Source organism: Anastrepha ludens, chromosome 6 (assembly GCF_028408465.1).
Source record: "Anastrepha ludens isolate Willacy chromosome 6, idAnaLude1.1, whole genome shotgun sequence".
In the NCBI taxonomy this organism is placed as follows: domain Eukaryota; kingdom Metazoa; phylum Arthropoda; class Insecta; order Diptera; family Tephritidae; genus Anastrepha; species Anastrepha ludens.
Window position 1 is genome coordinate 91594092 of NC_071502.1, and position 71515 is coordinate 91665606.

Below are 71515 nucleotides of genomic sequence, written 5' to 3' on the forward strand. Positions count from 1 at the left end.
GTAAGATGGATGCTTGAACGCGAGAAATACTGAAATGTGGTACGTTGTAGGCGTATTAAGGAGAAAAAAGACAGATCTCGACACAGTACAACAAAGCGTAGCCTCACAGACAGATGCATAAGAAGGCGAGCCTATAGCATGAAGCTGGCTACAAACATGGTGAAGTAATGCAGAAAGTAGTCCCGGGAAGGAAGTCTCATCAGAAGATGAGACCATAGGCTTAATTGCAAAGAGCACTTGGCGTACGCGAGCAGCAAGGCAGCAGAAGCAGTAACGGCGCTAACACGCATAATGATGAACACCTGAGGCCCTAAGCAAAACTGCAGGCGATTACTACATACACTACAGCTCAGATGTAAAGAGTATGGAATCAGTGTTCCGACTGTGTGCTCTCAGAGTGCGTTTCGCACTGTATCAGAAGACGCCATTATGGTTGTTGCAGGACTACTTCCTGGCAAAAGTGTGCACAGAAGTATACAAGAACAAAGCTGGTATAGCACAGCTGACTATACATAAGAAAGCAAGAGAACGTAGTATGCGCATATGGCAGAAAAATGGAGTTCGTCCCTCAACGGACACTGGGGCTACCACTTGACCCCATAAGCTCCAAATGGGTTAACCGATTGTCTGTCCTCGATTTGAGTACGAAAGGGAGGAGTTAAGCATGCTGAATGTAGGTGGGAAAGCCAGTAACGGTTCTTAATCTAGTGGATATGATGCTTGACTCTGAAGATAACTGGTCCGGTGTCTGTAATATGGCAAAAAGTATGATCACATTTTATTTCAGGGGACTTTATTCCAAGCAAACATTACATGAAGACTGGTGCACACGAGTATAATTAACGCTCTGTCTCAACATTGAGTATGTTCGAGATGCTAAATAATTACTGCAATATTGCAACCCTGTTACTTTACTGATGCTCTGTAACTGATACTGTTTATTTTTCGTCGAACGTGTTGCTTAAAAAAATTGAAATTTTAACTTATTTGACGGCAGATGAGATGATGGAAAGGAGTCGAGATAATTTTTTAATAAACATGGACAAAAACAAGAGGAGAAGACATATGATAAAAGGCTTCTTGTTTAACCATTGTTCCAAACAAAGAAAAGTGAGGAAAATGTATGTATTGTACTGTACCCTGAAGATATTTTTTTACCCATTTTCGGTTGACTCGACCCACATTTCTTGTAAATAATCAATTTGGATTGTATAAATATATGCATTTAGTATAATCGAAGTTATTTTATTTAGAAGTTACGTGAGGCTCTAAGCCCTTTCTGGTGCACAGCTGACACCAAGTATTCGTTGGAGCAATCGTTGTACATCACCTTGTGGAAACTTTGCAACAGTAAGGTTACTTATAGAGAAATCTCCGATCGCTTAAATGTTGGGAAAGGAACAGCACATAAACTATTTTTCAAAACCATCAAGACAATATGCTGCCTCAAAACCGAAATTTCTTGGCCGAGCATTATTCAACAGCAGAACTAAATGGAAAGTTTTCAAACAATTAGAACGAACTGTTTTCCATTCGTTATTGGATGCATGGACGGGATTCACTTTCAGATTAACACACCAAAGAATGACGCCATAAGCTATTATGACCGTAAGGGAAATCATTCAATAATTATGCCGGTTGGTGGCATATTCCATGGATGGTAATATCACTTGCTCACTAATTTATCTAGAGCTTCTCTGAGCTCCATCATTCTCGACACTTCTTCCTTTTCAATTTGGAGTTTTTCTTTTTCCAGAGCCATAACGTCGTCATGCCTCCTCTTTTCCTCTACAGCCTCTTTTTTTTAAAACTCCAGTAACTCGGTTGCTGGTGTTTTACGTTTTTTATTACGAACATTTACATCGTTGCCCTTTTCATTATTTAGAGAACTGTGAGCAGTTTCCCCATCAGAAGCAATGCCGTATTGATGATTGTTGCCTGGACATTCATGAACTTCTCCATCATCTTGTATAATTTCGTTGCAAGAAATGTCCAGGGAACTCTGCAGATTTTGAGATGGAGGAGAAATGGAATGTCTACTGCCATAAAATTTGTCGAATTCATTAAAAAATTCCCAAGTTGTGGCATCTCGTCCTGTACACTTGTTTCTCTTTTTAATTATATTGTAGGTTGCGACCATATTTAAAAATGTCCTCTATAATTCATCTCTTGTAGGGCTGAGATCTGGAGCATCAGTTTTCATTTTATCCAGAACTTTGCCCCAAAGAACAGATTTCTTTTTGCTCTCACTTACAAACTCATCTTCCAGATCCAATCGACACCTGACCAACAACTTGGTTTCAGTAACGCTTAGTTTTATGGTAAAAAGTAATAATAAACAATATTAGAACATATAGCGTTTTTCAATGGGTGCGCTTCAACTTTTTTCCGATAGGGAGGGCGAACGACGCAATATTTTTTATTTTTCGCTTGTCATTTGTAAACTTCATTAGTATACATTTCATCATGGAACGCTACACACTTGAGCAACGATTGCAAATCGTGCAAATTTTTTATGAAAATAATCGTTCTGTTGCTGCTACTTTAATCCAGATTTTTTCCAGAAAATCATCTTCAGTGACGAAGCTCACTTTTGGCTCAATGGCTTTGTCAACAAGCAAAATATGCGTTACTGGGCAGAAAGCAATCCACACGTGATTCATGAGGCACCGTTGCATCCCGAAAAAATCACTGTTTGGGGCGGTTTACATGCCGGCGGCGTAATTGGCCCATATTTTTTTCGTTGACGAGAACGATCGCCACGTTACTGTGAATGGAAATCGATACCGCGAGATGATAAACGATTATTTTTGGCCGCAATTGAATGGTATGGACTTAGACGACATGTGGTTTCAATACGACGGGGCCACAAGCCACACAGCACACGCTACAATTGATTTGTTGAAGAGTAAGTTCGATGAGCGCATTATTTCCAGAAATGGACCGGTCGAATGGCCGCCGCGCTCGTGTGATTTGACGCCTCTAGACTATTTTCTTTGGGGTTATGTGAAGTCATTGGTCTACAGTAACAAGCCGGCGACGATTTGTGAGCTCAGAGCCAATATTGAACGCGAAATTGCTGGAATTTTGGCCGATTTATGCAAAAGAGTGGTCGAAAATTGGGTTCAACGATTGGACTTCGTAAAACGTGCACGCGGTGGTCATGCAAAAGAAATCGAATTTCATACTTAAATGTATATGTTCAAACTCGATAATAAAAAAAAAATTAGTTAAAAAAGTCAAACCGTTTGTGTTTTATTCAAAAAAAAAGTTGAAGCGCTCTTACTGAAAAACGCTTTACAAATAACATTGTTTGCAAAATTAACTTACTGTTCCTCCTCCATATGAATTGCGAAGTGAAAATTTTTATGTTGCGTATAATTGGCTAGTGATGAGCAACAGATTGCCAACATTTTGTTCAACGAACGCGTGACGTTGCCAGTGTTGCCGAATTTTTTCCGTAGAACGTGATGCTCTGTCATAAAAAGCAACACTGCCGCAATATTCACAGCTCGAACACACCCATTCACTTCTTATTTTTAATTCATATGCAAAAGAAGTATTAAATATTAAATATGCCGTGTCGGACTACCACAAAATTTCACGTTTATATGATATCAATAATTTTTCAACCCATACTTGCTTGCTGCACACACTGCAAAAATAAGCACAGCACCTCAAAATAAATACATAAAAACAACAACATTATTTAACCAACTCTTCTCCACAATTTAGGATCTGCTGCTACCTTGAATAATAAATATTACTCTTTAAAGCCAGCCAGCACTACAACTTGTCCATTTGTGCAAATATACCCTGACAGCGGTGTCTGACACTGGCGGATATGCGTGCCAAATCATCGTCTTCCTTGTGTTCACACACACATATATATATATCACGCATACACGTGCTGCATCAGCATTTTGTCATATACATATGAAGAAAGCACCCGCTGCTGGCAAACGTCCACCCACTTTGCCACGTTATGCTATTTTCTATGCCAGTGCATTTATTATGTGCACTTGCATGTATGCGTATGTGTGTATTTGTATAGGTGCATATGTATCTCTGCGGACTCACAAACTCGTACATATGGTATGTGTGTGTATTGCTATGTAGGCCACAACTAAGAATTGAGCGCATGCCATCAAGGACGTGAGCTGTCATTGTAATTTGTCATCAAGTTTGGTGTGCTGTTCCTGTTGCTGTTTCTGATTCTGAGTCTGCTTCTCCTGCCTTCGACTCTGTTGCTGGCAACATGTTACTTTTGTATTTTTGTTGTTACTGTTTGCATTGTAGTATTTTTTTTCTTACTCTGTTTACTGCAATGTTTGCAATTGCTCTCCTTCGTCCACAATTGCCAGTGTCAACTTGGCACTGACTCAACAAATAATAATAACAAACAGCAACAACACAACTGGTAACTGCCACTGGGAGACCCACCAACATTACTGCCATTATGATGATGCACTCAAGCTATCCCAATGCTGCATTGCTGCCTCGACCGACAATGTTGTTGGCATTAGAAAATGATGAGTATGAAAATATGAAAATTTCATTGCCGTTGAATTCGGTGTGACATTATTAAAGTAGACCAAGCGGCTGTGAAGGGTTCGAACGTAAAATGGAAACACTTAATTGTTGGTCACCTAATGAAAAAAACAAAATCCAAAAATGTGTGACAAATTCAAAATGATATTATATTTAATGGCGGTTTAAAAAATGGTGGTGTAGGGTTGAAGAAAAGTGTGGGATAAGAAATCATAGGATATGAAATGGTAAAAAGTGAGGATACAATTGGACCAGATAGAATGGGATGAATGAGTAAAAAAGGAAGAACAAGATAGGAAAAGTAAAAAAAAAACAGTATAAAAGGAGAGTAAGAGCAAATAGTGCAGCACTAAATTGTAAAGTAGATAGTATGATAGTAAAGGATAGGATAGGATAGAATAGCAGCATACGAGGTGTGTTAAAAAAATTAGGTGAATTTTTTTTGTTGGTATACTCGTCTCGTCCCTCACAGCAGTGGTAATGGTTGTACGGGTTAGGCTAAGGCCTTTATGCGCTGCGACCAGATTGATCTATTGTGCACCGCTAATTACTTAATTATAATTATTTAGTATACCGAGGAACAACATCAACAACATCCATTTGTGGAACAACATCAAGACGCACACCACAAATAGGAGGAGGAGCTCGGCCAAACACCTAACAGAAGTGTACGCGCCAATTATTTATTTTTTTTTTTTTTTATACCGAGGAATCAAACCAGCTCCTTAGGAGACTAAGCAATTGTAGGTCTTCCTCCTCTAGCAGGTACGAGCCCAGGATTCTGTGTCTCCTGTGGCCTAATGCCTCACAGCTGGGGATTAAGTGTTCCATGGACTCCTCTTCATCACAGACAGAACCTGTATGATCTTGTACTAGATAATCCTAATGTGTTAAAGTGTTTATTACAAGCAAAGTGACCTGTAAGTGCTCCACAGAGTAATCTGAGGCACTTTTTTTCTAGGGTTAGAGCAGATTTTGCTCTTTTGGCATTAAAGTTCAACAACTTTTTGGAGTGATTAAGCTTTTACCGTTCCAGTGTTCACTTATTTTAGTTCGGACCCATTTTTTGGTTTCCTGTTTTATAATATTTTTGTTAAAGCCGAAAAATGGAGTTGGTCCATTAAATAGCCCTTCTGCCTCCTTTTTTTTGGCATAAAAGTCTGCCTTCTCGTTTCCTTTGTGTCCCTCATGTCCTAGTACCTAGTACCTAGTACCCAAATCTGTGAGACCTGATTATGAGTGGCCAGTCTGTTGAGTGCACTCTTACTCTCTATTAGGACTGTTCATGTATTGGCTATCGGGTTAGGGTTGGATGGAGTGCTTTCGTCCTCTGCATCCAACTCCACAGCTTCCATTTTGTCCGCCAATGCATCAGCATTAACGGGTGCAGCCTTCGGCTTGAGGGTTACTTGACTGAAACGGTAGTTTACCCTTTCATTGTACTCCATCAAACTGGCTGCTGATTTCCGGTCTACTGCTAGAACCAGTGTTACGTTTGAGCCTCTTGGAGGCCTTTATTTTGCCCCTGCAAAAAACCCAGTATATTCGGGGCTTTCAAGGACTGGGAATTGGCAAAGTTCCCCACTGCGATCCGTGGGTAAGGTATATTTGATTCCTCTGTGGTCCATAATGAAGCACCCTCCCAAGGTATCGCGTCCGTGATAGTTACTTTTGACCAGTCCGTGGAAGCGTCATTCTTACAATGCAGGACCATGTACCTTGCTTTGTAGACCGCACCCAAAAAGGACGGTTTTATTTTCTGGTCTTTCTACAGCAGTATTTTCCCAAGAATAAAGTTCTGAATGGAATGCTCTGTTGTTAGAGGCGTGAATTTTGAAATTTCGCGGGCTACATACATTCGACTTTCGATTATTTTTTTGTTTTACGTTGGTACAGTCGTCTCGTTCCTTACTGTTTTAGCAATATAGAAAGTGGATCAAAGAAGTTGCATCACATACATCACAAAAAAATGGTATTAAGCGCTCAAAAGCACTTCAAATGTAAACAGTGGCATACGGTGAAAGTACTCTGAGTCAAAAAAATGTTTACAAGTGGTATAAGCTTTTCACAGAAGGTCGAGAAGATATGAATGACAACGCTCGCTCTGGACGCCCCAGCACATCAACAACTGATGAAAATGTTGATAAAGTGAAGAAAATTGTTATGGAGAATCGTCAAATCACAATTACAGAAGTTGCTGAAGATGTCGACATATCGGCGTATCGGTTGGCTCATGCCATGCATTCTGCGTGTGGCCCTGAAACTCGTTCCAAAATTGCTGTATTTTGACCAAAAACAGCGGAATTGGAATCAGGAATTGTTGAATGACGTCAACGATGATCCAGATTTGCTTAAAAGGGTCATAACTGGCGAAGAATCATCAGGTTAGGACATCGAAACCAAAGCCCAACCGACCCAATGTTAGAGCCCAGGAGAGCCGAGACCAAAAAAAGCACGCCAAGTTCGATCAAATGTCAAGGTTTTGCTTACTCTTTTCTTCGATTACCATGGCGTAGTACATCAGGACCTCTTACCGCAAGGTCGTACGGTAAATAAGGAGTATTACTTTGAAATTATGCGCGGTTTGCGTGTAGCAATACGAAAAAAACGCCCGGAATTGTGGAAAAAATTGAATGGCTTTAGCAGCATTATAATGCACTTGCTCACTCATCTTGGCTTGGCCAAAAACAACGCCGTTATCATGCCTCAGCCACCGTATACACCAGACTTGGCTCCCTGCGACTTTTTTATATTCCCAAGATTGAAGAGACCCATGAAAGGACGGCGGTTCGCGACGATTGAGGAGATAAAAACCGAATCGCTAAGAGAGCTCAAGGACGTGGCCAAAAGTGCGTGTCAGAACTGCCTCGAGGATTCGAAAGAACGCTGGCACAAGTGAATTATACCTGAAGGGGACTACTTTGAAGGTGATAAAATATAAATTGATGAATAAATAAATATTTTTTGAGAAAAATGAAAATTCACCTTATTTTTTAACACACCTCGTAGAATCGAATAAGATAGAATAAAATAGCAGAAAATACCCTATGGGTGGGTTGGTTACGTTAGGTAGTATAGGATTGGATATAAAATTGGATGGAATAGAAGAGAGAGCATAGAAAAGCGTATATGATGGCATTGAAATAATAACCCAGTACAACAATAGCAAATATAATATGATAGAGAGAAGGAGAAAATCGTGTTAATGTAGATAATATGATCCAATAGGATAGGATGTGACTCGATGAGAAGGCATAGAATAGAATAAGATAGGACTAAATAAGATAGTTTACTTGGTAATAGATGTAACTATAGCCGCAGCAAGCAAATATGTAGCGCAGACCTCTCTCGCCCGACAAAACTAATGCTCTACAAGTCGCTCATCTTACCCATGCTACTCTATGGCATTGATGCATGGATTGTGTGCAGCCGTTCTTCGATTATGCGAGCGAAAGATACTTCGGAAAATCTTCGGTTCTCTTGGTGCTGGTGATAACTACTACGGCCGAATGAACCACGTGCTATATGAGCTCTACGACGATATTGACATATGAAGCGCGTCAATATTCAGCACTAGCGCTGGCTGAGTTACGTCGAGCATAAAAATCCAGAAGCTCCAGCAAAGAAGGTGTTCAGATGGCAAGTTAGAGGGCAATAACGTGGGGAAGACTATGTCTCCGATGGAAGGTCCAAGTCGAGAGAACCCTATCATCGCTTGGTGTAACAAATTGGAGAAGCAAAGCAGAAACGCCTGGCGAGACTTATTGCAGTCGGCCTTAGTCCGTTAACCGATTTTGATCCTTGATGAGGCCATATAAATAAGTAAGTAAGTAAATTGGATAGTTTAAGATAGGCTGCTATAGTTCAGGCGGCTGCCGTAGGCAAATGGGTTGGTGTGTAACTACCATTCAGGAGTTCGTAAGTTCGAATCTCGGCGAAAGACCAAACAGAAGAAAACGTTTTTTCTAAAAGCGGCCGCCCCTCGGCAGGCAATGGCAAACCTCCGCGTGTATTTCTGCCACGAAAAAGCTCCTCATAAAAAATATCTGCCGTCCGGAGTTGGGTGTAGATGCCTCGATTTGTGAAAACAACATCAAGGCACATGCCACAAGTAGGAGGAGGAGGTCGGACTATATACATATATATACAATAAGTGAGCACGCATAACGTGCAAGTCAGAGTCAAGTCACGGACAGTGGGTCCAAAAATGTCCTATGATCTGATACACTGAAAAAAATGTGTACATTTATTACAAAATTTCTCTCCCGAAATCTGAGATTATTTTATAAAATAGTCTCAGATTTATTGAGAGAAATTGTGTAATAAATATACAAATTTAAATATCAGTATTTGCATAATATGGAAAATAATCTCAGATTATAAATATACTTTTTTGCTGCACAACCCTGAGTTTTTTGTGTTTTTATTTACAAATGTAAAGAGAAATGTCAAAGTAAAAACTAAATAAAATGGACGCTGGCAAAGAAAACAGGTTTTTTAGACATAATTCTAATACAATTTTTGTTAAATATTATAAATTAGGCATTTATATTACAGAAAATAGCGTCTGTCCATAAACGCTTTGTTCTCTTATTAATTATTATAAAAAACCTCAGTAGACCTCGTTTACGGATTTCGTCCAACTGTTTATTACTAGCAGCAAATTGCGCAATTAAATTAACTATTGCTTCTCTTTGCGATTTCTTCCTTTCGTTAATAATAATTAAGCAAACCAAAAACTCCAAAATATTCCACCAAACCAATTTCTACGAAGAAAAACCTTTCAAGGCAGTGTTGACAGCTGATTGTCAATTTTGCAGCTAATCTCCCATTTAACTTTTATGGATTTATTGATTACCTGCTGGTTATCTCAAGCCGTTATACCAGCTATCTTGCCGTTAGCAGGGCCGTTAGCTTCGTTGTCTTTTGATTACCTCGACCGGCCGCGGTGATTACCTGAGCGGTTAGGTTATTGTTACTCTGCCCTTTTCCACCAGTTACATATTTTTCATAAATCCTTCATAAATAAAAAACCAAATTTCCATTTTAGTATTATTTGTACTTAATTTTTTTTTTCTGTTTATAGATATGTATACTAATATGCTTATTTAAAATACTTGTCATTGTCCTTTTTCTATGGTTTTCATTTCGTACGCGTCTGCTCGATAATTATGCTTTGGAATTATTTTAATAATCATACAAATGGATGGTGTTTCACCGAGATTGGAGCCAACGTTCTCTCTGTGAATTCCGAATGGTAGTCACGCACCAACCATTCGGCTACGGCGGCCGCATTTAGTTTCATGAAATTAATTATGGAAAATACCAATATATAAAATCTGTTTTGCTAGTAACATTTAAATGGTCAAAAAATAACTTTCCGTTATTGGGCTATTGATTGTGGATCTAGAAAGTTTCAACCGACTTCTTTTTGACTCATCTTGGTCAATAAAAAAATAAATACAATTTTCTTAATTTTATTTTATACATTTCACTTTACGAGTATTTTAATTTTTGGATTCTAGTTTCTATTACAGTCAGGTTTTGAAATTTGATCACTTCTATTACCCTGTAATCTACAGTTATAAATCACTGTGTTGTCATTTCTCTCTATACAACACTGAACAACGTTGCCGTCGTAAATCAGCTGATTGTCAATCGATTGTGTAGTTTACGTTTGCAAGCATTTTTCTACAGTTTAACACATTTATAGCATTGCAGTGATAAAAGTATTTTATTTATGAAAATTAAGTGAATATATTAGAACACACCATGGAGGAGTTAAGGCGCCTTGAATATTTATCACTGGTGTCAAAAATTTGCACCGAATTGGAAAACCACTTGGGTCTAAACGACAAAGATCTGGCGGAGTTCATAATAGATTTGGAGGATAAAAATCCGACATTTGATGCTTTTCGCAAAGCATTACATGACAATGGTGCTGAATTTCCGGATTCATTTGTTACTAATCTACAGCGCATAATTAATTTAATGAAGCCGGGACGTACCGATGAAGAAACTGATGATGTTGGTGGGGTGAGAACTGCCAAAAAGGATCAGTTGACGCGATTGTTTCCAGGTTTAGCTTTACCTAATGATAAATTTAGCAAAACTTATAGCAGTGGAGGAGAAAGCGCCAGCGAAAGTACATCCAGTAATTCTGATTCCGAAGCGGAGAAGCAGAATGAAAGGAAAACAGAGAGTAAATCAAATAAGCGCCCTGAAATGGACGATGTAATGGCTGAACTGGAAGCACTTGCACCGAGTAAGCGCAAAAAGTCAGATAGTGTAGATGACACAATGGCACTGTTAGAAGCACTAGCACCGAGTCGACAAAAGGAAGATGACAAATCGAAAGACGATGATATCGATGACGTGATGGCTGAATTGGAGGCTTTAGCTCCAAGTAAGCAGATAAAAAGAGAACAAAAAGCAACCAAGAACGAACACGGTAATGACATGATTAAATTAGAAGCACATGCTTCAAGCACACATAGGAAATATGATGATGTAAAAATCAAGTCGGAGAAGAAGAAAAAGCTTGCCCGACATTCACGTTCACGCTCAAAGGAGCGCGACAATCACCGTGAACGCAGTAGCAGGCGTGAAAGAAGTCGGGATCGACGTTCACATTCAGCTTCACCAACAGAGAGGCGACGCAATGACAGACGGAGACGCTCACGTAGCAAATCGCGAAATCGAGACAGAGGGCATGAACACGATAGAGAACGTATCCGTGACCATGATCGTGATCGCGATCGCAGTGGACGTAGGCGCCGTTCGCGATCCCGGTCACGATCCCATGGTCATAGCACCAGCAGTAGCAGCAGACGTCGATCGCGTTCACATTCGCGTGATCGTCATCGTCGTTCCCGTTCTCGTGAACGCGGCGATCGTAATAGCCGAAGAAGATCGCGTTCGCGGGACCATAACGAACGTAGCGGGCGCAAGCGCTCCCGTTCACATTCTGCAGAGCGGCATGGTCGTAATGAGAAGATGCCACCACCAGCACCGCTACCCGATGATCCCGAGCCAGGGAAAATTTATACAGGTAAAGTGGCGAATATTGTACCATTCGGTTGTTTCGTGCAGCTCTTTGGGCTGCGTAAGCGTTGGGAAGGACTGGTGCATATTTCACAGTTGCGTTCCGAAGGACGTGTCACCGATGTGACGGAGGTGGTGCAAAGAAATGCGAATGTAAAAGTTAAAGTGATGTCTATCGCAGGACAGAAGGTGTCACTTTCTATGAAAGAAGTTGATCAAGCGTCGGGACGTGATTTGAATCCGCTATCGCATGTGGCACCAGATGATGATCTGAGAGATCGTAATCCGGATCGGCCGTACAGTGGTACTTCGCTGCTTAATTTGCAAGTAAGTAATTTGTATAAAATCGTTGGAGATTTTCATCTCACCTTCGACTTTTCTGCACAGGGTGGTAGCATGGATAACGATGAAAGTGACTCGCGGAAGCGCGTCACGCGCATATCCAGCCCCGAACGTTGGGAAATTAAACAAATGATTAGCTCCGGAGTAATCGACCGCAGCGAAATGCCCGATTTTGATGAGGAGACGGGTCTAATACAGAAAGAAGAAGATGATGAAGCCGATATTGAAATTGAAATTGTGGAAGAAGAGCCGCCGTTCCTTTCGGGGCACGGGCGGGCGCTGCACGACCTCTCTCCCGTGCGAATTGTTAAAAATCCCGACGGTTCGCTGGCACAAGCCGCTATGATGCAATCGGCTTTATCAAAAGAGAGACGAGAACAAAAAATGTTACAGCGCGAACAAGATGCCGTTGCTCCAACAAATATGAGCCGCAACTGGATCGATCCACTTCCCGACGAAGATGAGTCCCGTGCTATGACAAATACCCGCGGCATAGGATCTGGCGCAACCATTGAAGTGCCTGAGTGGAAAAAGCACGTTATAGGCGGAAAGAAGTCGTCATTTGGTAAAAAGACGGACATGTCGCTTTTAGAACAACGTCAATCCCTGCCCATTTACAAACTGCGCGACGACCTCATCAAAGCTGTATCTGACAATCAAATATTGATTGTCATTGGTGAGACGGGCTCCGGCAAGACGACACAAATTACTCAATATTTAGCCGAAAGTGGGTTCACTGCGCGTGGCAAGATTGGTTGCACACAGCCACGTCGTGTAGCCGCCATGTCAGTGGCCAAGCGTGTGGCAGAAGAGTTCGGCTGTCGGCTGGGACAAGAAGTAGGGTACACTATACGTTTCGAGGATTGCACCAGTCCGGAAACGGTTATCAAATACATGACAGATGGTATGCTATGCACTGAATTATGTCAAACTTTTCCTAATATTTTCTCTACAGGTATGTTGTTACGCGAGTGTTTAATGGAGTCGGACTTAAAGTCTTATTCCGTGATTATGTTGGATGAGGCGCATGAACGTACTATACACACAGACGTGCTCTTTGGTCTCTTAAAAGGTGCCGTACAAAAGCGGCCTGAACTGAAACTTATTGTAACTTCAGCCACACTGGATGCAGTAAAATTCTCGCAATATTTCTTTGAAGCGCCAATTTTCACCATACCTGGTCGAACCTTTCCCGTCGAAGTGTTGTATACCAAAGAACCAGAGACAGACTACTTAGATGCTTCACTAATTACCGTTATGCAAATACATTTGCGTGAGCCGCCAGGCGACATATTGCTCTTCCTTACGGGTCAGGAAGAGATTGACACTGCTTGCGAAATTCTTTACGAGCGCATGAAAAGTTTGGGTCCCGATGTTCCCGAACTGATTATACTGCCTGTGTACTCGGCATTGCCCTCTGAAATGCAGACGCGTATCTTCGATCCAGCGCCAGCAGGTAGCCGAAAAGTCGTTATCGCCACCAATATTGCGGAGACCTCGCTTACAATCGATGGTATTTTCTACGTCGTTGATCCGGGATTCGTCAAACAGAAGGTTTACAATTCCAAAACGGGCATGGATTCGCTGGTGGTCACACCAATATCCCAAGCTGCAGCTAAGCAGCGCGCCGGTCGAGCTGGGCGTACAGGACCCGGCAAATGTTATCGCTTATACACAGAGCGTGCGTATCGAGACGAGATGTTGCCTACACCAGTACCAGAAATACAGCGTACAAATTTGGCGATGACAGTATTGCAGCTGAAGACTATGGGTATTAACGATTTGCTGCATTTCGATTTCATGGACGCGCCACCTGTAGAATCTTTAGTAATGGCTTTGGAAAATTTGCATTCATTATCCGCATTGGACGATGAGGGCTTACTTACTCGTTTAGGACGGCGCATGGCCGAATTTCCACTGGAACCAAATCTCTCGAAAATGCTCATTATGTCCGTGGCGTTGCAATGTTCTGATGAAGTGCTAACTATTGTATCCATGCTGAGCGTACAAAACGTTTTCTATCGGCCAAAAGACAAGCAAGCCTTGGCAGACCAAAAGAAAGCCAAATTCAATCAGCCCGAAGGCGATCATCTAACACTACTAGCCGTATACAACAGCTGGAAGAACAACAAATTTTCGAATGCCTGGTGTTACGAAAACTTCGTCCAAATACGCACACTGAAACGTTCGCAGGATGTACGCAAACAGTTGTTGGGCATTATGGATCGGCACAAATTGGACGTTGTTTCGGCTGGTAAAAACTCTGTGCGTATACAAAAAGCGATTTGTTCAGGTTTCTTCCGCAATGCTGCTAAAAAGGACCCACAAGAAGGTTATCGCACACTCGTTGATTCGCAAGTGGTGTACATACATCCCTCCAGTGCACTGTTCAATCGTCAGCCCGAGTGGGTGGTTTATCATGAACTGGTACAAACTACCAAGGAATATATGCGTGAAGTAACCACTATAGATCCGAAATGGTTGGTCGAATTTGCACCATCATTTTTCCGTTTCTCTGATCCAACGAAATTGAGCAAATTCAAAAAGAATCAACGACTCGAACCGCTATACAATAAATATGAGGAGCCTAATGCTTGGCGTATATCACGCGTACGACGAAGACGGAATTAAGCTGCATGTAGAATATTTAGCATTTAATGTTAATTCATGTTTGTAAACTATAAGTTAGTATTTAATCAACATATTTTATTTGAATTATAAATTAAAAACATAACTATACTGCTAACTGATTGAATGATCTTATTATAATTCTAAAGAATGGCTTAATAACCTTTGCGTCCACGGAATCTTTGTCTGTTATCGAGCTGCAAAAGATAGATTTTTTGAAATATGATTGATAAGCTGTATATCTGGCCACCACTTACCAAGGAGCGTTTGCACTCGAAGAATGTGTTTCTAAGCACTTGACACTCGTCTGGTACATTGTTCAATTTGAGGCACTCCCGGGGTGTTTTCTTATCCTAAAAAAGCCAAATATATTTGGATGTGTTGCTACTTCGAATATTGTCACTCTTTGTACTCACAACACGGCAGCAATCACTTTCGAGTAAGCACATCTTCAGATCCGCTCTAACGCCCGCACATGCTGTGTTATCAGCTAGTTTTTCATCACCCTCGTAGCGCATCATCTTGTTGATAGTTTTGTGTGGAAGTTTTCAAAGAAAAAATTTAAGAAAAACAACTTATCCTAAAACAAGTCTGAAATTCTGAAATTACACAAATACCCAATGCAATTGAATTCATAACAGATCAGCTGTTGCCGATTATCAGGGATGCCAATACAGTTATGGGTTTTATAGGTTAGAAATAATTGGTAGTATATCTTTGTTTAAAAATATTTTGAGAAGGAATTAATGAAAAAGATGTAATTATTAAAATTAATTATATATTTTTATATATAATGGGCATGTATATGTTTTGTTATGTTTTTTGTTGAGCCAAGCTTCCTCTTTCAATGACTGGTGTTTGTCTTGATGTTTATTTACAAATGGATACTCTTGCGGTTTCATGTGACTACCAACCGACAGATAGTTTTTATGAGGACCTTCTTATGGGCAGAAATACACTCTGGGGTCTCCCATTGCCTGCCGAGGGAAATTCACTATTAGAAAAAAACCTTTTCTACCAAATTGACACTTATTGTTGTTGTAGTAACATAAATATTCCTCATATATATGTATATAGGAAATGCTGTGGAAGGGGCTGTTCTTGGCTGGATATAATTCTGGGTCGTTCCGGTTACGTATAACCAACTGCCATGTGGCTTCATGTTGGTTGGTTTCGAATTCGGGCCTTACTGAGTGGTAGTTGCATAGAAAATTATTTGGCTTTGGTGGCCGCCGAAATTCTACCCATTATTAAAGGTTTACATAAAAGAGGAAATTTTTGGGGAAAATGCAATTTTTATTTAAGGTTGTGGCAACATTAAATTTAGTGAGTAGAAACAGCTGATTGCAATGGTATCAGGGAGGACTTGCTAAAATAAAAACAAACTGGCTATTGGTTAAATGGAATGAATAAAAGTTAACACAATGTCCCGCAACTGGTTGGTATACGAATTCTTTTTTAAACTTTTACTTACATCCTGCTTCTCACAGCTTTCTCAAGCCCGCCAGATATTGGCCCTTAGGCAGAAATCGCTCCACCAGCCAACATCTTTGGCAACAGCCTGCAAGCGGCACCGATACTGGCATACGCATTCATAATTGCATAGCTCGTGAGCAAGTTCCTTTAATACTGCCTAATGACACCTACGCTACTTGGTATACATGTGGTCCTACTGTCTACGATTCTACGCATTTAGGGCATGCCAGCTGTTACGTTAAATTAGATATTATACAACGTATACTACGCCAATATTTTAATGTGAATCTTGTGACGGCTATGAACATCACCGATATTGATGATAAAATCATACACAAAAGTGAGGAATGCGGTAAAGGATGGCGTGAGTTATCGGGTCTCTATGAAAGTGAATTCTGGTCGGATCTGCGCCAACTCAATGTACTGGAGCCAAACATAAAGCTACGCGTCACCGAACAGATACCACGCATTGTAGACTTTATTGCACGAATAGTAGAACAAGGAAACGCTTATAAAGGTAATGACGGAAGCGTATATTTTGCGGTGAACAAATACGCAAATTATGGTAAGCTACAAAAAGTTAACTTGGCGGAAATAGCAGAGCAGCCAACAGAAGATGGCGAAGGTAAAATTGCTGCAGCGGACTTTGCTCTGTGGAAGGCGCAAAAAAACGAGAAGGAGCCGGCATGGTCATCGCCCTGGGGAGCAGGACGTCCCGGTTGGCATATCGAATGCAGTACGTTGGCAAGTATGATTTTTGGGCAACGACTAGACTTCCATGCTGGAGGTTTGGATTTGCGTTTCCCGCATCATGAAAACGAAGAGGCGCAGAGTTGTGCATACCACAATACACAGCAGTGGGTAAACTATTGGTTACACACTGGACAATTGCATGTTAAGGGACAAGCGTCTAAGATGTCAAAATCGTTAAAGAACACCATCTCAGTGGGAGAAATGTTGCAACAATATACGGCGGACGAGTTTCGTATGGCGTGTGTGCTCTCAAACTATCGAAATGCGGTAGAGTATGGTGATGAACTTATGCAGACCTCAAGGAATACATTGAAACGTTTTAAAACATTTAAAGTGGATTGCCTTGCATATTTGAGCGGCAAAAAGCCGGGTGCAAATGTGGAAACAAGTGAAGTATTGGCTGGCTTACAGCGCGCACAACAGGATATAGATGCCTGCTATAAGGATGATTTCGATACAGCGCGCAGCATTGGTGTGCTGCTGGAGCAAGCAAGTGCGGTGAATCGCCAAATCAATATTGCAAGTGGTGGAGAAGCTGAGTTAAGACTGACTACTAGCAGCTGCTTGGACGCAATAGCCGCAGTAGACAACTTTGTGCAACAGCATTTGCGTATTCTAGGTTTCAGTTTTATCGAAGATTCAAAAACGCAATTGATAGGTGCGGCGTCAGAATTCGACTTGGAAGGTTTAGTGGAGGATTTGCTGCAATCACGGCGCTTAATACGCGAGCGTGCCGTTGCTGCGAAGAACAAAGAACTATTTCGTATATGTGACGAACTGCGTAATTGTTTGCGCCAACATGGAATTGATATACAAGATCATAGTCAAGGCACTTCATGGCAATTTAGTGGCGGAAAGAAATAAATATGCTGATTTAAAAACGGATGTGTACGTATCGTTTTCAATTGAATATAAGAGACGTAAGTAGGGAAACGGAAGTAGTTTTTTAGTACATACCTACATTTCTGAAACTTATATACATTGGTTTTATTTCACCATAACCTCTGCAATTGGGCTCCACCCACAGATGGCGCTAACGAAACTCCAATTGCAATCTGACATTTGACAGAGAATTTTTTTTTATTGCATTTTCCAATCGTTTTAATTCGCTGGAAATTTCCCATTTCGCCTTTGTTTATTTACTTAAAATTTACGGCAACTGCTCGCGAGAAAACAGAAACCCACCGGCTGATATTAACTGTGCAAATTATGAAATAATTATTTAAAGTATTTTAAAACTTGCTTAAGTGGAAAAACCTGACGAGATATGGGAGCAGAGACACAAAATGAAAGCAGTTTTAGGAGTGATGGTGTATCGGTTAGGAAGAGCAGCGCTTGCGATGGCTCCAACAACGCTGATGTCGCACCCATGCCAAAGCACATACCCTTTCCAGAGTTTTCAGGCAGTTCAGAGGTCATCAACGAACTCGTAATGTTCCTGTTCATCACTTTTGCCGCTGCAATGCAATTTATTAACATTTATCGCACGCTTTGGTGGTTGCCGGAGTCGAATATAAAGCATACCGTTGTAAGTGTGTAAATTTGGAAATCAGGGGAATGAAATGCGATCAAAATCATACAAACATACAACAATTAAGTTTTGTTGTGTTTTTGTTGCAGAATATTCATCTTATTGAACCGTACTTGGTGGCCTTTATCGTATTGTTAATGTCACGGCGTTTTATCTACTGTTTCCTCATACATGGACAGGATTTGTTGCAGAATTTTAGCAGCAAACATCGTCGCATCTATAGAGTTTTGGTTAAATACAGCTTTAGTTGTGGGCTTGCAGGTCTTCTAGGCTTCTGCATATTTAAAATTTATGTGAAAAACTCATTCATACCTGTCTTCCTGCTAATTTATCCGTAAGCACATTTTTTGATAGAAACATATCTAGTTTTGCATAATAAATTTAATATTTCCTCTTCTCAACAGTCTCATCATCTATGTGCTTGTTTTTGGCTTTCAAATCGAACCCTTTTTACGCAGCTCCTATGAAGTTGAAGGTGCCTATTTCAATGGCATGCCTCTGCATTGCTGTTCCAGTTGCCCGGACACAATACGTCATGAAATCGATGTGCTGAAGAATGATTTCAATATTCGCTTCAAACAAATTGTTTTTACGTCGATGTTTAATGCTTACTACGCTGGGCTTGTGCCTTGTTTCTTTGCTGTTTCCATCTACTACAATGTATTGTGGGCCTATCAACATGCATTTTACGTTTGGCTAAGTTGCCTCACTATGGCAGTAGCGTTTGGTCTCCCTTCAAAGTATAGTGATATCCTACATCGCGCATCACTGCATTTGGGCCATTGGTGGCGTATGGATATGCGTGCAATAGGTGGCTGTGGCGGTGGCAGTGGCAGTAGTAGCTCAACCGTAGTCTGGAAAGCTAATAATGTGTGGACTCAGAGCAGCGTGACAAAATATAATGGAGACTTATATACAAGTGTTGGTCCAGTAACGGTAGCGCTGCCGGGAAATTCTACTCATTCTAGGTTTTATGTGAGTAAATTCATCTTTTTTTGTATTTTTTTCAAGAGAAATCATCCGATCCAATCAAAACAAAAAGGCTAGACGTTTTCGAGGAAGTCTGATTCACAATACAAGAGCATCCCAGTGTTTAATATTTTGTTCCACCAAGATGTGCTATATCGTATAGGGAAAGTCCGGTTTAATCAAAAACGTGAGCACTCCCAAGATTCAGCAAGCCATCAGTTTAGGAATATTCAGATATTTATGCAGCTGAAGATCATTATTTCAACCAAATTCTGAAATAGTTTTCAAAATTAGCTTAAGCTGTTAGTAGTATAAATAAATCTAAGACACTTTGTATCAGTAAAGTTCTCATATCTTTATTTCCGGGCGCCCTAAAGTATGAGAATTTGTACTTGTTGAACTCCACTTCCGGTCACATGCATATATTTTGCACCATTTTCCTCTAGAGAGTATATAAAATCTTCTCGTCATATCTGAAAGGTCAAAATTTACAATAATTACATATATAAGGTCAGTTCATGTAAAAATTATCCAGTAACTTGCCAGTAACTTAAGGGGTTATATACAGTTAGAAGGCTGAAAAATGGGAATTTTCCAGAATTTTTTCTGAAAAAGCTTTTAAATTTATTGATCTAAAAATTTGTACACAAATTATGTTATCTTTTAACTGTATTTTAAGACTTCGTATTAGTAAAAATAATTATTTGGAAAGGAGCTAAAGCTGATCTCCGGGAGCTCCTCTCAAAAAAGACGTTTTGCGGTGACCACTATATCTCTGAACTGGATCCTCTGAAATTAAAACACCAAACAGATTTCGATGAAGTAATGTTAAATCTAGTAATTAATCGAAGGAATAAGCAAAATACTTTTTTTTTGACAAAATGGCGGTTTCTAAAAAAAAAATCGTTTTTTGACCAAAATTTCGGGCTTAAATTCTTTATAAAAAATGTATATTTATCGATGCGAAAAAATCTTCGATTAATTTCTAAAAATATACAATATATTTAAGAAGCTCGTGTTAAAATTTGAGACTAATCGGTTTATCCGATTTAGTTTTCGAGTAATATTGGTCACCGACTTTGAAAACACCATTTTGAGAAATTCGCGTTTAAAGTTTGAAAAGCACCATCAAGCACTCTGAAACGCCTTTTCAAATTTGCGTGTAACTTCGAAAATATTCACCGGAACGATATTAAATTGTTTGTGTGTATTCTTAAATATATGGTATGTATGTACATTAAGAAAAAAATCGATTTTTCGAAAATTCTAACTATATATAACCCCTAAAATTTCCGAGAATTTTCTCTCAAATATAAAAATATCAATAAAATTACATGAACGCAAATCCAGAAATAATTTGTCAGTTTTACGAAGAGGTGATTAAATTGTTGGCATAAAAAATGACAAATAAAAAAGTTTCTTTAGCTGCCTCGTATTAAATTTAAAAAATATGTAATAATGCGATTAAAATGTAAAATAACGAGCTTAGCATCGCATGATTTTATTTTCTCCACAATAATTTGTTCCATTTCATCATCATGGTCAGATGAAGAACATTCCATTAGCAATGGTATTATTGGGGCAATCGCAGCTTTCTCCATGTTTTCCTTGCTTCCGTCTATATTGCCAAATTAATTAATAAGCAAGAAGTGCGAACATAAAACACAAAAGATACCTGCAATGCTTTCGATTTGTGTTTCGTAAACTGTAGCAACGGTTACTAGAGCCTGTGGTTCAGAAATACTTGTCTCTATATCATTGGCCGATTCCTATTTAATATATGACTTTAAATGAACTTTATAAATTTTTTCTGAAATATGTACTTACATTCCCCATTTTAATCATCAATTCGCAAATTTTAATTCGTTGTTGTAGTTGTTGTAGCAGCATAATCATTCCCCATACATATATGGGGAATGCTGCTGAAAGCACAGCTCTTGGCCGGATATAAATCCGGGTCGTTCCGGTAACGTAGAACCGACAGTCGTGGGAACGAATTTTACTTCGTGTTTATTTTTGCTTTGCGATCGGCTGTTTTTCTCACTTGCAAATTCTTACAAGTAAAAATTTATCCAATAAAAACTTGCAACTTCCCCTCAAAACGAAATGTAATTTTGCTCTCTCACCTTCCCCTACTTTGCAATTTTTTTGGATACATGAACACCAAAACGAGATAATTTGAACAACTCTACATATTTACATACATACATTTGAACTATCTTATCTCTCTTTCTAGAAACTCTTCCGCAATCCATCCATCATATACATGACACTCACAGGACTGCAAGCAGCCATTGTATTGTCAGGCATAATCGTTTTATTTTATGCCGTCGAGTGGCACTTTGTGCTGTCGCTTAGTTTCGTTACGCTCACAAATCAGTTTACTTTTTTCAAAATAATGCGAGATTATTTGGTAACGAAACGCATCTACACAGCGGAAACAGCCATAGCAGAGCAATCAAAAGCGAATGCACCGAGTAATAATTAATGAAATGAGAGATCATTGGTGAGACTGCATTTATAGCCAAACAAAGTAAACAATCCACATGAACTGCGTGCTTCTAACTTCATACCACAAGTGTTTATTTCTTTGGTTACTAAATTGAAATATTTATATTTACCTCATTTTATTTTCTGATCATTAATCAATAATTACGTTCAGACATTCATTGTTGTTTGAAAGAAAGTAAAATACTAAACAATTCATGCAAAATTTATGTTAATGAAATATGTATCTTTGGTATTCGTGTGCAAAGACACTGTAAAAACTAACAAGACAGCTTAAGAGGTAATCTAGCCAAATATATTATCATAAGCTTTTTGTAAAATTGTTTTTTGCCTTGTCTGCAGCTCTAATTTCCGGCGATGATTCACATACTCTTCATGCTTTTTAGTCTCCAGAGGACCCCATTTTGTAGTGGGAGAAGTAGCCGCAATCATTTTCTAAATCACATAAAGTAATAAAAAGAAGAAAATGGTTTTTGAAATTCGCTAGAGAGTAAATTCAAAAATATTTACATTAAGCAGCCCGCTACGTTTCGTTTGTTTCAAAATGTTATACAAAGCCCAGCCTGGTATTTGCATGAGTCCAATGGCAGCCAAGCACCAGCCGAAAACTGTTCGACACACAAATTTGTATGAACTGTCTTATCAGCTACTCGTATTCTAAGCAAATTAAAACTTACTATGCGCAATGTTCGGATAGTCGACATTTTTATATGTCAGCGGTTTCAAATCAATGAGTGTATAAATCAGCACAGCCAACATTAGACCAGGTGTGATAATGCCCCAGCAGATGCGCCAGTAAATGCCCGTCTTCAAACCAATCATAAATTCAATATCGGCACAGAAGCGTTTAACTCCTGTTAAGTAAAAATCATCGCTAACAACGATGGCAATTTCAAAATCACGCTCTCACTTACCATAAACCCAACCAACAGCCAACAATTCGCCAATCGCTAGAATTAGCGCCGTAAACGACACACCATAGAAATCCACAAGATTCAACACAAATTGCCCGCCAGGCGTCATATAGACGATACTTACGCCAAAGCCCACCACAGCTAGGCTCAAAGCTAGCGCCCAGTTTGGTGCGCGCAACCAACGATCACGTATCACACGCACAATGCAGGAGCCCATGCCGACTGTGCTGCCGATGCCTAATACGAATAACATCAAAAAGAAAAGAACCGCGAATGCCTTTTAGGTAGTTTTGTTTTAAGGCGCCATTTGGGCGCGTAAGCACATCGATACGTACCTGTGGAATGAATTCAAATTTGGCGATAGCATCGGGGTAAGAGATAAAAGCTAAGCCAGCGCCACCCTTGACCACACTAGCTACGTCGGGTGTGCCGGTTTTGAATGCCAAGTTGCCCAATATGCCGAATGTTATGCAGCCGGCAATGATGGAGGAGCAAGAATCCATGGTAGTAATTATGACAATATCTCTAAATATGTAAGGAGTGGCGCATAACAGCAAAGATATAGAGGTAGGTGGTTTAACAATTTAAACTACGTACATATTTTGTGGGCGTACTCACTTGTAAACATTGCGTGAAAAATTGTTGTAAGAGGCATACGTGATTAAGGTGCCAAAGCAAATGGCTAAGGAGAAGAATACCTGTGTGACAGCAGCATACCAGACCTGGGGAAAAATGAAAAAATAAAATACAATCAAATGTGCATCGAAGGTTTAAGTGGTTATACGCAGTTATGAAGCAAATAAAAGACGGGTTGTCTAGGATTTATCCTGAAACTTCAGAATATTTTAATTTGAAAATTTTTGGCGGTTATAAAAGCATCCTTCAAGAACGTAACAAAATTTTTTATTTATGAAAATGTTGATTATAGAGCGCGCTGCAGGCGATTTCTGGAACCTCCTTTAAAAAAAGACGATTTACGGTGTACATCGTAACTCAGGATTGGATTATCTGAAATCAAAAAACCAAGCAAATTTTGTTAATATATTAGATTATCTAGTAATTAATCGTTCGGCTAATCAAAATAGTGAATTTTCACAAAATGGCAGCTTTTAAAAGAAATGATTTCGATTTTTACGTTAAGATTACGGCCAAATTGATTATAAAATGGAAAATAAGTATCAGATTTACAATAGGAACGATTTATTACTAGAAAATGTATCTTTAAAGATTGAGTTAAAACGGTTGACCGATCAAACAAGCCGTTTTCGAGATATCGTGTACACCGACTTGAAAAATGCCGTTTTGAAAAAAACACGTTTAAAGTTTCAATACCTACCTTAAAACGTGCCGAGGCATCTCTACATATTTAGGTATAACTCCGAAAGTATTGCTTAGATCTACTTCAAATTTCGTGCGTAGACTTTTGAATATATGTACATTACAAAAATGCAATAAAAAAAATCGATCTTTTTGAAAGTCATAACTGCGTATAACCCCTTAAATTGAGAAAAAATATGTATAAGGCTACACAATTTTTGTGAACTTAGAGTTCTTTGCCGATTTCCAGTGGCATGACCTTTTTTTTATAAGAAGTGGTTGTGTGCCGAGGTTAGACTAACTACTAAGATAAAAACCACTTTCTATAATCTGCATGCTACATGGCTTACGTAGGGTTCGAACCCTCCTACTTTTTACCGGGCGCACATAAATCATGCTGCCACGAGAGCTGCCAAAGTAAGCGGCAGGTTAAGTAAACATATAGCAAACCTTGGGGGTCCAACTCAGAGCAAGCGAAAACTAATGGACACCACGAACTCGATTCTTTTATACGGATGCATAATATGCGCAAATTCGTTAAGGGTGCAATGCCGGCGAAAAACTTAACAATCGGTGCAACCGGTATCTGCCCTCTCAGAGTGGTTTCGTCATACAGAACAGTAGTAGAAGCAGCGGTTTTGGTTATCAGCGGAACCATCCCTATAGATATTCTAACACAAGAGCGCAAACGGAGATGCGAGCAAAAATCTCAGCAATTCCAGAACCTTGCATCTCCGACATTAGAATTCAAACGCTCACAAGATGGAACTCTGAACGGTACGGTAGATCGACAGCGAGACTAATACCCGATCTAAAAAAATGGGTAGAAAGAAAGCACGGTGTGGTTAACTATTACCCCACACAGTTTTTGTTCGGACATGGGACCTTTCGCAAGTATTTGTGGCGAATGGGAAAGGTGAACCTACCAAACTGCATTTATGGAGATACTGAGTATGATGATGCTGAGTATTATCCGAAAAAAGTGGCGTGAAATGGAAACTTATGCTGAAGAGCATTGAGCATAGGTTTTTCAAAACAGACGACGCAGGGTGAAGCAATGCAGAAGCAGTCCCGAGGTGGAGGGAAAAATCCAAGAGAGGAGGAGGGATATTTTTAGCGGGATCACTACACCCGTAGTAGCGACGGTTACTATATGGTGCGAAGGCATTTTTAACCCAACCTAACCGCAAAAACAAAAAATAATAAGGTAATATCACCGCACGTGCGCCGTTTCGGATCTGTCGAAATGGGCCGAACCAAGGTTTGACTAGCAGCAGTTCGCCGACACTTTTTGATAAAGTGTCATATGGTTAGAACACCAACTACATCACGCGCAGCAAAATTTATATTTTATTAAACATTTTATGTATTTATATGCTAAAAATTTATTGTGAAATATTATTAGGCGGATAACGACAGACCTATTTTCATAGGCTCGAACATCGGCGAAAACGTGGATGTGTAATGGAATGCACACTTCGCTATGTTTCGAGAACTTCCTGGGATTTGAACACTACTCATAAAACAATTCATAAAAAATTAATATAATCATTAATCGTCGGAGTTGGAATTGCATGTATTTTGATTAATTACACCGTCCAGCAGCATTTTTGGAACCTGCAAACACATCATAAGTAGACCCTAGTTTTGTATAATAAAGCTACGGTATTAGTTTTTAACAGTGGGTCGAGGTTTCCAAATTTTGGTTATAGTAATCTTTATATTATGCGTCAAAAGTATTATACGTCGACTTCTGGCCAATGTTCTTTAGTAGAATTCCACGAGCATAATTTTTGCAAAACATTTTAACTTCTTTTAGCCCCTTTTTGGAGAAAAGTGCAAACAAATCCTTTTAAATATAATATGATATTCGATGTCTTAAATATTTATCAGAAAATTTGAGTAGGTATTATCGAGGGCAGAAAAGCCATAAATCAAAGCGTTCACTCGTTTAATTGACAGATATGCATACGCGCCTACCTATGAGTAGATACGTAAAAGGGCGGTTCAATAAGAACCCGTGTTTGATACCAGAGGGCGTTCCTGAGGGAAGTTGGTGTTAGCATCGTGTGCTGTCATCTATCAAACGACGGCAAAACAAATTTCAGACTGACTGATAGGTTAGTTTGGATTTGGCAGCTATTCGAGTAAGACGTGTTTCGTGATTTTCGCTAAGATGGAAAAAGAGCGTTGGGAGAAGTGTATCTTTATAAACGGAACTATGTTGAAAAAATAATAATTAAATTTTTTGAAAAATGGTGTCTTCATTTCTGACACGGGCACTTATTGAACCTCCCTCTTATATGTAAATGCCTACATTAAAGTTTTTCACGAAAAAAGTAGCGGGTATTCCACCGGAATTATAAAATCATAGTTTAAATCTTCCGCCAAAATATTTCGGAAAAATATGAAACGTTACGTGAGTTGGATTGACTTGAAAATGTCTAAAAAATCAAGGTTTTAAGAAGCAAAACTAGTTTTAAAAATATTTTTTCGAAAAATTTACCCTAATTTAAGAAGAGTTTAAGCTTAAAAGGTATGCATACAAATATTTCAAAATTTTATCAATTGAGTCAAATGAACGAGATTTTTAGAGGTATTTCAAATTGGTCCAGCTTACGTAAATTTTAGTACTTTTTCAAAAAAATTTAACAAAAATCTTAAAATATATATAATACATTTTATAGTTCCGATGGAAAAGCAGCGCAGATTTTTTTTTTTATGCAGAGTAAAGGCCTCCACACACGGGTCGTAACGTCAGCAGCACTACATTAGTATTTTTTATAGCGACGATTATGATACGCTTGCTTGCTCGCACACAGTGCAACTAGCTATCGTACAAGTACGAGTTGTCAATATGTCGAGCGATGAAGAGGAATTTATTTTATTGTATTATCTTCTTCATTGGAGGAGAAATAAAAGAAAAGGGAGGCACCTGGTGCATCCGTATATTAGGAATAACTCAAACAGCAGATTATTCATTGCCACGCGGGAGTTACAAAGGGGTGATTACAAATTTCAGACTTTTGCTTGCACAAATGATTGCAATGGTTATAAATGTCTGAACATTTTACAGAATGTCTGAAAATTCTTTTAAGGAACTTGTAGAAATTTTGAATCCGACTATTCAAAAACAAAATACTAACACTGAAGATCAAAAACAAACGACAAGCGTGCAGGATATTTAACGACTCTGCTGTACGATAAGCGTCATGCTGCATGCTTGCTGTGACGAGTACGAGTAGCTGACAACCCGTGTGCGGTTCGCCATTTGAACACAAATGTGCGACGACGAAGCGAATGCCTCGCGTACATTTTGTCGCATACGCTACGATGAAGATACGACCCGTATGCGGAGGCCCTAATGCAGATACATAACCAGACTATTTTACGAGACTGATTTAGGTTAGTTGTGGTCATGTAACGTGTGACAGTTCGTTGGTGGATAATCTTCTCTTGATTTGCACGATGTTGTCTTTTTTAATGCAATCTACTGTAAATTTATATTTATTTGAACTGGAATAATTTTGGTAATTACGAGTAAACTTTTATATAGGTAGCTTTTGTATCTTAAAAAAAAATATATATAAACATTTTTAATAATTACCAACGGATTTAAAAGTTCCGACCACTGAGGCTTGAAGAAATAAATAATTCCATCCACGGCACCGGGTAGAGTTACAGCTCGCAGCAGCAGCACAAGCAACACCACATAGGGGAAAACTCCAAGAAAATAGGCAGCCTTTCCAGAACTTTTAACCCCTGTTTTGAAGTAAGAGTATTAAATAAGTGACAACAACAACAGCTTGAGAATAAGAGGATTAATAGTAAGTTGTATGTACAATACTATATTATATATATCGATCGTTTGCCAGAATAGTGCCATAATAAAAAAAAATAGTGGTAAGCATTTTTTACTCAGCATAAAAGAAGACTGGCACTCTTCTGGGAAACGATAGGTATTTTGTTTTATAAAGATGTAATTCGAATGAATTAATTAATTTTGAACTAATTTTTAACTTGAAGAGAGTTTTTAATATGGGCACCGATAAACCAACTTTAATTAAAAATCAATCGTGATGCCTCAGCGAAAAAATTTGTTAAAAATCAACTGGCAGTCACTTGAAACTTGCACTAAAATGCAATGCAAAAAATGCAAAATGGGCAAAAAATTGCATACTAAATTTCAATTCTAAAAATTATGGTTGAAAAGTTCCAAATTTAGATGAAATTTTGAAAAATTTTGTTTAAAGTGAAACTTCGCGTTACATGGTTTTCGTTGTAGTACGAGTATGAACCAAATTTTTATTAAAAAAAATATAGTGATGTGTTTATAATTTGGAAACGGGGTGTATATGAGAAGAAATCGAAGGGATATGAATTATTGTAAATTACGATCAGCGAAGGCGGATTGAATACAGGATTGGGCATAGTGCACTAGATATTGGTTATGGGAATAAGTTTCCACCCTCGTAAAAGAGGTGTCGTTGCTGATACTAAAGGGTTATTCAATAAGGGCGGGTAGATGTGCAGAATGTCAATCGTGGCGTTTGCTGTGTGGCACGTAGTGCCGTCCTGCTGGAACCACATGTCGTCTAGGTCCATATGGTTCAATATGGGCCATAAGAAATTGGTTATCATCGTTGTGTAGCGCTCGCTGTTGCGTTCCTTGAGCGTACGGGTGTTGGCTGATTGTTTACTGACCCGGTCGTCTCAAATTTGGCCACCAAACGTTGAAGAGTCGACTTTGAAGGGCCACCACGTCTACCGAGGAATGCGCGCAACGTTTGCGTTAATGAACACTCATTTTGATAATAAAGTTTTATCATTTGAACGTGCTGTTCAATCGTGTAACTTGCCATGATGATTTGGCATAAACAACTGAATAATAAACAAAAGATTTGACAGATGTCACCAAAACAAAATGGCTGCCACAGGGCGCCAAAATCGACCCGTGCCAATTGAAAAACCCTTTAATTTTGTGTGCGTTCTAGTAATATACTGGTGATTTGAAAGTGTCTATTTGAGGTCTCGACCGCAGTAGTTGACATTCATTTGATAGGTAAAGATCCTTTTTCATCTGACCATCTGACGTCAAAAATATCTCAGCTCGTCCCGAAAAAACAACATTTGCGGGAAGTCATCATGCTTCATTATTACCTTTTAAAGAAAAGTGCAGCTGAAACGCATCGTATATGGATCAATATTTACGGTAGTCACGCTCCATCAAATACAACTTGTAAAGAGTGGTTTCGACGCTTCCAAAGTGGCAATTTCGTCGTGAGTGATAAAGATCGCGAAGGGACACCGAAAAAACTCGAAGATACTCAACTACAACAATTATTGGATGAAGACGCATGTCGAACCCTTGTTGATATGTTTAAAGAGTTGGATGTTGACAGATCAACCGTCGGTAAACGTTTTCACGCGATGGGAATGGTTCAGAAAGCAGGTAACTGGGTGCCACATCAATTGACGGAGAGGGATATCGAGAGCCGTTTGGTGACGTGTGAGATGCTTCTTGAACGGCAGAAAAGAAAAGGTTTTCTGCATCGCATCGTCACTGGCGATGCAAAATGTATCGGTTATGATTACCCTAAGCGGCGAAAATGTTGGAGCCTGCCAGGTGAACCAAGTCCATCGACAGCGGAAAAAAAATATTCATGGTTATGTTGTGCATCTGGTGGGATCAGAAGGGTGCGATCGTTACCGACTGCAGCTCATGCGTTTGAGTCGAGCTCTCAAAGAAAAGCGGCCGGAATGGGACGGCAGACATGACAAACTGATTTTGTTGTATGACAACGCCAGGCCACACGTTGTTAAATCGGTTCAGAAATATTTAGAGGGACTGAATTGGGAAATATTGCCCCACCCGCCATATCCCATAGACATTGCACCTTCGGATTACCAATGCAGTTCGATCAATGCAGTCAGCCCTTATTGGCGAGCGGTTCACTTCTTAAGAGAGCATCGCAAACTGGCTCAATGAATGGATCAAGTCAAAAGAACTCGAATTTTTCGTCAGAGGAATTCGTATGCTGCCTGAAAGATGGAGTAAAGTTGTAGCTTCCAATGGCACAAACTTCACATAAAATCATGTCATATTGAATGGTTCAAATAATTCGTAACTTGGGCTAAGAAAGGAAGGAAACTTATTTCCTTACCCGATAATTAGAGCAATAAGCGGATTTAGTGATTTGAAGATTTAGTTAAAATGGAACCCATATTTTAAGAACCACTAAAAAATTAGTGGAAGCAATTTAGTGGTACTGCAAAATGCCCAACCCTAATTGAATATCATTCTTGCCGATCGGCCGGGGTATGTGACATCGATCGAAACAAATAATAGTCAAGAGGAACAATGTCTGGCAAGTACGGCGGTTGAGCCAGGTCATCCCAGTGCAGTGTTTCCAAATACAGTCTGTGTCAGAAAACTGGAACCGCGATTATTCATGAAGTATAAAAGATAAATATTAAAATTTTTTTATATGAAAGTATGTACAAAACTACGAGTCGCAAATACTAAAAAAACCGTGTAGTCTTCATCGTTGTCGAGTATAGCCTGGCATCTTCTTCTTGCTTTGAACCAGCTTTTCTGCGTAGCTCGTCGATAAACCGGACTAGATTTTGCGAACTTGGCACACGAGTTTCTTTAAATTATGAACAGGCCTTCCGGCAAGATGCGTTTTTATAGTTCGCCACACATTTTCAATGGGGTTGTCGTCTGGGGACTAGGCCAGTTCAATACTGTGACGCCATTTTCTTGTTTTGTTGTTTCTCAATGTGTTTTTCTGAGAGCAGTGGTTTTGATGATATGGGACGGTAGGATATGTTCGCCTCCCTCAGTCGACGTTCGATGGTGTTGATACTCACATCTATTCCCTTTTTGGCAAGAACTGATCGTACTTGGTGTAGTCGCAAAGAAGGGGCCCGCTTAAAAAGTTGGACGATCACTTTATCCTGCTTCTTTGCCGTCTCTCGGGAAAGTCATCAACGTTTTTGTACATCTTATATCGCTGATTCCACATCACAACACACTTTTTTGATTTTTTTAATTACTTTTGCAGCCGCAGCCTAGGATGATTTCGGCCCCTTCGAATGCGTGCATAAAAATACCGCCTCAAAACTTTTCGCATACTTTTCAATCATTTCTGTTTGGTTGCGTTTACGGGAAAGTTTCGAACGACACTAACCTGAGTTAGCACTGGCGTCGTAGCCCTTGAGTGGGACTATTACGCAGCAAAAAGCAAAACGAAAGATATCTTGAAGTTACAAGAAAAAAACCTGTTCTTTTCTTCTGACACAGACTGTATGTGCTCATCCCTTTGGTAACGTGAGGCCGAATGTTGTCATGCTGGAGGATAAACTTTGTCATGTCCTTCATGATACTTTTAACCTTTTTCGGTTCTAATAGTCTTCATCACGATTATGAAGTATTAATATCACTTACGATACAATCGTTCAGCAATTAGAGTCTAACCGTAAGTATTTAAGTGATTTCGATAAGACACAGCCAACAGCCACAGTTTTCTTCAAATGCAAATATAAAATCAAAACTTTCTACAAATGAAGACAATTTGCCATGAAAACTCATATCTCTGATAGCCAATAAATTTATAAAGAAGCAAAAATTCACTAAAGCGGTATTTTTAGGCTTCGTAACTAACTGAAAAATATTTTAGATCTACCTACATAAATGGATACATGGACTAAATATATTTTTCTAAATTATTTGCAATTCGACTTAAAGTGAAATATTTTCTTCGCCACAAGTTATATATGCATTTTTTCATATTTGATTGTGAAAGTTGAAATGCAAGCACTTTGAACTGAATTTCTCACCTCTTATCAATACTCCACCAATTATAAACCATGCCACCGCCAAGCAGCCTACTAACTCCCAATTCGGCGTTCCTAGTCCGTTGAAAATGTCTTCTTGTTCGTGTAATATCACTTTTCTGAATAATTTCAATAAAAACAAAGAGAAAAAGTTTCAAATTAAATCAAAGTACGCTTAGCGGCATACCTCTTAAGACAGTTTTCTATTACTTTACTAATAATAAAACAGTTAAATTACAAGATATTTTAAGATTACATAACTCACTTTTTTAAGAATATTTTTTTACTTACTGAAAATACAATTCCGCTGATGACATTTTTGCTTGGCGCTGCTCGTGCGCTGAACTGGCATGCGCCATTGAAATCGATTCGTTGAGGCAACTATCACCCCACTCTTCGCGGCAATAACTCCAAGGCAACACTTTCGAGAACGAGGCTATCAGAAAACGTAAAGTCAATGCCATTATGCTGGAGTAATAGGTGATTGAGGCGCCCGTGGCGAGCACTTGACCAGCGGCGACACCTGCAAAGAAAGAGTTGTATTGCTATAAAAAAAAATATATTCCATGCGCTTTCAAAAGAATTCAGAACTGAGGAAAAGAAGGCTTAATCAAAACTGGAAATGCATTTAAAAATAGGTTTACTAAAAATATTAGAACGATAATAAATTAAGGGGTTAGGGGTAGTCAGAATTTTCAAAAAAATATTTTTTTTGCATTTTCTTAAAGTATAATATCTTAAAAATATTATGTAAAAATTTGAAGTGAATCCGACAAATACTTTTCGAGTTATTCAACAATTAACAAAGGGCGCTCGGACGCTCCGGAGAGGTAGCTAGCAGCAGCTACAAGCAACCGGCGTATGGAATACTCGCTAACGGCTCTCAGCGAATTTAAAAGAATCAGCTGATTGGCTGGCGGCACCGGAGTCATGACAGCGATTTGGTTACAAAAACAACTTCTATGGTCTGAACAACGACTGATTGGATGGGTTTTTTTTTTGTTTTTTTTTTTTTTATGGAGGTGGCAAAAAGCATTGAAAGCCGAAAAGTGTAAGACTTGTCTTTCGACTCACCCACTAAAAACCCACGCCAGCTCCGTTTGCCTCCCGCGGGACGACCGTTAGGTAGGATCTGTGTGTGAATACGTGTGAAATAAGCGGGCAGAATTCGACTGCCGAGTAACCAGCGACGTGACAACCGAAGCTGCTCGCACAATTTTGATTGGCCAAACCTGGTAATCTATCCTCTGTGTGTTCTCGAGACTTACAAGTTCTGTGTTTGCGTACTTGTTTGTATATTTTTCAATTTGAGAGAAAATTGTACGTTACTCTTTCACAAGTTGCGGCTAGTTATTTATCACTGGAGATTTATTCGAATAGACTAAAGGTGCATCTGCGGACGCTCCGAAATTTCTAATTCATTTAATATAATATATAGAAACATTAGGAGAGTAGCTACGTGAGTTTATGACTAATTACTAAAAAAAAGTATTTTAATTAATTATTATTTTTCGATCTCTGTATAAAATTTTTCCTTAATAGAAAAAACAGAAATCTCGATGCTATATTATATAACATCAAAAGATATAGAAGCAAGCTTAGCGGCATACAAAAGAAGACAAATTGTACGTTAAAATGGTGAGGATGGTTTTTTCCTTAAGGGGTTATATACAGTTAGAATTTTCAAAAAATCGATTTTGTTTTCTTAATATATTTAAGAATACGCACCGACAATTTAATATCGTTCCGGTGAATATTTTCGAAGTTACACGCAAATTTGAAAAGGCGTTTCAGAGTGCTTGAAGGTACAAGGCCGGACTTTAAACGCGTTTTTCTCTAAATGGTGTTTTCAAAGTCGGTGATCAACATTACTCGAAAACGTCTAAACCAATTTGTCCCAAATTTTAACACAAGCTTCATAAATATTTTTCTAGTAATTCAGATTTTTTCTCACCGATAAATAGTTTTTTTTATAAACAATTTAAGAGCGAAATTTTTGCCAGAACTCGTTTTTTTTCTTGAGAAAACGCAATTTTGTCAAAAAATTTATTTTGCTTATTCCTCCGATTAATTACTAGATTTATCATTACTTTTACTGTTTGGTTTTTTAATTTCAGAGGATCCAGTTCAGAGATATAGAGGTCACCTCAAAACGTCTTTTTTGAGAGGAGCTCCCGGAGATCAGCTGTAGCTCCTTTCCAAATAAATATTTTTACTAACAGTTAAAACATAACTTAATACGTGTAGAAATTTTTAGATCAATAAAGTTAAAAGTTTTCTCAGGAAAAATTCTGGAAAATTTCGCTTTTTTCAGCTTTCTAACTGTAGTGCACGGGTTTCCGTGTGCACACGCGGGATTCGAGCCAATAATCTCTGGGATGGCAGGCTAGTACACTTACGCTAGACTACCGAGGCCACTGTATATATGTACCCTCTTACTGTATATAACCCCTTAAAAAATATTAAAAAAATATTTTTTCGATGGTACATAACCTCAAATATGCACCAACATCGTGATTTTTTAATTTATTTTTAGATTGAAATACCTCCGAAGTCCGAGTCACTAGAGCAAATGTGGGCTCAGAATTGGGCTCAGCATATCTAAAACTTTTGAAAAGATATACGTTGGTTTCTGTTAAAATTTCTTCTGTTGAGTTACCCCTATGGCCACTCAGTATTGCACTCAATTCCTTTAAATTCAATTCACTATTATTACCAGACGATTGTTTTCTTTCTTTTTTTGGTTTGAAAATCACCTTTCATAATTGGCGCCATATTGAAAGCCTTAATGCAGCCACGCCCTGAAAATTGTCCCAAAATGATCTCCAAATAGTAGACTGGCCGCCCAATGATAAGCAAAACTATTAGATATGGTATAACAAAAGCGCCGCCCCCATTTTGGAATGCAATGTAAGGGAAACGCCAAATGTTGCCCAAACCCACAGATAGTGAAATGCAGGAGAAGAGGAATTCTATCTCGTTGCCCCATTGCTCTTTGGGTTTCGTAGCTGCATTCTCTTCTTCGGCCGTTGCTTTAATATCCTTTGTGGCACCATTTTCCAAATTGCGCGGTTGCAGCTGAAGTAGTTCCTCGTTGGCGGGCATTTTGTGCTAAAGAACTTTCAACTTTTAACGTTCGACTTGAGAGCTATTAATTGTTTATAATTTTCTTTTTTTTTTATATCTTCTCTTTATATAATTGATTGCTTTAGTTAATTTAGTATTAAGCGCGACGTTTTGAATGCAGTTGAAACACACAAGGATTGAATTAACGCCTTGAATTAGTTTCAGGCTACTCGACGCGTTGCGGTCTAATTTTGCACTGACTCGCTTGTCAATGGAGCAGTTCACTTTTAAATGGACAACTTGAGGCAGCACAAATAAACAAAATGTGTTTAACCGCATATACAAATGGCATTATTCTGCATGCTAGTACGAGTATTTTCACAATTTCACAAGCATATTCACAATCGCTAAGTTTAGTCGCTATCTTATTTAAATTTGTATTTTCATTAATTGCCTTTCTTCCGTCTCTGCGCGCAGCATCCAACATTTCTCCTTTATATTTACACATTATCCCATCGCCACTTACTATTTGATCTTAGTCGTGTCAAGACAGATTTACTTAAATCTTAGCAGCGATTATCCAATTCTTATCATTTTATGTAGTTGTTGGGCAGCCAGGTACGTAAGCGGTTAAACTGACAAATAGGTATTTAGTAGGATTGGATTGCTTAAATTTATCTATCACAAATACTTGTGGGTATACGAGTATATACTAGGGATGCCAATTTCGAGATTGCGGTATTTTTTACATCTCGAAAATCTCGGAATTGTACTACTACATCTAACTGACTTTTCACGTCAGAGTAGAAAGCAAAGAAGTGATTTATTTGCGAAGGCAAAATAGCAACACGCTTCCATTAAAGGTGGTGACACTAGACCAACGACATTGTTTGGTACGTTTGATTGTCACGGCAAGGTATTCGCAAAGAAGAAAACAAAAAATTAATTCGCCCTGATTTACCTACACCACCTTTAATAGATTCACCTTGATTCTACTTGCCGAGGTTTTGAAAAAGTCCTAAGCTTTTGCTTACTGGGTTATTGGCGAATGCAAGTGGGTTAAAGAGCGTGTGTGTTGGTAAGATCGCCACTTATTCACTTATGTAGATCAAATTCTTCCGCATAGTAGCGGCCGCGTGTGTGTGCTACGTACTTGACGAAAGTGACGAAAAACTTGCATCTCGTGCGTTCTTACCTATTTGCTAAATGAATTATTACGGAAAATAAGAGCATGTTTTTGTTTGTTCTTGGGCAAAAGGCATTCTTTCTTTATGTGGAGAAAATGCGCATCAACGTCGAGGAAAAAAATTATAATAAATCAATGAGATTTTTTAGCAATTTCAAACTTACGCTTTATTATACTCAAATTTAAAGGGCTAAAAAATTGCATACCAAAAATCGTTCTAGAAATTCTAATGAAAAACCGTGGACTTGTGATGTAAGGCTTGCGGATTTTTTTTTTTTAATTTTTGTATTGAGTTTGAAACTTTTATTTATATGGTTTTTGTTAAACTATGAGCTATATTTTTATAAAGAAATCAAGAAAAGGAAAATTAGTTAAAATTGTAAAAAATCTTGATGTGCTATCATTTGCCGAGGCCTGTAATGGACTTTACCTTTGTTTTAATAGAGAATTAGAATAAATAAAATTAAAAAAAAGAAACAAGTATGTCTATTTGTAGAAAAATCCACTCTTTATTACATTCATATACATAGATTCATTGCTTATTAACACTTATTAAGCAGTTAAACATTGTACAATTTTTTCAGTTATTATTTTGTGGTTTATTTTTCCATATTTTTATTTTATGGTTTATTCAACCACAAAACGCCGACATGTGAAATTTGAGATCCGAGTGTTAATTACGCACATTGCGACAGTCAAAACTGGAAAAATCGAATACGAGGGTCTCTGTTTATATTTTTGGCCTTGGGCACTTTCAGTGTTCTCAGGTGCCATCTGACGTTTCCATTTGAAAATTTGAGATATTTTACCATAGACACACTCAGCACGTTTCCATGTGTGAGTGATATTGTTTTAGTTTTTAGAATGATTTTAAAATTAAAAAAATATACATATATTAATTTGCAATTTATCTTTCTTCCATATTTTTTCAACAAATTTTGGATACATTTTTTTATGTTATTTGTTATTTAACTATTCTTTCTTGGGTTTCAATTTTAAGAACGATATTCAAATTAAAAAAAAAATATATGTATATAAAATTTGGTTCTTTCTTCCACATTTTTTTAAACAAATTTTGGTGCAAATTTTTTATGTTATTTTTTAATTTAATATTTGCAAAATATTTTTGTTATTTTTTGTTTAATTTTTCTATTAATATAATTACATAAATGTTTAGAAGGATTTTAAAATTAAAAAAACCTAATTTTAAATTTATCTCATTTCAAACATTTTCAAAAAAAGTTTGCTTACAAGTTTTTATGTTATTTGTTATTTAATTATTCATTATTTTATTTTAATTTGAAGAATGATTTTCAAAAAAAAAAATATATACCTTCTGCTCAAATATGAACGAGACGTTATCAATAAAACGGTCCGCGGATGACATATGACAAAAATAAATTTTTTGGTTTTTTGGTAGGACTGTTATAAGCTTACATGGCAAATTTCAGCGTGATATGTCACATAGTTTGTTTTCTGTGCTACTGTAAACAAGTCAAGCTCGAGTGTGTTCTTCGAATTCTCTTTTATGACTTCAATTGTCTCAAAATGTTTTCCACGGAGCGGCAACTTGAGCTTGGGAAACAGGAAAAAGTCACATGGAGCCATATCAGGCGAATACGGTGCTTGCGGAACGATATTAACATTATTTTTGTTCAAATAATCGCGAACAAGACGTGATGTGTGAGCTGGTGCATTATCGTGATGCAAGAACCATTACTTGTTGTCCCACAATTCCTTCCTTTTAAGACGAATGTTCTCGCGCAAACCCTTTAAAACGTCTAAATAATATTCAGCGTTAACCGATTTTGCGATTTGTGCGATTTTCAAGCACAATTTCCTTTACTTTTCCGATGTTTTCGTCGTTTACTGATGTTGCTGGACGACGGTCAGGAGGCAAGTTTTCAACCGATGTACGGCCCTCTTTGAACGATTTGTTCCACTGGAAAACACGCGCACGCGATAGAGCAGAATCCCCATAGGTTGTCTGCAACATTTTTAAGGCGTCTGAAGCCGAAATTTTGTTGGAATAACAAAATTTCAAACAAATTCTTTGTTCATTTGCCATGTAAGCTTATAAGAGTCCTACCAAAAAACGAAAAATTTATTTTTGCCATATGTCATCCGCGGACCGCTTTATTGATAACGTCTCGTTCATATTTGAGCAGAAGGTATATGCAAATGTGTCTGCTTCGAGAGTTTGGAAATTTTCCCCACATTGATTTTTCTTTTTTTATTTTAAATAAATTAAATTTTAAATTATATATAAATTAGAGCAGTATTTTTTAAATTGTTTTTTACTTAATTTTCCTTAATGCATTTCACTTTTTAGAATAATTTTAAAATAATAAAAAATGTAATTTAAAATTGATTTCTCTGTCATACTCTTTCAAGCAAATTTCGAATTAAATTTCTGATGTTATTTTTAATTATTCTCTTTTGTACTTGAGTTTTTAGAATGATTTTCACAATAAAAAATAAAAATAAATTAATATAAAATTTATCTTCCCTCCCCTTCATACCTTTTTAAGCAAATACTTCCAAATGTATTTGTATGGTAAAAAATTGATTTATAATTACTTTTCTTTGCAAATTATTTTCTACTTACCGCTTCAAGTTCCATTTAAAAGCCACCTTTTTTTATATAAGTATTTTTTTTTATTTTTCAAATATTCTTCATTATGTCTGTATATTTTTTGTAAACATAATTTTCTGTTTTACACTCATTTGCGTTTGTATTAAAATTAACTACACTTATTAACCTACACTTACAGTTAAAATATATGTACATTTGAATTTGTTTGAAAATTTTTTGTATAACTACATAAAAAGAAGTAAAGTTTAACACTTGAAAGGTATGCATGGATTTGTGTATGCATTTATGTTTGTAAATGTAACAATTGGATGAAATGAGTGTTGAACAAATTATTGAGGCACTTTTTGGCATTAATAACAAATCAATTAAATGCTAGGTTAATATTATAACTCGGGTGTGGGCATTAAAAATAAAATAAAATAAAGTAAACTGAAAATTAAAAAGGGTATTATTAAAAATTATATATATATATGAAAAAAATAATAATAATTAAAAAGTGATATTTAAAAAAAAATATAACCAAAAAAAAAGAATTTAAAATATATATGTAAATATAAAAATATATGAATATATAAAATGAAAAAATATAATTTAAAAAATATTAAAAAAAAGAATATAATTAAGAAAAAAAATGTATATAAAATGAAAAAAATATATTAAAAAATATATAATCAAAAAAAGAATTAAAAGAAATATATAAAATGAAAAAATATAATTTAAAAAATATTAAAATAAGAATATAATTAAGAAAAAAAATGTATATAAAATGAAAAAATATATTAAAAAATATATAATCAAAAAAAGAATTAAAAAAAATATATAAAATGAAAAAATATAATTAACAGGATGTAATTAAAAAAAGTTTAAAAAAAATAAATTAAAAAAAATATATTTCTAAACAAAAATATAATTTAAATATATATTTGAAAAAATTTTAATTAATTATGTTTCAAATTTTACAACCAGCTAAAAACGAGCCAGCAAAAATTCCAACGTACATATGCATATACGAATGTACAAAAAATATTACATATGGTGTTTGAAAACAAAAAAAGAAAAACTAAATCTTTATGTGCTAAAACATTTTGGAAAGGTTATTTCGTTTACTAGTGAGACTTTTGAAATCAAGTATTGATAATCTTACGCATGTATTTACATTGATATACATACATATAACAGTGTGTGTGTGTTTTTTGTTTCTCTTCATTTAGTCGTTTGTATCTTTCTTCTTTATTCCAATTTAATTAGTCTTATCTATTTCTACGCCACACCTCATCAATAAAGGGTGCTTTAATTAGTTGCATATTTTTACAGTTAGTTGTTTACTATTTCACTACTACACAAACACAACATTTTCATTAACTACGTATTCTAAAAACCAAAAAACAACACCTTTAATAGAACATCTGAATTCAACCTTAACGGTGTTTATGAGCCTTACGATTACTGTACACAATTTTGCTCAGGTTAATACTTATTAGAAGTTGTTATTTACATAAAATTGGCATATAATGGGTTTCCTTCTTCTTCTTTTTTCACATAAATAAGTTTGTTAAATACAATTTTCTCATCTCATACAGCGAATAATGGCATAATTAATGTTTTTTGTTACAATTTTTTTTTATAAATTTATTTTGATATTATTCAAATCAGACACTCCGCTGCAAACCTACAAATTCGGTATATAAAAGAGGTATTTGTGATTGATTTCCACAACGAAAAACCTGAATTGTTACATGTAGACACCACGACAAAATCATTAACTCCGAATAAAAATAAAAAAATTTGTGCCTTCGTTATATGTAGCAAATTTTACGAAAAAAATTATAAAAATCAACGAATGTTGAATGTGTTGCATGCAAAAAGTCTTTCTAAAAATTCGAATTAAAAATATTGGAATGAAAAATTTGTGCAAATTTTCTTATTTTTTCTTTCGTTTTGCATAAAATTTGAAAACTCCATTTACATGACGGGTGATTTTTTAGCTATTATCTTTTTAAACAGTTGGTTTAAACAGCTGACGCACGTTTCGTGTTTTGTTTCACTGTCAAACATCTTTAGTTTGGTCGTTAATTTAATCATGAATCGTCTTACAAACGAACAATCAGCCAGAAGAATTGCAAGAGCTACCAATATATCTAGAAAAGGTCACAGTTTGGTGCGGTTTATAGGCTGGAGGTATCATTGGACCGTACTTCTTCAAAGATGCTGCGAATCGTAACGTTACTGTGAATGGTGAGCGCTACCGTGAAATGATATCCAACTTTTTTTTGCCCAAAATGCAAGAGCTTGACTTTCAGCAAGACGGTGCCACATGCCACACAGCACGCGTAACAATGGACTTGTTGAGAGGCGAGTTCGGTGAACATTTTATTTCACGTTCGGGACCTGTCAATTGGCCGCCCAGATCGTGCGATATAACGCCTTTAGATTATTTTTTGTGGGGCAATGTTAAAGCTCATGTTTATTCAGCCAATTACACCGGCACACAAAAAAAAAAAAGTGGGGAGTACTTTTGACTAGACCCATATATCCCTATGTATTTTGACGCGCTGAATCCGAATTCGGTGTCCGTTTTGCCCGTACACCCCCAAAATTTTAAGTAAATAGCGAAAAACCGTGAAACCCCATGAAAAATCGCTGAAAATCGCATTTATAGACGTTTGTCAATTTTAAAAACTTTTCTTATGAGTGTATTATACCTGATTTCAGTGTATTTTGACGCACTGAATCCGAATCCGGGGTTTGTTTTGCCCGTACACCCCCAAAATTTTGATTAAATAGGCTAAAACCGTGAAAAACCGTGAAAACCGTGAAAAACCGTGAGAAATCGCTGAAAATCGCCTTTTTATACGTTGGTAAATGTTAAAAAGTTTTCTTACGAGTGTATTATACCTGATTTCAGTGTGTTTTGATGCACTGAATCCGAATCCGGTGTTTGTTTTGCCCGTACACCCCCAAAATTTTGATTAAATAGCGAAAAACCGCGAAAACCCGTGAAAAATTGCTGAAAATCGCATTTGTAGACATTGGTAAATGTTCGAAAGTTTTCTTGTGAGTGTGTTATACATGATTTTAGTTCATTTTAATGTGCCTAATACGAGTTAGGTGTTCGTTTTGCTTTTAACTACAGATTTTGCATAAACTGTACATATGCGACTGTGATTGCATAAAGAAAATGATAAATTTTTTTCATTTATTTTTCATTGAGTGCTTATGATAGAGATAGAAAAATATGTGAGAAATGCTGCTCTTACACTGTTCTTCTTCTTTTGTAACGTACTCTTTTTTCTTCAAACGATCTATGTAATGGATTTCTATTTCTCTTCTTGTTCTTCTTTTTTTCGTCTCTCTGTAACATCCAGCAAAAATCCGCCATCATGTTGACATCCCATCTTCCCTGATACCGATTCTCCATTTCACTTATGTCTTGATGGAATCGTTCACCTTGTTCTTCACTGTAATCTCCTAGATTTTCAGGAAAGTAGTCGAGGTGAGAGTGTAAGAAGTGCAATTTTAAGTTCATTAAACAACCCAAGTTTTTGTAAGGCATACACCCTTCGCCTTGTTTCGTAATATTTATACCAAAGCATTTGCTGTAAACAGATTTCAACTTTTCAGTTAAAGGTTTGCGATATTTTGCAAGTTCAAATTCGCCACAGATGGAACAGAATGAATCTCGATCTTTGTTACAAGTATGTATCTTATTTCTTGTAGCATTATACTCTAGAGAAGCCAAGTTACCCACTAATGTAGAGCTGCGGTCGCTGGATGCCCGCTTTCTCACCCTGACCAGTCGCCGATACTGGGGTATCCCTCCCCTGCATCGTAAAGCACTTGCTTGTACTTGCCATGACGGCACGATAGCCGTTAACCCAGAGCTCCGCCAGATTGCTCTGTTGCCCACCGTCACCTCGTGGAGGTGCCCTGGTCGCAAGTACAAGCAAAAGAATAGATTCATATGCCAAGGTTTCTTCAGTAGTAAAACTATCCATGAACTAGCCTATTTAATCAAAATTTTGGGCGTGTACGGGCAAAACAAACACCGGATTCGGATTCAGTGCGTCAAAACACACTGAAATCAGGTATAATACACTCGTAAGAAAACTTTTTAACATTTACCAACGTATAAAAAGGCGATTTTCAGCGATTTCTCACGGTTTTTCACGGTTTTCACGGTTTTAGCCTATTTAATCAAAATGTTGGGGGTGTACGGGCAAAACGGACACCGAATTCGGATTCAGCGCGTCAAAATACATAGGGATATATGGGTCTAGTCAAAAGTACTCCCCACTTTTTTTTTTTTGTGTGCCGGTGTTATCAATGCTTCAATTAACGCATTGGAAGACAACATTAAAGCATTTATATGTCAGATACCGGCCGAAACATTGGAAAGAGTATGCCAAAATTGGACTAAGCGGATGGACCATTTGAAGCGCAGTCGCGGTCAACATTTGCATGAAATTATCTTCAAAAATTAAATTAATAATTAATAATTAAAATAAAACTGGTATAGAAAGAAATATTGAGCATTCCAAAAAAAACACAAACAAAAAAACAAATAATAAATTTTAAAATATTCATACCGTTATAAAATCGATGAACATTAAAAAAAAACCACATTTCAAATTTTTATGCTGGCATAAAAAAATAATTAACATTAAAAAAAGTTCTAATTTTTATACTGGTATAAAAAAATAATGAAAATTCAAAAAAAGAAAAACAATACATTTTACAATTTTTATACTGGTGTAAAAAAACATTGAACCTTTAAAAAAAAATTATTTTCTAATTTTTATGCTATTTTCTAATTTTTAATGAACATTCTAAAACAAAGATTAAATTTTCAAATTTTAATACTGGTAAAAAAAATAATGAACATTAAAAAAAAGTCAAATTTTTATACTGGCATAAAAAAAAATAATGAACATTAAAAAAATTAAAAAAAATTTAAAATTTTTATAATGGATAAAAAACTAATGAACATTAAAAAGAAAAAAATTACAAATTTGTACACGGTAATAATGAACATTAAAAAAAATTAAGTTTTTTTCCAAATTAACGTTAAAAAAAACACAAAACAAATTTTCTAATTTTTGTACTGGTTTAAAAAAAATAATGACATTAAAAAAAAACAAATAAATTTTAATATTTTTATACTGGTATAAAAAAAGACGAACATTCAAAAACAAAAAAAAAATCAAATTTTTATACTGGTTTAATAAAAGAATAATGAATATTCAAAAAAAATTGATCAAAATGTTGTTGTGCGCCATTTTGTCCAGTGGTGCATGTGCTAACGTATATCTTCACTTTTATACTTTCAATTCTCCATATTTTACCTATTCCATACTTTTTTTTATACTAGGACATTTCACAATTAAGTACAAACAACCTGGTATCATGGCAATTGCAAATTAAGGTGGCAACACAGCAATCAAATATACATTTTTTCCATCCTATGCAATTTTCCAATGCAATAAAGCCAGGTCATTTCAATTCAAATGTCAATTTTCCCACGATATTCATAGCTTTGCGGCGTAGTGCTAGATAACCTTTTTGATTTAATTTAAAACTTGAGAAAATTGTTTGCCTTTACATTTATTTTCTCATTTGCTTTCGTTTCACATATTTTTAATTTACTGCCTCATTTTGTATGACACTTAATTGGCCACGATCGATCCACTCTTCAGTGGCTTATTAATTATCCCCTTATAGTCTATGCCCTTTTACAAATATACTCTATTCTACTCTATGTATCCCCTTGTGCCAGCAACATGACTGTGTAAAAACGAAAATGTTGGGAAAATGAGAAGTTTTGGTTTCTGATATAAAAAATTATCTCTGGTTTCTTTGTACGCATGGCATTCTAAATAGGTTTTGGTAGTACATAGAAAATCCAAAGGCTAATCAATTCGATCCCATTAACTAAATATTGTAAAATTTACACATTCGTGCTTCTCATATTCATATTTACTCTTTTACTTTATTTATGAGCTCTCTAGCGCGACCGACTGGCAGAATAATAAAAATGTGCTGGTTAGCTTTTAACGATTGTCGTATGCCATAATGACCAGTCTCAACAGTAACCGGCTTTAAATCTGGGACAGAACTGTCACTTCAGCAGTATTCAGTGACAAACAAAAATCAATTAGGACAAAGCGAATTTATTTAATGATTTTATTTTATATAATTTTGTTGCTGTTTGAAATTTTCTTTTAAGTTTTTTTTAACCATCTATCTACTTTTTTAATATAATTGATTGACTTTTTAGTATTTGCATTTATTTTATTTTATTTTATTTCATTGCATATTATTTCATTTTATAATCATTTAGTGCCGTTTTATTTTATTTGTTTAATTCTTTTTTGTATTTATCTACATATAAAATTTTTTTTTATAATTGATTTCTATCATTTTATTTTAAAGTAATTTTATTTTACTTTTTGTACTTACTTTTTTAAATTTATTTTATTTCATTTGATTCATTTTTTCACTTTTTAGTATTAGAATTTATTTATTTCATTATTTGATATCATTTGATTTTATTTAAAGCCATTTTAATTTTTTTAAATTATTTTTTTGTTTTTTATTTATATATTTATTTTTTATTGTAATTGAAATTACCTTTATTTTATTTTCTATTATTCATAAACCATTTAGTATTTGAATTTATCAATAAATCTCATTTTATTTTATTTTATTTTCCATTTATTTATACATTTTTTTTATAATTGATTACCTTCATTTTATTTTAATGTAATTTTATTTTATATTATTTGGTTTTTCTTTTTAACTTTCGAATTTATTTTTTATTTCTTGTCATTCTGTCATGATATCATTTAATGCCATTTTAATTTATTTAAGTTGTATTTTCATTTTTTCTATCTATTTTTCACTTTAATTGGTTTCCTTTTATTTTCGTTCACTTTGTCACATTTGCTATTATTATATTTCATTGCATATTAAAGTTTATTTATTTAATATCATATAAATTGTCTAATTTTGTCGTGTTTGTTTTTAAATACTTTTTTACTGAATTTGATTTTATTTAATTTAATTTCATATAATTTATATTATTATTATGATTGATTTTCAATGCTCAAAAATGCTATACTATGCTTTATTTGTGGAGGTGAATTGGGCACATGCTACGCAAGAACTCAAATGAAATCTGTCGTCAAGCTCTGTATGAAGATTATGAGGGTATTTAGCTATGCGACTTGAAAGACAAGATCTGTTTTGTCTTTATTGATTTAGAGTCTTTCTCTCAGCCCAACTTCATCAATAAATTTTGATATTTATGAGGGTATTTAGCTATGCGACTTGAAAGACAAGATCTGTTTTGTCTTCATTGATTTAGAGTCTTTCTCTCAGCCCAACTTCAGCAATAAATTTTGGTATTTGTCCTCCTCTTGCCAAATATGTTAACCCTACACGGTTTCTCCCTACAGAATTTCCAAATTCTCATTAAACACTAATTTCATTTCATTGCATTTATTTTGTTTAATTTAACTTTAGTTTATTTTACTTTAATTTACTTTTATTGTTTCTTATTTATTTGACTTAATATTTTGAAATTTAATTAAATTTACTGTCATTTTGTTTTCATTAGTTTTATTTGGCCTCATTTCATTTAATTTTAACTGATATTTTTTGCCTTATTTCATTTAATTCTGTTTTATTTTATTTCAGTTTTTTTGTTTATACATATTTTACTACATTTTATTTTATTTTCTCCTATATATTTTTTATTTTAATTAAATTTAATATTTATAATTTTACTTTCTTTAGTTTTTGTTTTCAATCATTTCATTTATTTTTGACTTATTGTTGTTTTATAATTTATTTCATATTATATGAATAATTTTTTAATTTTAATTAAATTTATTTCAATTTAGTATCATTTTATTTTTTTTACCGTTTTTGTTTCGTTTCATTTTAATTTTGAATTATTTTTTTTATTTTATTTTATTTTTCGCTATACATATTTTATAGTGTTTCATATTATTGTGTTTTTTTTTGTTTTTTATTTTCATATAATTTTATTTTACCTCATTTTATTTTAATTAATTTATTTTACTCAATATTTTGCAATTTCATTAAATTCAATACAGGTATCACTTTATTTCCTTTATTTTGTTTGCCTCAGTTTACTTAGTTCTTATTTTTTATTAACCTTATTTTATTTAATTTTGCTTTATTGTCTTCCTTTATTTTATTATATTTTACTTTATTTCATTTTTCTCTCTAATTTTTTAGTTTTATTTGAAATCTAATTTAATAAAATGATATTATTTCATTTATTTTTTACTAATTTTTATTTATCTCATATTTCACTTGCTTTTGTTTTATTTCATCTTATTTTATTAATTATCTTTTTTATTTTATTTAATTTTTTTTTTTATTTTTTTACTATACGGTTGTTGTTCTTGTAACTTTACTTTTACATAATTTTTTTATTATTTTATTTCAATTTATTTCGCTTAACAATTTGATATTTAATTCAATTTATTATTTTTAGTTTTTATTTTTCATCTCTAGTTTCATATAATTTTATTTTCTATTGTATTTTATTTTTATTTTTTCTATTTTCATTTTAAAGGAATTCATTTTATCTCACTATTTCATTCTATTCAATATTATTTTAATTCATTTTAATATATCTGTCTCGATTTGATTTTATTTCATTCTTTTTTTTAGCAAAAATAATTTTTTCAATGAATTTGTTCGCTTTTTATCGATTTTTTATCCAGTTTTTAACTCCTCTTTAAACAATTTACGAAATTTATTTTATTACACATCTTATTTTATTTTTTTATCGGAAAACTATTAGGATTAAATCTGTGCTTTCATGCAATATATCAATTCTATTGAGCAATTTAGGACAGTTCTTTTTGGTTTCTCATTCATCCGCATGACAAAAAAATGAATGATAAGAAGAAAAAACCACAAATAAAAAAATTCTTCTGCGAATTTTCAAATAAAAATATTTTTAATCTTTTATGCATCTAGAAATTAGTAGCCTAGAAAGTGGCTGCTTTTTAATATCTGTACGCATAATCTTCGGTGCTGAAAAAGAACTGTAGATAAGCTGAGTTTGGAGTAATCAAAAAAAGCCTCTGAAAAGTGTGCAAGTTCGCAAATTATTTGCGCCGTAACAGTTCGATCTGTTCTAGTGAATCGATTCTTTTGGGCTATACATACAATTGCAAGTGATTTTTGTTCATGTTCTTTATTTTTCATAAGTTTTTTTATGTGGCCAAAAAAATTACACTTCCTTATTTGTCGCCAAGCCCTGTATTGGAGCCCGTAAGGTGCTCGCAAAGTTGACCATCCGGATTTATATTCAGCCAAGGACAGCGACCTCACCTCACCTATATGCATATATTTCCAATACTTCATCGCAACATCTTCAATAATGCACAAGATTTTATATGCATTTATGTGTATGCAGTGACTTTTTATGATGTATTTTAAGTTATTATATGATTTATTTAGTTGTTTATGATGTCCTCTTACTTTTTATTATTTTCACTTACTTTTTTAAATATTTCATTAATCATTCAATTCTATAGTCATTTATTAGGGATATTGAACTCATCTTAAATTCGTTTTCTTCGAAATATAAAACAAAAACCAGCAACAATATTAAGCTCATTACCAAGGCAGTCGGTTGTATGCAGCACTACCCGAAAGTCTTGCAGTCAGGTGCCGTAAGATATGCTGTTAAAACAACAACAATAGTAGTGTTCTCGGCCTGATTACTAAAATCATTTGTTCGATTCATTTTGTTTTTTAAAACTCAATTATTACAATTTAATTTTACAAATAACTTCATATGATTGCTTTCTTAAATATTTTACAATTTTAGGATTTTTTTTATTTATATTCATTAACACAATCAGTTGAAACTTGCCGCTTTAGTTTAATTAATTATGTTTGTAAAATATTTGCAAGGTGTAAAATTTGGCACAATTTTTTACTTTTTTTGTTTTGTTTTACCTTTTTTAACATTTTTAATTTACATACACACATATCTACTTGCTGCAAGATATGCAGACTTTATTAATCTTTAGATTTTATATAAATATTTTTTTTTTTATTAATGCAAAATGTGTAAAATTTTGGTCGAATCATTAATTTTTGCATCAGATAATATTTCTTCTGTATATATTTATATACTTATGCACATAAAAAATTGTCAATCCACTCAGTGCATTTACGTATGTACGTCTGCAATGGGGTTAAAAATTAATTTTTTACAGCACTGCATATTTTTCGCCCTCCTTTTCTGATATAAATTACAGTCTATTGAATTTCAATTAATTACACGTATGTATGTATATATGCACGTCCAACAATTTGTATTAAAATTTATAGTAAATGGTTTGATAGGTAAACGCGCCATGGCTGATGAAAGTTTTAACATAACTTATAAGAACTACAAACAAAAACAAAATAAAAAAAAAAATAAGAAAATTATAAAAAAATATAAACCATAAAGAAAATTATAAAAAAAAATTAAAAATTATAAAAAAACATTTTATATAATGAAAAATTTAAAAATTATAAAAAAATGAAAAATTATAAAAAAAAACCATTCCAAATTATAAAAAAAAATTAAAAAAGAAAAAAATTTAAAAATAAAAGAAAAAAATTTTAAATTATTAAAAAAAGTAAAAACTATAAACAACATTTTAAATTGTAAAAAAATTAAAAATTATAAAAACATTTTAAATTATTAAAAAGAAATTGTTAAATCATAAAAACCATTTTAAATTATAAAAAAAAAATTGTAATTAAAAAAAAAATAAAAAATTATAAAAAAAATTTTATTTATAAAAAAAAATTTAAAAACTTCAAAAAAATTTAATATTATAACAAAAATTTAAAAATTATAAAACAAATAATATATTATAAAAAAAATTTAAAATTATATAAAAAAAATGTTTAATTAAGAAAAAAATTAAAAACTATAAAAAACATTTCAAATTGTAAAAAAACAAATTTAAAAATTAAAAGAAAGTTAAAAATTATACAAAAAAAACTTAAAAATATAAAAATAAAATATAAAAAAACTAAAAAACAAATTAAAAATAATAAAAAAAAACATTTTAAATTATGAAAAAAAAATTTTTAAATCATAAAAAAAATTTTTAAATCATAAAAAAAAAATTTTAATTAAAAAAAAAATTAAAAATTAAAACAAAAATTTCAAATTATAAAAAACATTTTGCATTATAAAAAAAAAATTAAAAATTATAGACAAACATTTTACATTACAAAAAAAATTTTTAAATTATAAAAAAATACAAATTATAAAAAAAAAATTAAAAATTATAAAAAAAAAATTTAAATTATAAAAAAACATTTTAAAATACGAAAACAATTTTAAAATTAAAAAAAAATTAAAAATTATAAAAAAATATTTTAAATGATAAATAAAAAAATTAAAAACGATGAAAAAAAAATTTTAATTATAAAAATAAATTAAAAATTATAAACAAAGAATTTAAAAAATTAAAAATTATAGAAAAAAATTTAAAAATTAAAAAAAAAAAAACATTTTGGATTAAAAAAAATTAAAAATAAAAGGATTGTTAATTTTGAGATCTTAACGATATTTCAAATTAAAAAGTACTAAAAAAGATACATATGTATGGCATACATATCGTCAAAAGGTATTTATAGAACCAAGCTTTTCCTCTAGCTTGTAATTTGCGCATTGATTGTATGCCGCCTTACAGTTTTATGCCACCACCAAAGGGCAACTGGATGGCTGGATTTCTAAAAAAACGAAGCTTTTTTACAGCAGCAATACATTCTCGTAGCTTTGTCTTTGCCTGCCTAGGTACGAACACTGATAGACAACACATTGATGTTTAATGTTCACAGTGGGTCCGAAGACCAGTCCCCATTATCAGTACTCCTGCACAAAACTAGACATTATTTCCCTATTTCGAATTCTAAAGTATAAAAAAAAAAAAAATCAGTTTGTAACCGAAATGGCCTTTCGTTGTCTGATGATCTCACTAAAATTTCTAGCTGCAATCGCAAGAATACGACAGCGTTTGTTTTCAAGTATTTCCCTTAAGTTGGTTTGCTTATGGCTTGGAAGCTTTTGGAAACGTTCACTAAATCGATACGATATACTATATATATATCTAGCTTGCCACATGAACAGTAGAAGTATAATTTTAAGTATCTCACTACACTTAGACTTAAGGACACTCTTTAATAAATAACGATAAGTAAACATACGGAAGCATTTTTTTCTTGATATGAACGTTACGTCGTCATTGCAATTGGCATTAAACTTAATTACATAGTTATATTTTAGAACTAAACAGCTGAAAATCTCAGCAAAAGAACAAATCACATTCATCCACAATTTTTAATACTAATCTGATTCTCGAACGCACACAATTATCTCAATACTACAGGCTAAACTAACTATTCTCACAGTCACACCACTACACGTACACTTGCGCATACACACACACAGACTTAGAATTATTTTTTACAAGTAAATCTCGAAATGTTACGTGAAACCACGACTGGGTGATTGCACTGGCGATGGTGGCGGCGGCAGCGGTGAGAAATACGTCGATGAACGCGATGATGGTGATGGCGGGCACGACGATTCCGGCACTATTCGCACATCGCTGTGGTAGTGCGAGCGTGGCGTTGGCGGGGGAGGATATGGTTCACTATCATATTGATATTGCATGCAAATCACCGCTGACGATGAGGAAATTTTGGTGGCGCCATTGCTGTTATTGCTGTTCGATTTGCTGGTATAATTCGAATCGGACTCATCGCAAATGTCCGTCGAACAGGGCGTCGGCGGCGGTGGTTGATTAATGATGCGATAATGACGATAGGGACGCCGCGAGCGCGTCGCAGGCGAGGGTGGCGGATTGATGGGGTAGGCGCCCATGCTGCTGCCATTCGTGGTGGAACTGGAGGCGCCAGTGATGTGATTGCGATCATAAGAATTGATGCTGTTGCGCGAATTCAATGTAGACATGCGCATCGCATCGGCAACTGAGGCGATTTTCGAAACACGCTGTGATTTGGAGAGTGTCGACGGCGAAAGGGGATCAGATGCCTGATCGTCTTTGGGTTCGTTGCGACTTTTGCCGATACGTGTGCGACAGACCTGTAGCAGATAGACAATGGAGAAGATAATGACGATGGTGGCAAAGATGAGAATCATGAAGGCCTTCTTATCCGAAGCGGGCGCCATGCGACGGGTATTCGCTTGCGAGCACATTTCGGCCGATTCGTCAGCACCATCGGCGCAGTGATCCCAACCGTCGCACAGTAGTGTGGCCGAGATGCAGAGCTGCAAGTAAATAGAAAAGAGATTTGGGATGGCAGGTCAGCTATTTCAGCAACATCTTACAGCTACATACCTTATTGATGGGACACTGAAACTCGCCCGGCCGCTTGCAGCAGTCCGCCTCATCATGACCATTTGCACAATTCGTAGTACCGTCACACACCAGCGCCTTATCGATGCATTCGCCCGATTGACAGCTAAATTGATCGGGTCGACATGAGGGACAGCCCACCTCATCCGATTTATCGGGACAATCACTCTGGCCATCGCAACGCCATGATGCTGGTATACAATCTTTATTGATATCACTGCTAGAGCCATCGCCCTTAACAGGGGCCGCACAAGTGAAATGATCCGGCCCGCAAGCAGGTAAAGCGCCACAATTCTGTCTGTCCTCAAGCAACATAAGATTCTTCGGACAAGAGCAGATATCACGTACGCGTCCCTCGGATGAAGCAATACAAATATGCGAGCATATGGTGCGACTATGTAAACAGGTATGATTGCGAAATAGTTTCGACTCGGGCGTCCAAACGGCCACAATGTCAGTTATTTGTGGTAGGCGTTGCATTTCAGGGCGACGACCATCACCGTTTACGGTTATGCGCTCCACACCAGTTTTATCGTCCAGCCAATAGACGAAACCTTGAATTGCGGCGAGCGAGATGACTTGCGAAATGTGCGTGGAAACGAGAATTTTCCTGCGTTGCAAAGGGTAAGTTTAACATTTTTTATTATAACTTTTGTTTTTTGTTAGAATTGGCGAGCTCAACTTACTTATTTTTGCCATTTATGTCCATCGAATCAATGCGCTTGCCATGCGCATAGTAAACCATGTCACTTTGTTGATCCACCGCAAGCGCTGTGACTCCCTCCAGCTTAAAAGCAAGCACTACACGCTCAGCGCCGTCGATGCGCGAACGTATGATGGCTTGCTGACTACCCACATCAGTCCAAAACAACAGACGCTTCATGGCGTGCACGGCAATGTTGCGCGGTTTCTCCGAGTCGCCTGTATCTATGACACCTATGGAATCACCGTCGAATCTATATATAGTAAAGAGCCTTGTTATATATTGGAAATATAAAGATAAAATTCTAGCTTCTCATCTACCTCGTCACATTGATGCTGTTCGAATGTGAACAGGTCCAGAAAAGTAGACGACCAATCACATCCAATGCAATATCGAAGGGCTGCGAACCCGAGCCTACCAAAACCTTCACAAAAGTGCTGTTCGCGGGTGAGTGCTTGATGCTGTGGCTACGTCCTTCCACCTAACAAATAAAATGAAGAATAAGAACACACATAAACAATTCAATTCATCACTTCAACCCACCCAGTAAATGTTATGTGAAATCGGGTCGTATTCCACCGCTCGAATATTCTTGCCCGACAGCGGCAATGGCACATTCGGACAGTCGCTCGTGTTCGGCAGTAAACGACCAAAGCTATTACGCTGGCTATAGATGATATAGTTCTTGGGTGGTAGACAGGACATGTTATCCTTGGACAAAGTGTAGTGCGTCGGACAGGCGCAAATCATACCGCGACGCGTTGGTTGTGCCAAACACAAATGGGAGCAGCCACCATTGTTGATTTTACATGGATTACTGCCTGTCTGACGATTTTGGTAGAATATCAGCAACGAACGTATGTAAGTCATGCCGCTGTGCACAAGACTGCGATTCTGTCCGGTCATCTTGTGCACTCGTTCAATGTCACCCGTATTCCAATCGCTCCAGTAGACAAAATCCTGATAGAGCGACATTGCATAGGGCTCGTCAACATCGGTGTTGATCAGCACCTGGCGTTTCTTGCCATCCCAATCGGCAGATTCGATTTTTGTGGGTCGCGATTGTGTTGCCCAGTAGAGACGCCGCGTTTCTGGATCTAACGTAAGTCCAGTCGCATGATTCGCACCCGAAATTATTGTCTGCAATTCGGACCCATCCATGCCGGCACGTCTTATCGAATCCGAAGGCGACTCGATCCAGTACATATAGCCACGTTTGGGCTCTAATACTAAAGAACGCGGCTCCTCTACGCCTTTCCAGAGCAGCACGCGCCGACTGGTGCCATCCAAACGTGCAACTTCAATGCGTCGCGCTTCAGAGTCGGTCCAGTAAATATTGTGCGCCAACCAATCAACTGCTATACCTTCGGGACAAATGAGTCCGGCATCGATAATGCGCTGCACAAAGGAACCATTCAAAAAGGCGCGGTAAATACATTTCGACTTCTGATCAGTCCAGTAGATGCGTTTGTCGGCCACATCCACATCCAGCGCATGTGCATCGCGCACATCTTTAAAAGGAATCTTCTCATCATTATGATTACCCTCGTTGTTGTCAATCGAAATTCGTCCGATGTGTTCCTGCCGCGAAAACAGCAAAAATGCTTCGGGTATGACACATGTTTTCTTGTCATTCGCCAGCTCGTACTCTATGGAACAGCGACAGACGTAGTCGCTTGGCCGATTGAGACAAAGTTGCGTGCAACCGCCGTTGCGTACCGCGCATGAATTCGAACCCTTCACGTCGCGTAACCGCGTCACTTTCAGACCCATCAGATCGGGATATTGATCAACGACGACTATTCGATTGTTGCCAGTAATTTTGTGCGCGCGATCGATTGCGCGTCGCTGCCAATCAGTCCAATAGAGGTAGTCATCTAGTAAACTCAAACCGAATAAATGTTTCAGGTTATCGCTTATAACAACACGTCTATCCGAGCCATCCATATTGGCCACCTCTATCTTGTCCGTTTTACCATCGCACCAGTAAATTGTTTTCGCTTCAATATCCAAAGCAATACCATTTGGCCAACCAAGATCTTCGGAGACAAGCACCACACGCTCCGAACCGTCCAAAGAAGCGCGCTCCACTTTTGGTTTCTTTTCATTCCAGTCGCTCCAAAACATCCATCCAAGTGAAGGTGCCAGCGCAATGGCTCGTGGCTCTTCCAGATCTTCGTAGATCAACACTTTGCGCGCCGTACCATCCAAACGACATACCTCCACTCGATCAGTTATTGTGTCGGTCCAATAGAGGTTTCTCGCTAGCCAATCGACTGCCAGTCCGTCAGGATGCCGCACTTCAGACGTAACAAAATCTTGCATGGCTGTACCATCTGGATGCGCACGTCGTATTGTATAGGCCTCCACATCAGACCAGTAGATATACTCCTCCACAGGATCATAGTCGATCGCAATTGCATATTTTACTTTGCCCAGCGGCAATGGAAATATCGTGAAGTCTGGTGTGTCCAAAGAAATTTTGCTAATCTGACCGCGCTGTACGATGAAGAGCATTTCCCGTGAGCCATTCGCGCAATTTGTTTCCGATACCAGTTTCACGCCCGTCGGACAGGCACAGCTATAGCCCTGTGCATTTGTGGAAAGCAAACAAAGGTGCGAACAGTTGCCATTGTTATGCAAGCATGGATTGTCCTCGAACGGTTGTAGTGAAGGGTCCCAAGTGCGCACGGAAATCGGAGCCTCCGGCGTATCGATTAGCTCACGCAACTCATGTGACTTCAGATCAAAGGTATTCAATGAACCGCCCTTCGACCAGTCGGTCCAAAAGAGACGGTTGTTGAAATACGTCACACTATAGGGATATTCCAAAGTGCCAACCACTGTGCGCCGATTGCTGCCATCCAATTTCATCACATCGATAAACTTCAAATGACCATCCGCCCAATAGATGAGCTCATTCTTTAAATCCACCGTCAAGCCATTGGGCCAGAAAATGTTATCTTTCACAATAGTCATACGCGTCAACGGATCACCATCCATACTGGCACGTTCAATTTTCGGATATTCACCCCAATCGGTCCAAATGAGTAGACGCTTCGAAGGTACCACCGCAATAGCGCGCGGTTGATCCAAATCCGTCCAGAAGAGCACCTTCTGATATTTGCCATTAAGCGTCGCCACTTCGATACGATTTTTCTCGCCATCCGTCCAATATAGCTTTTCCGTATACCAATCGATGGCGAGTCCTTCGGGCTTATCGAGACCCGCAGATATCACAGTTTGTTTGGGTGCTTTCATTAATGGCACCGAACTATTAATGTTCACACATTCGATAAGCTCGCGACCACAATCGGCCCAGCAAATTAGATTGCGCGCATAATAGAAATCAATGGCCATCGTTTCGGTAAGATCTTTGACGATGACATCGATTTGCGGACTACCAGTCGGACGTGTGATATTCGCGACTTGTATGTCATGATATGTAGTGAAGAGTAGTGTTGTAGGTATAAATGGTGAAGCGCTTGCGCTGATGGGCAAGATGGAAGACGACGAAAAGGAGGAGGTGGCGGTTGAGGCTGCGGTAGACAATGCGGGCGATATGTGTGCTGGAAAGAAAAATTAGACAAAAAATACTGATTAGTAAGAATTCAAAGGATCATTCTGATGAGGTATTATGTACGAGTATGTATGAATATAAAAACAACTCTGTAAAATTCTTAATCACGTAAGCACCCCAGCGTCTTTGCGTCATCCTTCTGTATGAAATATTCGTATTTCGGAACTTCAAAGAAGGAGGAGTAGAGGTTTAAAAAAAATGTCTTATGTATTTTTGAAAGTATCATACTTATGCAGCTTCCGGAATAACCACTGTTGGCTGCAGACGGTAAGCAAGACTTGTAAACTTAGCAACAGGAAATGGATCAGTGGAGAGAAAAAGTAGTGAGGCTAAGAGTTTTACCGGCTATGTATCTGCATAGTTTACTGGCGAAAGACTTTTGCGAACGAAAACACCCAAGAAGAGAGCAAGAGACTGCTCCGATTCGCAAATCAGCCAGGAGCTGTCCGAGAGAAAACTAAACTGCCAAGCAGTGGAAGAGTTGAGCCAAGGTTTAAATTGTGGTATGTTTTGGCAACGCGCCTCATTTCGTTGGACAGGTGAACAATTGAATAGCTAGTGGCTAATAACTTTTCGTAGTTTATGGCACTGGGGACTCTTTTCATGACTCTTATAACTTATAAGAAAATCTTGTTGCTATCCATGGCACATCGTTTGCGCCCTTAATTTACGGTTTCATACGCCCTTTGAGAGATGAAGCGATCTGCTCGGCAAATGAAATGACAAGCAAAGGCTCAATTTGCTTCATACTTACAGTCGAGAAGAAAATGTAGCGCAACTCGCTTGAGCAACAATTTAATCTCTGGGCATTCGGCACTCACTTTCACAATTTTTAAGGCATACCCAATTGAATACGTATAGATATATGTAATTCAATAAAGTCTTTTTAAGCACCGAAATCGTTGAATTTATTTCGAAGAAATGCATGAAAAGTAAGTCATGAGCTCATTTACTTTAAGACTTAAGAAAAATAATCAAGCTTTCTTTGAAGTTTGTCGCTGCCTCTCCTCAGCACGCAATGTTAAGGTCATACAATTAAAAAACAAAAAAATGGAAGGCATGGACAGGCGAAAAAGTCCTTTGATGAAACCAAGGAGTTGACGCTGGGTTTTTCTATTAGTTTAAACAAAAGAGCTTCTAAATTAGCAACCCCTCCTCCCGTATAAAGAAAGTTAGACAGAAAAAGAAGGAAAGTTAGGTAAGAATGTAGAAACACAGGAATGATTGAAGGTCATAGAGGTATCAGGTCAGTCCATAAGTTCGTGCGTATTTTACCCATAATTTCACTTTTGTACAATTTTTGCATAGAAAAAATTATTCGCGGAATACAACGGAACTATTTCTATTTTCTTTAAAATATTGTGCATTTAACAAGTGCACGTGTTGTTAAAAAATAAAATGAAATCTTCGAACGCGTGTAAGGTGAATATTTTGTATTTTTTTAATAAAAGTGGTAAAAATGCAACAACTGCTTATGCAGAAATAAACACTGTTCACGGAGAGGATACCGTGAGTGTAAGGACTGCGCAAAAGTGGTTTTCAAAATTCCGAAGTGGTAACTGCGACGTGGAGGATGCCCCGCGCGCTGGTCGTCCTAAAGTCTTTAACTCCGACGCCTTGCTCGAATTCGTGGAAGCTGAGCCAAATTTGACAGTCGATATGATAGCTCAGAGTTAAATTCATGGCATGGAACAGTTGACAGGCATCTGGTTCAGTTGGGAAAGGCTTCAAAGCTGGGAAAATGGGTTCCGCATGGACTTTCCGTCGCCAACCTTCAGCAGAGAGTGAATGTGTGTTTTCAGCTGCTGCAACGGCTTGAAAATGAAAGTTTTTTGAACCGTATCATTACTGGTGAAGAAAAATGGGTCCTTTACAATAATCCTGTTCGCAAACGCCAATGGTTAGGCAAAGATGAAACACCAGATCCGACCCCTAGAGATGGCCTTCATCCCAAGAGATTCTCCTGTATATTTGGTGAGATATGGCCGGTATTATTTATTATGAACTTCTAGAACGAAACCAGACGATAAGTGCTGATTATTATCCCCATCAGCTATCAAATCTGAATGGGGCACTTAAAAAAAAACAACCGTCTTTAGTGAATAGACGCAAAGTTTTGTTTCACCACGACAACGCAAGACCTCATACCGCATGACAAACATTAGGCAAGCTGAACGAGCTCGGATGGGAGCTAATGCCGCATCCACCATACTCTCCGGATATTGCACCTTGTGATTATCACCTTTTCCGTGGACTTCAATCCCATATGAGTAACAAGAACTACTCCTCAAAAGAAGCTATAAAAATTGATATCGAAGCGAATTATGGCTCCAAGGACAAACAACTTTTTGTAAATAATGAAGGAATATATATTATTGATTAATAAATACTTTAAACATATTTTTTATTAATTTTTTTGAGAATGTTCAGTATTTTTTTATGAAAGTAGAGCTTACTGTCTAACAAAAACCTATAAATCCCAAATTCAAATCTAATATAAAAACTTATAAAATAAAAAAATCCCTAAAAATTTCGCCAAAATCTCAAAAGTTGCGATCAGAATTTTTATAAAAGAATTGGGTACGCAGTTTTATAGCCCATTAAAATTTAGTATAATAAAAAGTGCAACTTTGAAGAGGCGTCAAATTCTAGCTGATTTTTTATCATATTTTCCCTTCCTCGTACCTGGAATTTGACGGTGGTGATTGGGCTGGCGTGGATCTGCAAAAGACTGGGATGTGCGAATGGAGTGCTTAGGTACTTAGCCATATTGGAGAGGTCAGCCTGGAGATGTCAGACAAAGGCAGGAACAAGTCCGTTCGTGATTTAAATCAGAAACATTGCCTCACTTGCTGAGCAACTTCCATCTCTTGAGTATCCGCAGTGTCCAAGGACCACACTACAAAGTCTCTTGCTGTACTAAAGACCAAATTGGATGATACTCCATCACAGAGGCCTGCGGTGGACAAAACTCAAAACAAAAGCTCAATTAAGTTTCTTGAGAAGTTGAGCACAAGTAACTCAAATTCAAATTCTCTTTCTACACTCTATAAAGCGCTGAGCAAGAAGCACGCAGTGGATCAAGGCAAATGTGCACAGAACATCTTCCTGTTAAGGAGCAGAACACCACACTTTGCAAACAGTTGCTGCTGAGATACCAACACAGGGATCACACCAACAGACACCTATTGGAAGACACGATATTTATAAAGCATTGCAGAAACCATCCACAATACAGATATACATTCGCCAACTATTGGACCCAACGACGATATATCGACTAGCATTAGATGAAGAACATTTATCGAGAGGCTTTGGAAAAACAGGTTAAATTTACTGCTAAGTTTAACAGGATGACCGCACATTTTCACTTACTTGCTTCGCAGAGAGCGAAGTGAGCTCTCTGATTCATGATTTATACAAATTATAAACTGCATTTCCGAACATCATACATTTTTCTCGCCACATACAACGGAAAGTCCTTCAGTCATTCTTGAGATATTCTTCAACATTACCCTTCAACATTACAAATTCATGCAACTATTATAAATGAAAAATATGGCATAATAACAATTAAGACCTGAACAAGACACTGTAGTAGAGCGAACCCTGCTTGTTGAGGAGATTGAGACTAAGATATGAATGAGCTCAATTAAAAATTAGAAACAATAACTGCTGCTGCTGCATGAATGCTGCCAACCAGCACCACGCACCACGCACCACTCACGACGGACGCAGTGACTTTAGTAGCACTTCAAGTTGCAACCAGCCAACGAGGTGGAAGAAAGCAAACAAACAGTCCACTAAGTAGAAGAAAAATGCGCTCCACATGCATTGAATTGAATTGAAATTCCAACACATAATAAATATGAGTACTCATGAGTAGAATGGGCTCCCTAGTTATCAGTCAGCCAGCCAGCTAGGCACCCTTATTTCTGCAGCTGCACGCTGTGCCTATTGTTCATGCGCCTAACAATATACCTCGGTCGCTGATATGTGGGGCACATGCTGTCAGTGATGGTGATGGTGATGGCATTGGTGTTGATGCTACTGCTACTGCTATATTGCTGCAACATCATTAAATATGCAGCAGCCCGCTCGCTGGAATATGCATGGACGCACCCAAGGATACGTCTTGCCACAGCTCGCTTCAGCTAACCACCAACTAACCAACCAACCAGCTAAGCAGCTCGCTTTCCTACCTACGCCACTCTACCTTAGCTGATCTAATTGCAAATGAATGCATTTTATGGCAAAATTACGCCAGGGAACTCAAGCAACGTAATGCAGCATCTAAACAAACTAAAAAACTAACAAAAACATAAACTCGAAGCGAGCAGCTATAATAATAACATGGAAAACAAACTAGAAAAAAAGTGGAAGAAAAATCAACAGAGATAAGCAAACCACAATATTTGCATGAAATCGTTCCACACACACTCATACACACCTCTCCTCCCTGACTACTCTACTCGCTGGCACGCGTGATAAAATGAAGCAAAATATTTGCATGCGTGCATTGAATGAGTGGATGGATGCGTTGAGTACCCGCAGGAGCGACCAAGCGTGCAGCTAAGTGGGTCTCCATCCACCACCAGCAGCATCAGCAAACCACTGCATTGCTGCCATTGTGCACCAGCTCTACTTACACTTATGTAACTACCCCGATTCCCTACGCACAATATAACTCAATCTCATCCCTGTCGCAGCCCCAATCACCACCTCTCACACCTCTTACATTCGTTAGTAGGCTGCCAGAGTAGTAATTGTTTGCCGAGTATTTCACTGCAGCTGGGTGGGATGGATGCTGTGGTGCGAGTGTGTAGGGAATTGCTACGAGGTTGCATAAAATGTATTTGAATACGCATTGTTTGGCATTAATGCGTCGCTGGTGGTGCGCATTGAATTTACATAAAGATAGTCAACAAGGCGAGAGTGGGTATTATGCAACTCACTCATACTCAAACTCTTACATACTCGCATATTAATATTTAGAAATGTGCGAACGGCTCAAGTAGCAGGTAGTTGAGTGAATAGGTGGAATAGGTGGTTCGAAATAAAAAAATTGCGTGTATTAAACCTTAACAATATAAGAGCTGCATACAGCTGCATTCATGAGAACACTGATATGCATCTCAATTACAGTTTTACGTAGGTAAATATTGTTCATTCGAAATTTCTCGCATTAAGATAAAACTTTTAAAAAAGACTAGTAATTAACGGTATACCTCGTTACACATTTCATCAGCTGAATGAGGTATCACCATCAACTATTTTAGTGAACTTTCTTTTATGACCTCAATCGACGCAAAATGCCTTCCCCGAATTGATATATTTTTTAGAGGCATCAAAAAAAATTTAGCGGACTTGTAATGACTTATGACTAAGTGAAGCAGGTATTTTTGATATTGTAAATTTTAAGCATTAATCCTAAGTTTTAGGTATAATAAAAATTTTTTTTTTAAATTATTAATTTGAGATTTTTTCAATATTGAAAATTTTGATTAGGAGTTTTTTAAGTGAAATATCTACAATAACATTTTTGTAAAATTATTTTATTTATTTTTTAGATTTAATTGTACTTAAAATATATTTTTTTGGAAACAATTGTTTTTTTTAATTGAAAAAAAATTTGGAATTTTTCTGGAAAATTGTTTTTTCTTTAAAATGTTTGGGAAAAATTTGTTCTTTAGTTTTTTTTAATAAAATGTATTTTATTTATTTTTTAGAATGAAATACGCTTACAAATTTTTTTTTTTTTAAGTTTTTATTTAAAATGTTTGGGCACATCTTTTCTTTAGTTCTTTCTAACAGTTTTATAAATTTATTTGGAAACAATAAATAAAAATAATTACAATTTATTTTGAAATAAAAAATTAAAAAACCAGAATTAAAAATTTGAGATTTATACAATATTGAAAATTTGGTAGGGATTTTTAAGTGAAATATCTTTAGTTCTTTCCAACATTTTTGTAAATCTATTCTATTTTAATTTTTTAATTTTTAGGATAAAATATCCTTAAAAAAAGTTTAGTTTGGAAAAATTAAAAACAGAAGAAAGAAAAATTATTTTTTAAATTTTTTTTTAATTTTTCATTAATTCTTTTTTTTTATAAATTTATTTATTTATACTTTTTAGGATAAAATATACAATACTTTAAACAAAATGTATTTAAAATTTTTGGAAACATTTTTTTCTTTAGTCCTTTCTAACATTTTTAAATTTTTTTTATTTTTACTTTTTAGGATAAAATATACTTGAAAAAACTTTTATTTAAAATTTTTGGAAAAAAATTTTTCTTTAGTTATTTCTAACATTTTTATAAATTTTTTTATTTTTACTTTTTAGGATAAAATATACTTAAAAAAAAATTTCGTTTGGAAAAAGAACGAAACAGTTTTTTTTTTTTCAAAAATTCCCAAAAAATGTTTCCAAAATGTTTCAACTTTTTTTTTCCAAAATTTGCCTTTAATTCTTTCTCATATGTATTTTTATAATGTATTTTTGTAATTTAATATTTATTTTTATAATTTACGATAAAATATACTTAAATAAATAATATTTTTTTGAAAAATTTTTCTATTTAAAATAGGTATACTTTAAAAAATGTGTTAATTTTTTTTTTGCTCCAAATTTTCGAGAAATTTTTTTTTTGTCATATTTGAAAGCACCCCTTAATATTTTTTATTATTATTATTTTTTTTTTTTAATAACTCAGTCTGAGTCTGGGCTCAGTAATCCCTGAAAGTTTCATAGTGGGATTGCCATAACTTTTCGGGCTACATTCAAATATGTACTAAAAAATCATTGCGAACTACTGCTCTAGTGTAGCGGTAGCATGCGTACTCGTATATTACGCCAATGTGCAAATCGATTAGAGCATCTCTACGCAGACAGAGCATCATTAGACAGATACAAAATTAGGCAGATGCAAGATATTTTTCACTGATTCGCTAAAGTAATTTTTTTTATTACTTGTTTCCCAAAAACTAAAAAAAAAAAAATTAAGTTAGAAAAAAACAAAAAATAGCGAATAGAAGAGGCCGAATATTGAATATATCTCAAATTTATATTTTTTCTTTTGATTTTTTTCTCAGAATTTTCGACATTCAGTAAATTTGTAAATTATTAAAATTTTATCAGTTCACTTCTTATTGATGACTATTTCCAAAATACGAGTACTTGGATCTCTACATAGACATGAAATAGCTCTTATGCTTTTACAACCACAACGAAAATAAATGATATATGTACGCATGCACTTCATACGCCCACTATGCACACGTCAGCAGTTTTCAAACTAAATTTTTACTGCTATCTCTAGCAAAATTTATCACTTCGAGGAAGGAGTTTTTTGAAATGTCTTCACAGAATCCCTACATTACTCGTATTTCTACTGTCTGACTGTCTATCAGATTTATCAGATTTCGTACTCGGAGAATTCTACCCATCGCTTCTAACAGCGCTGCTGCCGATATCAGGATGTTGATACCAAAGATTTTGATTGATATCAATGTTTCTGAACCATGACAAGTACACAAAATTAAGGGAATTTATCGAAAAATTTAGTCTTCGCTATGAAATTTTCGCTACAAGACGTATCCTTGGTCTTGGGCTTTATCAAAAGATCAAAATCGCTTACTTAGATACCCCCTGGAGGCACTAAAGAATTGAGCAGACCCAAACAAGCCCAAATGTGGGCATGTATTGTATATGTACGTGCAAGCTTTTCAGATAACTGAGAGCTGTTGTTCCTTATAATGTCAAACGAGACTTGAAAATTTTCCCCCAGTTTTTTTTCTCTTGGAGCCTATTGCAGGCACTATAACCACTTGATATATTTTACTATACCTAAATACATGCATATATACATACATATTTATAAGTATGTATGAATGCAAGCAGGAACACAAGTACACTCACGAAACAAATACCTGCATTACTCGCATCAATTAACCAACGAAATGCTTTCGATGGGAATGCAAGCAGAATACAGAAGACTGTCATCAAGTGGCAGTCAATGCGTCTCAGCTCCACCATCACCACGAGTGCCACCCACCATGCAGCGCTGATAAATGTAAGCGAGGGGAGCAGAAATTGAAACAGCAGTGTCATAACAGGCAACAACCATTTGAGAAAACAGCAATAACACGAGGTCTCAAGAGGGTGGTCGAAGGACTATAGCGCTGTCATTTGTATATATATATATATGTGTGTGTGTGTAGATTGCGTTGATGGTTGAGCCACACGGCCACACACTGGCGACCAACGTCGCTGCAAATTATTTGCATTTGCTGCTGTGTGCTTGTGCATAGTTTTGTTGCTGGTTGTAGCATTGAGGCAGAAATTCATCAGCAACCTTCGCTTGTGCAATAACAGCAGCAACAACAGATACTCGTACCAGCACCACACTTGTACTTGTGTAAGTATGTTGCAACAAAATAGCAGCCATCAACAAATAAATCAGAAACAAAAATGGCAACAGCAATGAAAGCCCTCTCGTTGGAGCTGCCTGCCCTGCCTGTATGCAGCAACGAGACGAATTAAAATGCAACGCAACGAATATTTTAATTATTAATGGGCACAACGAGAAAACCAGCGTACAACAACAGCAGTGGTAGGTAGGAAATTTCGATGGGGGATTTCAGCGACATTTGATGAGAGAATTAAAACCCTCAGCGAGAAGGATGGCGAAGCGCAGAGAAATGGACTTAATGAGCAGACGAGAAAGGCAGGCCTTCTGCCGTTAGCTGGAGTACATACATATGTGCATATACAATTATGCTATACACACACATACATACATATGTACGTAGGTAAAAGTATGTGGAAGTATTCATTGGATGGCATAATTCGGATGACCGCATGAGCGAAAGCCACAAAAATAACACTAACAACAAGACGAATATAGCCATACACATAAAATGACAACACATTTTCTCATAGTAGCCAAATCCTTAACCCCATAGCTTCGCAAATTGCTTGGGCGCTCAACCATCTCGTACGGATGCTGGTAGCAGCAATCAACATTGCCATATCCCGTCGCATTTCGTTTCACATACAGTGTTGCGAGTAGTGACAAAAATGCTAAACTCACTCTAATATTAAAGAAGTAAAATTATAGATTTATTATAAACACCGCAGATAAGAGATCTCAAAAAATAAAAAATAAAAATGTTTTATAACAAAAAAGTTATGAACACTCAGAGTATGCACTTTCAGCATTGAACCCTCTGTCGGCGTCAAACTGAAATATGTCAAAACGTATGAGAAACTGAACAGGAATATGAATGCTACCTATTAAAGCTCTCGATTTTGTTCGCACATTTTCGGCCTGTATCTCTTTCGGGATTGGATCTATTAAAGGTGACATCATCAGACCAGCCGATCTGTTTTTAGGAATTTTAAGTAAAAGTGGAGGAAAAGTAAATCGTTAACAAAAGAGTGTGATTATGAGAAAGAAATTGCTCGGTATTTCCTGGACTAAAACTGTATGAGTTAATGCCTCACATAGCTCTTAAATTAGGATAGCATAGAGCATTTTTTTGGGCCAATGCGCGTGAAAGATGGGCATTTCAACAATTGGAGCCAGTTGCCTTTCATATATAGATTGCGGAAGTACCAACTACATTGCTTTCGAAATACATAAATTACCAACAAGAGTTCATTTAGTAACATGTAATTAGTCACAACTTTAGAACGACAGATGGTTTTTCATGAGGAGTTTTGTCATAGCAGAAATACACTCGGAGGTCTGCCGTTGCCTGCATAGGGGCGACTGCTATTACAAATAAAGTTTTTCATAATTTGGTGTTTCGTGTCTGGGGTTTCAAACCTACTAATGCTAATTTTTGGTAAAATAAGTGCATTTTATTGTAATTTTTCGCAACCTATCAGAAAAATAGTGGGAGACTCGAAAGACAAACATTTTTTCTTTTTTTTTTTCTTTTTCCATTTTGCTGTCGGCTATAAATCCGAGTCGTTCCGACTACGGTGGGATCAAGTAGTTTTTCATCATCCATGTTTTGTTTATTTGCTTTCTTTGCCTTTATTTCCGACAATTCGCTTTGACGCGTTTCCATATTTGCCGCGTTTGTACGAGAAATCAATTTTGTATTGCGTATTTGGAGGAATTTTATTCAAAATAGGTAATATGTAACAGGTGATTTGCCCACTGCACTCAATTTACGCAAAAACATATCTTAGGAATTTAAAAAACACAGCTCTCTACGTTTTCTAAGTTAGGTTGAGTTTAAGCTAACCCGAAACGCGTGTTACTCAAGTTATGTCTACGTCTTGGGTACCAGAGCTCTAAAACTAAAAAAAAGGACTTTGACCTCGTCCTAGATTATTTTGGCAAGTACAAGGTGGCGCAGAATTAATACCCTATCGGAAGATTTCTAATTTTGTACATCGCGCCGTATGCCAACAACAGGCAAGCAATATTCAAAATAAAGATTTCCATTCCACAAATTATTTTTTTATTTAGTAAAAAAGTTATTCAAAAACAAAATTGCGTGAATGCAAATTTTTTGTTTATCTCAATGAAGACTCGCATACTAATTCGCTATAAGAATCCACTAGAAGTGAACCAAGTAGTAAACGGATTAAAATTATTAGTGGCGGGCATATTTCTTCAAATTTTGAAGAATATTACTGCATTTGGCTTGACATTACGTTTGTGCTGAATTTCTATGTGGATAGTAGAAGTTACATAGCTCTTGCTGGTATCCAATCTTCCCCCCATTTTTGAAATTTATGTTTATTTAGCTAAACTGTTGACATACTTTTTTCCGCCTACGAGAGTAGCCGAAGTGACAATAAACCTTAACATTCTCTAATATTTCATCTTATTTTAGTGAAATTAACACAATTGCTAGGTTTCAGCGAAATCGTAACTCGTTTAGTCGTTTTTGTCAGCAGCATTTATGAAGTCGCCACACTGTGCGTCCTTCATACATACCATACTCATACATATACACATACATGCATACTCGTGTATGCATATTAATGTAACGCAGAATTGCTTAACAAGAGTACAAAACAAAAAAACGGAATTGCTGGGGTGGGTGGAATTGCAATTTGCAATCGCTAAGCCATCACATTCCAGGCCATAATGGCATTCCGCGCGTCGAGACTGGAATGCGGTGAAAATGCAACGAATTGAAGTGTTATGGTTCGTGGTCGCAATTTTTATTTTTTATTATTTCTCTTCTAGGCGGTTGTGGCAAGGAAGGAAGGGTCGTTGAAGTGGCACAATTTTTACGCGAAGGATGCGAAGCACAAAAACACTTAACTGCTAAAATGGGTGGAAATGAACTTGGTGCAAAGTGCAGGTCTGATGTTTTTACAGGTAAGAAATAGGGAAAACGATGCTTGGTAACGCGATGGGTAACCAATAGTTGGCGTAAAAAAAAAAAAAAATTTAGAAAAAAAAAGCAAATACTGAAAAAATCTACGCTAAATAGTGCATGGCTATTACAAATGTTTTTGGGGGAAATGAGCTCAACAATGGTTGTGATGGAAGAAAATGAAATGCACTAAAATAGAATAAAATAAAAATAAACATCATAGATAAAATTGCAAGAAATAAAGTGAAGTGGAGTGGAGTGGCATAGAATAGGATGAAAATTCAGTAGAAAATAAAATAAATGTAATATATTATAAAAATGAATGAATGTGCTGAACGGTATTCATCCGATTGTTATGAAATTCTTGTTTATTTTTACAGCTGAATATAAATAAAAAGAAGTGTTTTCAAATCTCAACCTCCAAATATTGTTCCCTTATACCTACTTCCTTCATACAGCGTGCATACGGTAGCGAGGACACGTATATATGTGGCTATAAGTTCCCGAAACCATTAATTTTCTATACACAACTTAACTCAAGAAATGAAGAGACATGCATTTATCGTCGCTATACTTTCTGGCAAAAAAGTACGGGGAATTGTTCAATAAAACGCAAAATAATTGTTTAATCATCAAAATGTTTTTTGCCGCCTGCAAAATACCATAGGCCCCATTCGAAACAATACACATAAGCCAACGATTCGTCCAATCATCAAAGCATCTTTTAAACGCGTTTGAAGAGATCTTCTTCAGCTGTTTCAGCGAATTCTCCTTCATGGCCTCTATCGACTCAAAGCGGTGTCCGCGGAGTGGCAATTTCAGTTTCGAGAAAAGGAAAAAGTCACAGGGGGGAGGAAAAAAAACTACTTTAAATTGGAAAAATTGTGGAAAGAACTCACTCATCTATGCAAAGAGTGATTGATAATTACAAATCTTCTGGTTCTATGAATTCAAAACATCGCTCTGGACATCCTAATAAGTTGAATGATCGAGAAAAGCCACAAATTACTAAGCAAGTGCAACAAAATCCGCGTTAATTGAAATCTGAGTGTGCATACATTTGACCCGCAATTTTTAACAGGAATTTATAGAAAATCAATCAATAAAATAAGCCTTGAGAACGATTAAAAATAATAGCTTAAAAGAACTTTTGCAATCCAACATCGCGCCACTGCACAGTGGTCCCGCTGCGTAGGAAGAGCGGCCATAGGAACTTTTGGCGTGATAAATGACTTTTTAGTACGTTTTTAAATTGATAAATGTTTTTATTTGTTAAAAAAAACATTAAGACATATAAAAAGTAATATATATATAATAAGAATATATATAAGATATAATAATAATAATATATAATAAAGTAATATATAATTAATATAAAAAGTCAAAGGAAAATTAGGTACACACATTTTTTACATAAAATTTTTTTGTTCCGTTTAAGGTTTTGCATAAATCTTAAATTATAAACAGTAATAGAAAAAAACATTAAATTCCGAAAGGATGAGTTAACTTATTCTTATTTATGAAAATAATAAAATATTCACTTTCCAAAAAGTTAATGTAATATACTTAGAAATACAAAACTTTTAACTCAGTAAATCTAACACTTCTCTTGACATCATAGATTTCTTTTTACATGGTAATTTTCGTAGACTAGATATAAATGGATCGGAATTAAGAAGAAGCCTTTGTAAAAGATCCGTGTTAGTTACAGTTCTTGAGTGCTTTCTGGTATTGTCACGTCTGAATTGTTTCACTAATTTATTACATGATTCAGCTGCCTCCTCTGATAATTCTCCAATTGATAATAAACAATGATCGATTACCTCCGACCCATGAATGAGCACTTTATGAACTGATGCAGGTAAATTATACCATGAATATTTACTAACTAGATTTTTAGCAGTGTGTAGTGCTTGTATTTTGAATTTATTCGAATTAATTTTAAAACCAGATGAAAGACATTGTAGGAGATAACTACATCTGTCTATAACGTGTTTGTCTATTCCTGTGATTTCGGATGATATGGTTGAATGAAGGAAAAATTTTCGTGCTGTATTTCCATCATTAGAGGTGCCACTTCCTCCACTTCGCGGTTTGTCAACTATCAAGCCTAATTGATCTCTAAACTCCCTCTGAACGAATTCCTTTCTCTTAGCTAAAAGTGCTTTTTCCTCAGATGAACGTGCTTGCCACCTTTTAAATTCGATTCTATAAGAAACATGAATAAAGTATTCAAAAAATCTAATCCAAGAATGCAGGGGTGATAAACCAAATTCAAATCTACTGGAGTTTACTTGTTTGTTTCTACACTTTTCTACGTCATTCATTTCTTTAGGTGTCGCACCACAAATCTAACATTTACTCGTAGATGAGTCACATAGGTACAGATTAGACCCTATATCAAGCGCAGTCGCAGGTCATCGCAGCTGGAAACTATTTTTCCTTAAAGAGGACATATGTAAGAATATTTTAATGTATGTTTCATTTGTGCGAATTCGTGCGAACTTAGTTAAAACTTTACAAACTTCTTATAAAAAAAAAAAAAAGGGAAATTTTAAAGTACGTATTTCGTACGGTCTGAAAACCCATCAAATAATAATTAACTTCAACTTGAATTTCCATTGCACAACAGGTCATAAACACAGTAATTCTTAGAAAAATAACACTTCCCGGAACTGCGTAAGTACGGAGCGGAGACCACGCTAACTATCACTTTTCAAATTCTCTTACTTTGGAGGCACAATTATAAGTGAATTGTTTGTGCAGTTGAAATTTCTTTTGTACTCTAAGTTACTATGACTAATGAACTAACATTTAGCTAAATATTGCTGCATAATTTTAACATGACTATTTTCATCCAATGTCCTATGGCGGAACCACTGTGCACTGCCACGTATAAGGCTGTGTAAAATTACGTTAAGCGCTACGATAAGCTCCTCAGGGATCGTAAAGGTTTCAGTTGTCGTGAAATTTTTTTAATCTCTTCTAGAGCACTATTCGTGCTTCTGCGTTGAATTGCTTTGGCACTATCTCCTACAAAAGTGGCGTATGCTGACAATATTGTCGGCCTGAACAACCGCGCCGTATGTTCAGCGTACTCCAGAGAAGGAAGCAGAAAAAGTGGGTCTTGCGGTGAACGGGAGTAAAACAAAGTACCTGCTGTCAACACACAAAGAGTCTTCGCTCGCATCTTGGAAAACACTCTGTTGGCAACCGCGAACTTGAAGTGGTGAAGGACTTTGTTCATCTACGTACCAGTGGTAATAGCCAGAACGACGTCAGCCTAGAGATTAAACGAAGGATAACTCTCGCCAACAGGTGTTGCTTTGGGCTCAGTAGGCAATTGAGAAGTTGAACCGTCTGTCGAAAAGCGAAAGCAACGCTGTACAAATGCCTTATCCTCCTGCCCATCCTTGTATATGGCGCAGAAGTTTGGACGATTACAACAACTGATGAGAGAGCCCTAAGAGCGTTCGAGAGAAAAATTCTTCGAAACTCTTTGGTTCTCATCGCGTAGGCGAGAATGAGTTCCGCATCCGATGGAACAACGAGCTGTATGAGCTATACCAAGATGTGGACCGAGTGAAGCGTATTAATGTGCAGCGGCTGCGCTGGCTTGGCCATGTCTCGAGGATGAACGAATGTACTCCGGCATGGCAGTCCTTCCAGACTAGGAAGAGGAAGACCTAATATACGTTGGGGAGATCAAGAGAGGCACAAT

At 36.3% G+C, this 71515-nt stretch overlaps 6 protein-coding genes across 7 annotated transcripts; 3 read left to right on the forward strand and 3 right to left on the reverse strand.

Moving 5' to 3' along the window:
- Window positions 1-10209: 10209 nt before the first annotated feature.
- On the forward strand, window positions 10210-14683 carry LOC128866344 (ATP-dependent RNA helicase DHX8). The gene is made up of 3 exons (XM_054106986.1): window positions 10210-11922; window positions 11983-12841; window positions 12893-14683. The coding sequence occupies exons 1-3, from the start codon at window positions 10324-10326 to the stop codon at window positions 14566-14568; spliced, it is 4134 nt and encodes a 1377-aa protein (XP_053962961.1). The 5' UTR covers window positions 10210-10323; the 3' UTR covers window positions 14569-14683.
- Window positions 14623-15217, reverse strand: LOC128866345 (cytochrome c oxidase assembly factor 5). The gene is made up of 3 exons (XM_054106987.1): window positions 14982-15217; window positions 14823-14918; window positions 14623-14762 (listed from the first exon to the last, which is right to left on the reverse strand). The coding sequence occupies exons 1-3, from the start codon at window positions 15084-15086 to the stop codon at window positions 14721-14723; spliced, it is 243 nt and encodes an 80-aa protein (XP_053962962.1). The 5' UTR covers window positions 15087-15217; the 3' UTR covers window positions 14623-14720.
- Window positions 15218-15897: 680 nt separating this feature from the next.
- Window positions 15898-17808, forward strand: LOC128868819 (cysteine--tRNA ligase, mitochondrial). Its single transcript, XM_054111352.1, has 2 exons — window positions 15898-16003; window positions 16056-17808. Exons 1-2 carry the CDS (start codon window positions 15990-15992, stop codon window positions 17656-17658), a joined length of 1617 nt encoding a protein of 538 aa, XP_053967327.1. The 5' UTR covers window positions 15898-15989; the 3' UTR covers window positions 17659-17808.
- A 133-nt stretch (window positions 17809-17941) lies between these two features.
- On the forward strand, window positions 17942-22122 carry LOC128868820 (transmembrane protein 39A). The gene is made up of 4 exons (XM_054111353.1): window positions 17942-18322; window positions 18415-18659; window positions 18730-19300; window positions 21531-22122. The coding sequence occupies exons 1-4, from the start codon at window positions 18062-18064 to the stop codon at window positions 21780-21782; spliced, it is 1329 nt and encodes a 442-aa protein (XP_053967328.1). The 5' UTR covers window positions 17942-18061; the 3' UTR covers window positions 21783-22122.
- LOC128868818 (sodium-dependent nutrient amino acid transporter 1) lies at window positions 22088-35208 on the reverse strand. 2 transcript variants are annotated; one of them, XM_054111350.1, is made up of 10 exons: window positions 34629-35207; window positions 32164-32395; window positions 31876-31991; window positions 27641-27795; window positions 23335-23438; window positions 23052-23241; window positions 22717-22993; window positions 22480-22656; window positions 22313-22410; window positions 22088-22237 (listed from the first exon to the last, which is right to left on the reverse strand). In XM_054111350.1, the coding sequence occupies exons 1-10, from the start codon at window positions 34975-34977 to the stop codon at window positions 22088-22090; spliced, it is 1848 nt and encodes a 615-aa protein (XP_053967325.1). In that variant the 5' UTR covers window positions 34978-35207. The 2 variants fall into 2 exon arrangements, with proteins under 2 accessions (XP_053967325.1, XP_053967326.1); XM_054111351.1 differs by lacking the exons at window positions 22088-22237; window positions 22313-22410; window positions 22480-22656 and having other exon boundaries at window positions 22808-22953; window positions 34629-35208.
- Window positions 35209-50938: 15730 nt separating this feature from the next.
- Window positions 50939-60518, reverse strand: LOC128867171 (low-density lipoprotein receptor-related protein 6). The gene is made up of 6 exons (XM_054108265.1): window positions 60424-60518; window positions 53406-56439; window positions 53183-53343; window positions 52846-53115; window positions 52142-52769; window positions 50939-52071 (listed from the first exon to the last, which is right to left on the reverse strand). Exons 1-6 carry the CDS (start codon window positions 60516-60518, stop codon window positions 51265-51267), a joined length of 4995 nt encoding a protein of 1664 aa, XP_053964240.1. The 3' UTR covers window positions 50939-51264.
- Between the last annotated feature and the right edge of the window lie 10997 nt (window positions 60519-71515).

What these genes read in the sequence shown, in the direction of transcription:
- LOC128868820 (XM_054111353.1), top strand. Translation starts at nt 18,062, where the DNA reads ATGGGAGCAGAGACACAAAATGAAAGCAGTTTTAGGAGTGATGGTGTA. An exon ending in GTCTTCCTGCTAATTTATCC is followed by an intron (nt 18,660 to 18,729) that starts GTAAGCACATTT and finishes TCTTCTCAACAG; the next exon opens with TCTCATCATCTATGTGCTTG. An exon ending in CTACTCATTCTAGGTTTTAT is followed by an intron (nt 19,301 to 21,530) that starts GTGAGTAAATTC and finishes CTCTCTTTCTAG; the next exon opens with AAACTCTTCCGCAATCCATC.
- LOC128866345 (XM_054106987.1), bottom strand. Translation starts at nt 15,086, where the DNA reads ATGATGCGCTACGAGGGTGATGAAAAACTAGCTGATAACACAGCATGT. An exon ending in AAAGTGATTGCTGCCGTGTT is followed by an intron (nt 14,919 to 14,981) that starts GTGAGTACAAAG and finishes TGGCTTTTTTAG; the next exon opens with GATAAGAAAACACCCCGGGA. An exon ending in TCGAGTGCAAACGCTCCTTG is followed by an intron (nt 14,763 to 14,822) that starts GTAAGTGGTGGC and finishes TATCTTTTGCAG; the next exon opens with CTCGATAACAGACAAAGATT.
- LOC128866344 (XM_054106986.1), top strand. Translation starts at nt 10,324, where the DNA reads ATGGAGGAGTTAAGGCGCCTTGAATATTTATCACTGGTGTCAAAAATT. An exon ending in CTTCGCTGCTTAATTTGCAA is followed by an intron (nt 11,923 to 11,982) that starts GTAAGTAATTTG and finishes TTTTCTGCACAG; the next exon opens with GGTGGTAGCATGGATAACGA. An exon ending in TATCAAATACATGACAGATG is followed by an intron (nt 12,842 to 12,892) that starts GTATGCTATGCA and finishes TTTTCTCTACAG; the next exon opens with GTATGTTGTTACGCGAGTGT.
- LOC128868818 (XM_054111350.1), bottom strand. Translation starts at nt 34,977, where the DNA reads ATGCCCGCCAACGAGGAACTACTTCAGCTGCAACCGCGCAATTTGGAA. An exon ending in TATGGCGCCAATTATGAAAG is followed by an intron (nt 32,396 to 34,628) that starts GTGATTTTCAAA and finishes CTTTCTTTGCAG; the next exon opens with GTGTCGCCGCTGGTCAAGTG. An exon ending in AATTTGAATTCATTCCACAG is followed by an intron (nt 22,994 to 23,051) that starts GTACGTATCGAT and finishes ACTACCTAAAAG; the next exon opens with GCATTCGCGGTTCTTTTCTT.
- LOC128867171 (XM_054108265.1), bottom strand. Translation starts at nt 60,518, where the DNA reads ATGTTGCAGCAATATAGCAGTAGCAGTAGCATCAACACCAATGCCATC. An exon ending in TTTCACATAACATTTACTGG is followed by an intron (nt 53,344 to 53,405) that starts GTGGGTTGAAGT and finishes TTTATTTGTTAG; the next exon opens with GTGGAAGGACGTAGCCACAG. An exon ending in GACATAAATGGCAAAAATAA is followed by an intron (nt 52,770 to 52,845) that starts GTAAGTTGAGCT and finishes TTTGCAACGCAG; the next exon opens with GAAAATTCTCGTTTCCACGC.